The sequence below is a fragment of the Silene latifolia genome, chromosome 8 (genome assembly GCF_048544455.1).
Source record: "Silene latifolia isolate original U9 population chromosome 8, ASM4854445v1, whole genome shotgun sequence".
Classification (NCBI taxonomy): domain Eukaryota; kingdom Viridiplantae; phylum Streptophyta; class Magnoliopsida; order Caryophyllales; family Caryophyllaceae; genus Silene; species Silene latifolia.
The window spans coordinates 16902224-16974312 of record NC_133533.1 but is presented as its reverse complement, the minus strand read 5'-3'; the positions used below and the strand labels follow the sequence as shown (position 1 = coordinate 16974312).

At 39.9% G+C, this 72089-nt stretch overlaps 3 protein-coding genes across 3 annotated transcripts; all 3 read right to left on the bottom strand.

The window, feature by feature from the left end:
* Positions 1-1633: 1633 nt before the first annotated feature.
* On the bottom strand, positions 1634-3058 carry LOC141594166 (3-ketoacyl-CoA synthase 11-like). Its single transcript, XM_074414345.1, has one exon. It carries the CDS (start codon positions 3041-3043, stop codon positions 1634-1636), a length of 1410 nt encoding a protein of 469 aa, XP_074270446.1. The 5' UTR covers positions 3044-3058.
* Positions 3059-17453: 14395 nt separating this feature from the next.
* LOC141594776 (uncharacterized) lies at positions 17454-18017 on the bottom strand. Its single transcript, XM_074414769.1, has one exon. It carries the CDS (start codon positions 18015-18017, stop codon positions 17454-17456), a length of 564 nt encoding a protein of 187 aa, XP_074270870.1.
* Positions 18018-20936: 2919 nt separating this feature from the next.
* On the bottom strand, positions 20937-47369 carry LOC141594775 (ABC transporter G family member 1-like). The gene is made up of 9 exons (XM_074414768.1): positions 47144-47369; positions 31813-31892; positions 30587-31051; positions 30429-30515; positions 29844-29957; positions 29319-29510; positions 29145-29231; positions 27729-28311; positions 20937-20980 (listed from the first exon to the last, which is right to left on the bottom strand). The coding sequence occupies exons 1-9, from the start codon at positions 47367-47369 to the stop codon at positions 20937-20939; spliced, it is 1878 nt and encodes a 625-aa protein (XP_074270869.1).
* Between the last annotated feature and the right edge of the window lie 24720 nt (positions 47370-72089).

Sequence of the window (72089 nt, the reverse complement as noted above, 5' to 3'; positions counted from 1 at the left end):
CAATAACAATTATAATCTTCCTCATATACATTACAATAACCTAATAAGCAAAGAAAATATATTTAAAGCAATAAAATCTTGATTATTCCCTCGCCCAAATGGTTTCATCGACGATTGTATTTATCCTCATCTCGGCTATTCTTATTAATCGAACCACTTTGGAATATTTTCAAGACGAGACTCATACTAATTATTGAACTGTATTATCTTGATCTTAAAAGTCGTATATACTGATACACTTACGATATTTATAAGGCAAAAGTTTGTATATATATTTATGAATGAATGAAAACCGAATACGAGTACATAAATACAATGGCACTCGAAAAGATATAAACATATCACAAGCCTCTTATTCTCCCACTATGGAACAACTTAATCTCATGACCACATGGGGTGTTACAAACTCCGCCACTTAAAGACCACAACGTCCTCGTTGTGCCTTGAAGTTGGCTGCAGCCAAGCCCAGAATCCTCCCCTGCTAGGTGGGTGACCTGGGCTCACCACACAGTCGCAGGGTTGCTCTGATATCATTTATAACAACTCGACAAGCCATCTTCGTAACACAACCCCAATAAGATCGGATGTGTACCTTTTGACTCATTTTTTGTCATCACCTAAGTCCAAAAGCACAAAGTCTTGTTATTAATGTGTTGGGTGGAGTCTATTATAAACATATCATAAGCTCTTAAATTTCCTGATTTGGGACAACTTTCTCACAATCTCTTGGGGTATTAAACCTATTCATGTTGGCCGGTAACTCTAACTTCTTATAACCTATCATCGTGGCTAGGCATGAAAAAACCGTTTATGTTTCTTTCCTTGATCATTCCCGATCCTAAAAATTCCAAAAAGAACCGATTTAGTAATTATCGACCGACCACGACCCCTATGTTGACAATCAAACATTTTTGTTCACCAACCAATATACGTGTTACCGACCACAGTCATCGATCTGTAATTAACCGCCCACATTCAATCGCTTGGTAATTTACTTTACTGACCAATTTCCTTTGGTTTGAAAGTTTAAAAACTCGGTCAATGATGTCATTTACTGACGATTTTCTATGTTTACGGCCACTGTTAGCGGTATGTAGGTGTGAGACCTGTTTCCTATAGTGTTGCCTAAACTTAACTCTTTCAAACTTAATTAAACATAAGTAATTAATTCAAGTTTATTAAGTTAACCTAACTAGATTAAACTTAACTTAACTTAACCTAAGTTAACTGAACTTATTAAAACTCAGAATAATTCTACACCTGGCCAGGTGCACTACGTCACCATACAACCTAACTAATGAAAATGTATCATTTTTATTTCGCCTAGATTATGTTTTGTTATTCATGAAAAGTGTATATATTGTCGATTTCGAGTTTCTCATAAGTTGGGGAATATAGTGACGTGGTACACTAGGTGATCGGGTGTACAAAGAAACTTCCTCTAACTTAACTTGAATAGTTTTATTTAATTATTGTAAATTAACTCAACCTTTAATTAACTTAGCTTAATTATCTTCACTTGCTTAAGTTGACTTAACTTAATCATACTTAGTTAAACCTAACTATAATTAAAATCATAAAATACACTCAATTTAACTCAATTGACCGATTACAAACGATATATGAACAACGATTACTTCGGAACATCAACCGGAAAAGAATCAATGTCATCCATCCATGGATATTTCTCTAGGGAAGGATTCACATTCCTTAAAGCTCTCCAAACAACACTATTACACTTAAAACCCGACCCGAACGCAATCTGCCATACCCGGTCTCCCTTCTTAACCCGCCCTTTTGCTTCGGTATACGCAAGCTCATACCATATCGAAGGGCTCGACGTGTTCCCAAATCGATACAACGACATCCTCGACGGTTCCATATCCCAATCTGTCAGCTTCAAATTCTTCTGGACCCCATCTAACACTCCTCTCCCACCAGCATGAACACAAAAATGCTCAAACGCTAATTTAAAATTCGGAATATACGACTTCACCTTCGACATTTTGAATACTTTTTTCGCCACCAAAGTTCCGAAAAACTTCAATTTTTCCGATAAAGGCAGAACCAATGGGCCTAACGCGGTCATATTCGCTTTCAGAGCGTTCCCGGCTACATTAATCAACTCCTTCGACAAAGAGATTCCGACTTTCCTTTGAGAATCTTCCCTTAGAGAGACACAATTAAAGGCCTCATCGTCTGCCGCTTTGTTGGTCCTAACCGTGTGGGCCAACTCGTACTTGGCCCACCTTTTATCGGACCTTTTGCTCGAAAGCAGGATCGCAGCAGCACCAATTCGGAACACACAATTGGAAACCAACATAGACCTCTCGTTCCCAAAGTACCAGTCGGTGGACCCCGCCTCGACACTAACAACCAACGCGTACGAGTTCTTGTGAACCCGTAAAAGGTCCTTCGCAAGATCGATTGATATTACTCCCGCACTACAACCCATTCCGCTAAGATTGTAACTCATAATATTGCTTCGTAGTTTGTACTTGTTCACAATTTGGGCCGACAAAGACGGAGTTGGGCTAAAAAGCCCACAATTCAGAACCAATATTCCGATTTCTTTTGGGTTGATATCGATTTTAGTAAAAAGGTCGTCGACAGCCCCAAACATAAGTACCTCGATTTCTTTCCTTGACTCGGTGAAGGAAGGATTACAAGGAAGGCGTAAGAGTGAGTCGGTTAAGTATGTGTCGTCACCAAGTCCTGATCGATCTAGAACCTTTTTTTGGAACTCGAGGCTCTCGTTCGAGAATGTGCCCCAAGCTTGAGATAATTCCATTAGAGTTTTTTTCGAACATTTGTTAGTGTCGTCGGGTTTGTAACATGAAAAGTCTAGTAGATAAACAGGGTAAGGTTGAGTTTGGAAATAGAGGATAGCTAACAAAACAATGATGATCAAGGTATTGAATAACCATTTCGAGTCGAGTTGAAGATTTTGGAAATGGAAATAGGAATTAGAGAGTGATATGGTGATGATAAGGGTTAGGATGAAATATGTGGTGATTGATTTGATTTTGTATAGTATGGACATTATTGTTAATCTTGTTGTTCAAATCTGAAATCAAATAAAAATGTTACTCGCTATGTCAGAACATTTTTTAAAGTAGAACATCGATGCATAATAAAAAGCACGTATTCTCTCAGGCAGGGGCGTCTTAAAATAAATGGAGGTCCGGTGCACCGAGGAAAAATGAGGCCCCAAATATGAATGTACAAGTAGGGATGTCAGCGGGGCGGGTACAAGTGGGTACCGCCCCGCACCCGCCCCAGTTGGGGCGGGGATGGGAAGAACTTTGGCGGGTGGTGGGGCGGGTGCGGGTACGAAAATTGTACCCGCCATGGGTCATGGGGCGGGGATGGATTTCGCATCTTACCCACCTAATACCCGCCTACCCGCCAATCATTACAAAAAATAGTAGGATTATGAGAATTTTATAAATCTTATTTAGTTATAGGTAAGATATAACGATAATAATAGCTATTTTATCAAGTTTTTTACTAATTTATTTGGTGAAAAATTAAAATTATAAAGGTAAATTCAAAAAAAATGGAAATTAATAGTGATTAAACCAACTTTTATGAAAAAATTTATCGAATAAAATTATGGTGTAGCGGGTTAATAGGTAGGCGGGGCGGGTACGGTTTTATATTTTTACCCGTTGGGGCGGGGATGGTTTTGGAAATTTGTACCCGCCACGGGTGGTGGGGCGGGGATGGGTACGAGTTTTTCTTGGTGGGTACGGGTACGGGGAGCCTATATCCACCACCGCCCCGCCCCAATGACATCCCTATGTACAAGGGTACTATACTTCGATTTTTGTATTGAATTTAATCAATAAGGCTTATAAATTCGGTGTTCAAAACCGGAGGCCTGGTTAGTCCGCCCGTGGTTGCACGGGGTGTTAGACGCCCCTGCTCTCAGGAGACTTACTGGTGTTACTTGCTAGTGACTATGTCAGAACATTTTTTTAATAACTTAACTTTAATACTCCATATGATGTATTTTGAGCGACATGGTATATTCTGATGTGATATTATGAACGTCTTGTAAATATGATATGAGAGTTTTTAACAAAAAAAAACATCTAAACTACGAGTAATAATTTTGTGGGATGATAAATATAATGAATATAATAATTAGTGAAAAATAGAGGAATGCAAAACCTGAAAATGTTGAGCCTGAAAAGATGTGGGTGTCCTTGCATCAACAGAGAAATGGTGAGACCAAAATAAAAGTTGTACTATGTAGTATGAATAATGATGTACTTGTATTATGTATGGGAGCATAAACATACTTTAAACAAAGGAGATAACTATTAAGATGGAGTCGGCAAAGTTGTCAGAATTACGTGACAACCTCTCCGAATAATGCAACCAGCACGTCGTGTATAATGTCATGTATACAACTCTTTAATAAGTCGTTTTTCTTTCATGTAAAAATTTCATTAGTGGAAGAATCACAATGACAACAATAATCTACAAATACATATACTCCGTAATAATTTTGATCAAATAAAAATCCAAGATGACAAAAACATGATTATTGTATGTAGCATATAAAATTTGACTTTTATGCTAACCTCTTTTACATTCACTACTACAAAAAATGTCAAAGAAACCATTGGAATATAGCCAAAGAGACCATTATAGAGATGGTCTCTACGTCAAAGGTGTCTTAGGGTAAGAGACCATGCAAAAAAAAATGATGTCTTTGTTTCAAGGTTAGAAAACAATGTTAGGAGTTAAATGATTTCTTTGGTAGCAGGAGAAATAATCACCAAAGTAAGAAAAATGGTTTCTTATCTAAATTTTAAATACCTTGTTATGAAGATAGATGGTTTCTTATCTTACTACTAGATACCTTGTTAAAGAGATACATGGTTTCTTATCTAAGTGCTAGACACCTTGTTATAGAGATATATGGTTTCTTATCCTAAATTAATAATCATCTAATAATTTATATATTATACGCCTTATTATACAATTAATCTCATTTTTTTTCCAAGGTCATCATACACACAGTACGCAAAAGTAGAAATCAAATGATTTTCAAAAATCATCATATTATATATATTGATGCAAAAATATTTTCAAATTTACAACTTGAAGCCCAATGTATTTTGTGTCACTAATTGTTTAACACTAAAAAATGAGCATATTTGCCAAAAAATTACCAAATAATGTAGCTAGCTCATTAACTAACTTCTAAACCATCCTCCTCGTCCTCTACTTCTTTGTGCTTGAGAACAAATGTGGTCCACATATCTCTAACCTCATCAATCATTTGTTGTCCATACGTTTTTGGAACATCCTTAAAATACTACAAAAAAAACACAAATTCTTGTTTGTGACGGCACATATCCGTCACTCTTGAGTGACGGATACCATTTTACCTCACAAAGTACCCACTTTTTCTCTCTCTGCAACACTATTCATGTGGTCCCCTTTCTCCACTAACCCATTTTGTTACCATTTTATCTCACAAAATATCCGCCACAAATGGTAACCCGTCACAAGGGAGACCAATTGAAAAAAAAAGCATTAGGAAAACAATTAGTACAATTGTTTACAAGTGCAGTTTGGCAACAAACCACGCCAAAGCAATTAAGACGTAGTTCAACATTCTAATATCGCAACAGACAAGAAAATAATGTGGTTCATATAAGCCAAAGCACTTAGACGTAGTATCCAACACAACTTCAGCACTACTAACCAGCCTAGCCTAGCTGCAGCTATGTAGGCTGAACATCATCCTTAGATCCCTCGACCCCCTAGTTCTACTCTTAACAACTTTCATCCAAGAATCAATATACCAATAACATCAAAAACTCATCAACACAAAACTCACAATGCAAATTCATCTTGTAGCTATAACGACAAACATAAAATCTACAATCTAGCGAGTCATACCTGACCAGGAATCACTTGGTATCTATTTGCAATTGCTTCGAGCATATAACGACAAACATAAAATCCACAATCTAGCGAGTCAACTGGTTGTCGAGGGCACTGATACAGAAAATCAGAGTTCCAATGAACTTTAAATTTGATAAAGTAATGAAAAATCGTCCAACTTATTATGTATATGCATCAAAAAATAAAATTCACTTGTAAAGAATATACATAAATTGCTTAACGAACATACCAATGGTTTCCTCCACTTAATAAGTGGTTTCCTTTTCAGTTTCTTGATGTCCTTCCGATGTTCCAGGCTAAATTTTATGATTCCTCTAAATAATTGTAACAAAATTAGATATATAAAGTAGTGTACGAAAACATTAAAGATGTGATTTTTTTTATTGTTACATACTCATTGATAATCTCTTCAGCGAATTGAGAGATCTCATTTTCAGGACCCGAAGGGTCAAGCCACCAGACTATTCCATTCCATGGACTAATAATAGCTAGCATCCAATGACGACTGTATACAAAAGAGTAGTGAAGTAAATGTAGAACAATCAAACACATCATAAAAAGTTGTCACTAAATCAGTAAATCACTCAGTGTTTACTTACTTTTCATGAAAAGGAGCAAAGAACGTTTGATTAATATTCAAACCTTCATTGCAACCAAAGACACGAGCTAAGTAGTCGATGCGCTCCCCCTTTTCCAACAGTGATAAGGGTGATAGATAGTTGACGTCACAAAATCCATACATTCCGGAAACACTCTCTTTATGACATTTTTCACTGAAGTACCTTGTACGTATAAAAGAAAAAATTGACTAAACATAATTAGCAATAAAATACACACAATATATACTGTCCTAAACGAATTTTTTGGCAAATTGGTGTTTATTAGCAAAATAATTAGGGACTTGGGGTTGGTTTGAAACTATTTTGACTAATGGTGTCCACGTCATCAGTTTTTATTTTTTTTCCAGTTATTATGGTAAGCCGCTAAGTATTAATATTTTTTTTTTCGAAATTTCTTTTTTTTTTTTTGAAAAAAAAGGTGAATAGTAAAGCCGCTAAGAAACCTAGCGGCTTTGCTATTCAATTTTTTTTTTTTTTTCAAAAACCGTCACCTTCAAACACTGATGACAGCCTATTCTAGAAATGAATAACCACTAAAGCCGCTAAGAAAGTTAGCGTCTTCCCTATTTCTCTATTTTTCTTAAGCTTATGGCATTTATTATCTGAAAAATGACAAGGAGACAAAGCCGCTAAAAAACTTAGCGGCTTTGCCTAAAAATTGAAAAAAAATGAAAGTGATGACGTGGACACCATTGAAGCAAAATAGTTTCGAATGAACTCCAATTTCCTAATTATTTTGCTAATTAACTCTAATTTGCCAAAAAATTCGTCCTAAACTGAGTAGCGAGGCACTTACTTCATAAAAATGGATATGTGATTTGCTCCAATCTCTCTCTGAAAACACCAATCAAACATATCTTCGTAGTTAAGTTCAACATCAATGGAAAAATAACAGACACTTGTAGGGATTGGAACTATGATTTTTTCATCATTCTTTTTCATGACCATAGCTTCGTTCTTTAAAACACGCAATAAATCAGTGGTTAACTTAGCTCGATCCTTCTCAGTTATAATGTACTTTCGAGAACATGATCCTTGAGATGAACACGATCGTGGGGATGTGGTGGTAAACTGATTTTTTGGTTGGAGATTAGCTTTAGCAGTTTCATCATCATCCTGCATTCTCAAAAAATAAAATTAAATGACGTGGCAACTTGTTTCAGAATATGTAAAGCAGCACTTAGTTATGCTAATATGTATTTACCATGTTTCTTGGAAAAATCAAATGACTTGGCCACTTGACAAAGCTATGTATGGCTTGAACAACTACGGTAAATTCCTCGGTAGGACATGGCAAAGGTGCACAAGGCACAATAGCTTCTATAATACTCACTCGACGGAAACCAGCTGATAGACTATGACAATGAACTGTCACTTTCTCGGCAGACTCTATGAATACCATTCCGTTAGCAATAATTTGATGCCCTTGGTGGCCTTCAGTCGCTAAGCAACAATCATTCTCTCCCTAATAATATATATAAAACAATTATATTGCTATCACCTTTATTCAAATAATAAAAAAAATGCTTACTACCTCCAGAAATATAGAACGATTACGGCTAGATTGAAGCTGAAAGTCATTGTGTGGATTATGTTGTAACTCAGGCCCGTTTTCAGGCCAAGGAACACGATAAGGTTCAGTCTCCACACGATAAGGTTCAGTCTCCTCCACTAGAAGCCTTTCTTGATGATTAGGACGGGAGACTCTGTCATCTTTGCACCCTTGGCGAAGTCCAAAACTAGCAGTCAAAAGTTGGGTGAATGAAACCCCTTCGTCTAACACAGAAGCGTCTATCTGGCCATTAGCACCAGTAGTTTGGACATCAAAACCATTAGCTTGGTTACCAACATGGCCTATGAAAGGATTAGATCGAGTGTCGTTTAACCCTGGCTGACAGAAAAAACCAAACTGACCAGAAGCATCAAACTGGCCATTAGCACTAGTAGTTTGGACATCAAAACCCGTAGCTTGGTTACCAACATGGCCTATGAAAGGAATAGATCGAGTGTCGTTTAACCCTGGCTGACCAAAAGAACCAAACTGACCAGAAGCGTCTAACTGGCCATTAACACCAGTAGTAATGGCTGGAAATCGTCTCAATTGTTCGTCTTTTAAGTTTGACAAAACAAAAGAGGCCAAAAGATTGTGTTGGTTTTTCACAGCTACCAATTCCGACGTCAAATTATTAATTTGAGTGTGCAAATGGCTAGGTGGGATCGGTTTGTTATAGCCAAAATACTCTTTGTTTGTGATCCCAGATCCTACAGCGACAACTCGACCTCCTCGTTCGGGCTTCTTTAATGCTCTAGCTAAAATATCATCTCGGCCACTGGATCCTATTCCTCCATCTTGGTATTGTGTCATCAATGTTCTCTGACACAAACAATAGATAATTCAAGCAATTTAGTAGTAAATTATAAGATACGAGTTTTGGCGATATGAAATAATGCACAAATAATTCTTACAATTTCTTCACCAACTTCCAGATATGTTGGATTGTTAAAGATTATATGACCATCATCATTAACATCAGAATGAGCTTTAATCCACACTAAATGTCGAGGAACTTCCGTGAAATGGATTTTTTTTCAGGAGCTCTTGTTCCTAAAATTAAACAGCCACTTGTCAAACATAAGATTAGCATAAAAGTAGGTATCATAATCGTTCTACACTCACCACCATGAACTGATACACAACAATGATCTTAAAAGATTGTACAGTGTAAAAATAAGGACAACCAAAACACGTTCTAACAACAAAACCACGAAGTTAGCTTTATGAAAACTTACAACTTGTTCCTCAAAATACTGGTACCCACGTCTTCCTCCTCGATAGCTTGAATTCTTTAATTGTGATTTTTCCCGAAACTTGGCACTTATTGCCTTTGCATAACATAATGAAACAATGTTAGAGAAAGAGAATTTTTTTTTTTTTTTTTTTTTTTTTTTGACAGCTGTGAAGAAAGAGTTTTACATCATAGAGGTACGGCTCACTAAACCATACCTATAAGCTACAACATAAAACACCATAGAGCTACTAATAACATAAACTAAAGCAGAGTAACAATTGCATCGGTAAACAACGTCGTGTTGATGGCGTACGACGGAAGTCGGAACACGCTCTTCAAACTCAAACTCCACCCCAATCTCTAATGGATGAGCAACGTTGGCCAAAGGAAAAGACTCATCTTTGCTTGTCTTGATAGATGTAGCTTCAGAGAAATACCTGCAACAAGACCCAAGAAAAGGTCTCGGAGATTCATCTCCTTGGCTGTGAAAATCTTCCTCAAAAAACCAACGATTCTCCACAAACTCCATTTTACTCGTCTTGATCGAAGCAGCTTCAGAGAAATACCTACAACAAGACCCAAGAAAGCGTCTCGGAGATTCATCTCCTTGGCTGTGATACACCTTATCTGGAAACCAACGAGCCCCTTAACCCAACGAGAGAAAACAAAGTGCACTTACGCCCCAAGGACGTAGAAAGAAAAGACGGAAAGCAGACCACAAAAATCTGACTCCAGAGGAGAGTAAACTCCTACACTTTGTAACACAAACCCCGACCGACTTAACCCCATAGCCAATAAAAGCGAGTAAATAGGTGGGAACAAAAGGAGGAAACCACTTGAAAATCCCCCTAATCAAAACCATCTCTGCACACTGCAAAGAGATAGACTCAACACAGACCCAATGCAAAGTACCACTCGTCCTACTTGACCCATGGAGAAGGGGACAGGACACCCCAACCCACCGGGAGTTTATTATTTGAATTAATAAAAAACACAATAAACCGGAAATAAGCATTAATTAGAGATGGAGCCACCGCATCCGACCCAATCGACAACACTGCCAAACACCCCAAGACCACCAAACCCAGCACGACTCAAGCAGACCGAAAAGCAACACAACAGCCATGGCCGCAACCCAACCAGAGGACGAGACGGACTCAACAAACCATCCACGGCCGACAAGAAAGAACCAGCACACACCAAAACCCGAAAACAGACCCCGAGACTCCAAATTCCAAACTGAACCCTCCCAGGACCATCGGTCATCCTGCAACAAACACCAACAAAGACGACTACAAAGCCCGACACAAGAAAAACGGGTAATGGGACCGAAACAGTGGGGGGAGGGGGCGAGGGGAAGGGGAGACCACCAAAACGACCCAAAACCACCACCATAACCAAAAAACGAGACACCAAGACGAGCTAGACTCATCGACAAGACCGTCTAACACAAGGGAACGGGAACATACCGGGGGTGGGGGAGGGGGCGAGGGAGAGGGGAACACCCCCGAGAAGCAGGCGAGACTTTCGATGACAGGAGAGGGGAATCAGAGGAACGGAACGACCTCGGAGCACGACGCCAACCTTCAGCGCAGCCAGCCGGAAAACGAGATGGAAACAAGCACCGTCAAGCCAAAAGGAGGTGAGAACGAGCCATAGAAGCCAGAAACAGATCGGAGGCGTGCGCGTTCGCCGGAGATAGGGCAAGGGGAGGCCCCATCTCCGGCGAAAGGGAAGGGGGAAATGGAGGGGAAGTGTGTGATTGGGAGATGCGGCGGCGGCAGTGAAAATTAGGGTTTTTTTGGTAGTTTTAGAGAGAGAGGGAGTTTAGAAAGAGGAAGTGGTTATAGAAAGAGAATTTGTATGTTCATTAACTACGAAATCTATAATAGCAAAGCTTATATAATAAAATTACTCTAAACTCGGGAGTAGTATAAGTGGCAGTGAATTTGTTCCAAACAGGTTGATGTATCCAACGGTATTTCCATGGCCTCTTTTTTCTAATCTCTCCATCAGATTTGTATAACCAGTACTTTCTTAATCTAGTCTTGAAAGCATTCCATCTTTTACTGGCTCGTGTAAGGATCCACTTTCTACGATCTTCTCGTACTATGAACCCCTTCTGCACATTATTTTTATGGTAATTAAAATAAGTTTGTAATAAATAATTTTCTTAATATAAGCAGTTTTGTGATGAATTCTTTCTTACCGCGATGAACTCATAAACCTCATCTAACTTAGCTTGTGGAACGTCCGGCCACTTTCTGTAGTTGATGGATACTCATTCACGAGCAACAACGCCGATGTATGTGGAAAATGAAGTTTTGTGGTCCCCAAATGACACTTTTCGGCTATTCCACTGCAAGGGAATTTTATTATTACTATCAATCGCCTTCCCAACTAATGCCAACACAGTACGACCCCTCTCATATTCACGATTTTCGTTCTCAGCATCAGATTCAGGGTCTGATTCTGAATCATTTCGACGTTGATGAGCTTGTTTGTTCTTTTTTGCCATAAACCTGTGCATAAAATTTATAAACTACTCAGAACCAATTCATATCATACAAACATAAATGAACTTCGTACTCATTTTACGAACTGATACCATTTTGATATTATAGAGTGCACTATTTCTTCTCCTTATGGATGTGACCTAGACCTTTACTGGTGTTTAACACTCGAAAACACAGAAGGTCACACTACTACTTTACAATTAATTATCAACTTCTATTACTTAGTGGCGTCATTTTTTATTAATCAACTCATAGTCAAATACTAAGTAAATTGCATAAAGTTCAACATCATTAGGAGGTTACTTACACCACTTGGAAACTAAGCATCATAAGCAGGCCAAATACTAAACGAATTGATAGCATTTCTAGTCTTATCACTAGCAGGCCATTTAGACAATCTCACAATTAATGATTTTATTTTTCATTTCTATTCCTTTGAATCTCAATTCCCCATCGTTCAATCGAATATTTTCAACATCATTTCCTTCCTTAAATGCCCATATAAACCCTCTTTGTTTACCTTTCTTAGATCGACCCATCAAAAAACTATTTCCCAAAGTCGGGAATTTCCAATGTAATTCCGGTTTTACAGACATTTCAATATCTGAGTAGTAATTTATTGTTGTTAAAGTCGCCATTTTTAATGTAAAGATTAGATCTTTGTGGTTTCTATCTTTGAAAACAAGCATAATTGCATCCCATCAATTAATAAGGAAACCAAAGCTTATTTATACAAAAAAATGAAGAAATGGGACTCACCTGATAGAAAATCGCGATGGCTGATGAGTAGGTTGGCGATGGCAGGTTGTGGATGGCAAAAATGACCCAGGATTTGGAGAGTATAGAGTATAAGTTGAGTAGTGATTTGGTTTTCTAGGTTTGAAGGGAGAGTTGGGTGATAGATTAACTATCTACTCCTTTTTCTACTTTAACATTTTTTCAAAAAAGTCAAAAAAATTACTTTGTAGTAGTCTAGTAGTAATGGTGCCATTTTATCATGTACCAAAATATATAATTGCGCCAATTTTTTCACATAAGAAACCAGCTTTTGTATGATGATTTCTTTGTTATGTATATTGAGTGGGCCACACACAACTTAAGAAACCATTTTTCTTTATGGATTGGTTTTTTTGAGATAAGACACCATTTCAACACTTATATGGTTATTTATTTATGATTTCTTATCAACATTTTGTAGTAGTGATTGTTGTTTGGTCTAATTTCATGAGGGGTATGTTGTAATACTCCGTTACTTTTATTACATCTTATTTTAATATTTTTTACTTTCATTACTCTCGTTGTTATTATTATTACTTTCGCTATTTTCATTGTTGTTACAGTTAATTTCACAAACCTCAATGTTGTTACGGTTAATTCCACTATTAATGTGAAGATGTATGATCTCCATTGATGAAGATATAGAAGCTTGTAGTATTGTTATAATATTGAGAGAGTTTGTTATAGAGAGAAGTAAGAGAGAGAAGTTGTTATTATTGTAAATGATCAAAGTTAGTTATTACAATTCAGGTGTTGGTTTATATACCAACTGTATTCTAACTAAACTGTATGAGCATTACATCATTATTAGTTCATATCCTCCCTTCAAGCGGGATTGCATTATGTTGTTGTAATCCAAGCTTGGAACTTAAAAAAACATGTTGCTGTGAACCTAAAGCCTTTGTTAACAAGTCTGCAAGCTGCAACCCTGTACGAACATGCTGTGGAACAAGGAAGCCTTCTTGGAGCTTATCTCGCACAAAATGACAATCAATGTCTAAGTGTTTTGTTCTCTCATGAAAGATAGGATTTTGTGCAATATGTTGAGCAGCTTTGTTGTCACAGAAAAGAGGAATAGGCTTAGGTACATTGATCTGCAAATCTGATAAAAGATTATTAATCCAAATCATTTCACTGGCAGTGTAGGACATGCTACGGTATTCAGCTTCTGCTGAGCTTTTGCTGACCGTCTTTTGCTTCTTAGTTTTCCATGACACTAGAGATTCTCCCATGAAAATGCAATAGCCACTGAGAGATCTTGCTGAGAAGGCACACTAACCCCAGTCAGAGTCACTGTAAGCTGTGACAGTCAATGGACTGTTTGCAGGATAATGCAGTCCAGAATTCACAGTCTTTTTCAAATATCTGACAACATGAATAGCCGCCTGCATGTGTGGCACTCGTGGTTGTTGTAGAAATTGACTTAAATGTTGTGTAGAGTATGAAATATCTGGGCGTGTCATGTTCAAGTATAACAATCTTCCTATAAGACGCCTGTATCTTTCAGGATCAGGTAAGATTTCTCCTGAGTCAGTGGAAAGTTTCAAGCCTCTTGCGATAGGAAAATCTGCTGGTGTACAGTCTTCCATTTGCATATCTTTGATGATGTCCATGGTATACTTTCTCTGATTAAGGAGTAAACCTGATTCATTTCTGGCTATTTCCAAACCCAGAAAATATCTCATTTTGCCCAAATCTTTAATAGTGAATGCCTTGTCAAGTCCCAGTTTGATGCTCTCAATTTCTTCAACTGAGTCTCATGTTAATAATACATCATCTACATAGACAAGGGCTATGATAAACTTCTTTGTCACAGGATTTAGTCTAGTGAACAAAGATTAGTCCTGTTTGGACTGAATAAAGCCTTGATGTTTCAAAAATTTAGTCAATTCTATGTTCCATTGACGGGAAGCCTGCTTCAAACCATGTAGAGACCTCTTCAGTATGCAGACCTGACCTGGTTTGGCCTTGTTGTAGCCTTCTAGTGGAGTCATATAAACCTCTTCTTCCAAAAAACCATGTAAGAAGGCGTTATTTATGTCTAACTGAAAGAGGGGCCAACCTTTAGAAGCTGCTAGGGCAAGAAGAACTTTGACTGTTGCAAATTTAGCAACAGGAGAAAAAGTATGAACATAGTCTTTGTATTTCACTTGGTTAAATCCCTTAGCAACTAGCCTAGCCTTAAAACGTTCCACTGAACCATCTGCTCTATGTTTCACTTTGTATACCCATTTGGATCCAATGTTATGACCAGCTGGTAAGGTAGTGAGAACCCAAGTTTCATTTTGTTCTAATGCCTATAACTCTTTATCCATGGCTTCTAACCATCTCATCTGATCTGTTCTTGCTTGAGCATATGTAGAGGGCTCAACTTCATTGATAACTTTGGATAATGAATTCACATATTCTTCAGAAAAATCCACCAAACTGGCTAAAATGGAAGCATGAAAAGCATTAGAAGTATAATTCATGACCTGAGAAGAGTTTCTCTGAACTGGCAACTTCTGAGGGCAATGATATCCCTTAAGCCTTGATGATAACTGAGTTTGCCTTGAAGACTGCCTAACAGGTGGAGGAACAACTTGTGTTCTCTGTTGAATACCACCACTAGGATGCTGAACATTAATCACAGCAGAAGAATCCTGCTGGTTATTATTGATATTAGTCTCAGTAGGAGTGTCCTGCTGATTATTGTGAGTATTTGTAGGAGAAATCCTAGTGGTAGCAAGTATATTTCCATCAGAAATAGGATCATCATGATGAAATAAATCAACCAGATCATCATGAGTATAACCTGAGTCTCCTGAACTTGCTTGTTGATCCTTAAAAGGAAAAATTTCTTCTTGAAATATAACATCTCTAGCAACAAAGGTTTTATGATCCTACAAATCATATAGTTTGTAACCTTTTTTACCAAAGGGATAACCAATGAATACACACTTTCTACCCTTTGGTCCAAACTTATCTTTATGAGAAAGAGGCATAGGTGCATAACATAGGCAACCTAATACTCTCAATTCATCAAATGTAGCTGGCTTTCCAAACAATACTTCAAATGGTGTTTTCCACCCTAACACAGAGGTGGGCATCTTATTGATCAAATATGTAGCAGCAAGCACACACTCACCCCAAAATTTAATTGGTAAGTTAGCATGAATTCTGATTGCTCTTGCTGTTTCTATTAAGTGCCTGTGTATTCTTTCCACACGGCCATTTTGTTGTGGTCTACCCACAATACTCCTTTGCAACACAATGCCTTTCTTATTAAACAGTTCATAGCATTGTTCTTGTAAAAATTCAGAACCATTGTCACTTCTGAATGTCTTAACCTTACCCTGAAATTGTGTTTCAATGTAAGCAAGGAAATTTTTGATCAAACTTGCTACCTGGAACTTATTCCGGAACATATACACCCAAGTGACCCTTGAATGATCATCAAGAATGGTAAGAAAATATTTGGCTCCTGTTATTGTAGGTGTCTTATATGGACCCCATAAATCCATATGAACCAGGTCAAACAAGCCTTGAGCATAAGAAGTACTTCTATGGAAAGGTAACATATGTAATTTGGATAAATGACAAGTACTGCAACTGAACTTCTGCATTGATTTGACAGCCAAAGGTTTTACATGTTGCAACTTATCAAAAGAAGTATGCCCTAACCTAGAATGAAATAGTTCAAGATTACAATCAGTATTACAAGCATTAGAATTGGACAAATGGCTTGATTTTCCAAGTTCTCTTGAGTCTTGTACTCTTGAGACTTTATTCTTAACTTCCAAAGCTGGTGCAAATCAGTATAGGCCTCTTTTCCTTATAGCCAAGCCAAGTTGTTCCTTATTGGTAAGGTCCTGGAACATACAATGTTCAGAAGTAAATAAGACATTCATAGGAGTATGCTGAATCAATTTGCTGACTGACAGCAAGTTTTGCTTAAAATCTGGAACCACCAGCACATCCTTCAAATGAATAGCAGATGTGAACATTATATCTCCCATAGTATGTACTAATTTTATGGATCCTTCAGGGAAACCAATTACTACAGGCTTAAGTAAAGGTCTAACATTTGTAAGCATATCAACTTTGGAGGTCATATGATCTGAGACTCCTGTGTCAACTATCCAGTCTAACTGTCCATATGTTTGTGCAACTGTGAATGCCTCAGAGTATAAGTCTGTACCTGCAAAGTTTACAGAGGAATCCCCAACAGCTAACTTGTCTGACATTGCCTTACACACCTACTGCATAACATTCTGAACAATGCCTGTCACCACAGCAGGGTCAACTCCCATCATGTTTGAACAACCTGCAGTGTTAACATCAAGTGGATTATCATTTTGTATAACATCAGCATTGTTGGCCCTTCTGTGATACACATTTGATCTGCCACCAGAACCATTATGCCTGCCTCTACCCCTGCCACCTTTGTTTGCAGCATGTCTAATCCTCTGATAGCAACTGATCACAGGATGCCCCTTCTTGCCACAATACTCACATGGCTTCTGATGATAACATTCATCATCAGTATGTCCTGCTTTCTGACATCCATTGCAGAACTTAGTGACTGATTTATCCTGGGACACATCCTGTTTGAGTCTTTTCCAATCACCCTGTTGCACATCATGAGATCTAGCAGAGGCATATGCATTCACTTCAGTAGGTACCACAGAATGTTCAGATATTTGCCTTTGTTTTTCTATTTTTTGTAATAATCCTAAGGCTTTATTCATAGGTGGTAAAGAATCCATAGACAAGACAGTTGTTTTGACAGTGTCATAACCATTATTGAGTCCCATCAAAAACTGTATAAGCTTGGAATTGTTCTATCTTTCTAGAATCCTTTTCAACAATTGACATGTACAACTAGTCATGGCTCCACAAGTACAATAAGGTATAGGATCTAACTCATCAAGACTTTCCCAGGCAGTTTTCATTTTGCTATAGTACTCCACCAGGCTAGCATTATCTTGAGTAATATGTCCCAAATCTTTCTTTAAGGAGTAAATCTCAAGACTATTGACCTGTCCATATCTATCTAACAATTCAAGCCACATTTCTTTAGCACTAGCAGCATATTTCAGAGTTTCACCAATTTCAGGTTCTAAAGAATTTGTAATCCAACGCATAATCAAAAGATCACATCTCCTCCATTGATGATAAGTGTTAGCAGTCTTAGCAGGTGCTCTACATGTGCCATCAACAAAACCTTCTTTGTTTTTGGCAATTAAAGCATTATAAACCTCTCGTTTCCATTGAAGAAAACTATTATTTCCATTGAATTTAATCTCAGTCAATTTTAGTGTCGGCTGATCAGTGTTAGAAATGTATAATGGATCATCAAGAACAGCATAAGGAGCAACAGCAGATGCACTAGTATCAAAAGACATGATTTCACAGAAATGAAGCTTAATCAATCAATGAGAATGTAATGTAGAGAGAAAAACGATCAAGAATCACTGATAAAACGAAGACAAATCAATCAAGAATCGATGAATTTTTTTGCGGAAGCGAACAAAGATAAAGGATCGAGAAGAGTTAAGCTCACAAACTGATGAACAAATGCAGCAAAAAACCAGAAATAACACCAGAATCAATCAGCTGAAACCAGAATCAAGCCCCTGGTTCGTCTGATACCATGTGAAGATGTATGATCTCCATTGATAAACATATAGAAGCTTGTAGTATTGTTATAATATTGAGAGAGTTTGTTATAGAGAGAAGTAAGAGAGAGGAGTTGTTATTATTGTAAATGATCAAAGTTAGTTATTACAATTCAGGTGTTGGTTTATATACCAACTGTATTCTAACTAAACTATATATTACATCAGCATTACATCATTATTAGTTCATAATTAACTCCGCTAATATTTTTTTTTGCTACACACATTATTGTTGTTTGTAGAAGTTGGATCAAAAGTCCGGTTTAAATCGAGCTCAGTTCATGCCAAAACAATGACGGGAATTTCAGAAAATTTGAATTAAATTTTTATTGTCGTATACTGTTCCGGGTGTAATTCCAGAGCAAGTATAGTTACAACCCGTGGCTTGTTGAATGATGTCTTGAGTTGGATTCTCCTTTGGTCTTAATCGTTCCTCTCGGCCTCTCCTGCAACAATGAACAAACTGAGGGCTTGGCTTTGTGCCAAGTGTACTCACTCCGACGCCCAAGTCAGTAAACTTAGATGTATAAGCTGTATGCTAATTGGCTAGGAATATATTGTAGAGAGATAAGGAAGATTATACCAGATGAATAGCGTATTTAGGTCAAGTTATGTATTTCTGGATTGGATCCTTTCCTCAATGAAGGTTGAGGAGTATTTATAGACTTCACCTTTTGTCACGTAGTGGCCAAGTGGCCAAGTGGCTAGCAGGTGGAAAGACTGATCTACCCCTCGGCCGAGGGACCTATGGCTGGCCGGCGGGCTCTGGTGACCCGCCGCCGAGGGGTCTTGGATATGAGTACGCGGGTATGTGCCCCGGCTGGCAAGTTGCCATGCCGAGACCCAGGCTGACAGGCCGATGGGCTGCATCGGCTAGGCTATCTAAGTCGTTGACTTACTGTGGACATCTTTGACCTTGTTCAATATGTTGACCTGGTCAGCGGTGCAGAATATGCCCCATCAATTTGCCCCCAGCGTAGTCTATGCCGTGGTATGGGCTTCGATGTACGTTTGAGCGTATATTCTGCGCAAGTAGTTTGTAGAAAATTTTCCTGCATCGGCTTCTTCTGCGGCGGCTTCTTCCGCTCTGCCTAGTCTTTCTTAGGCCGTACCATATCCCCCCTCCACATGGATGTGTATTGGGCATCCGATGTGGAAAAGAAAAGGATGCTGGCCGAGACCGGGGTTGAGACTGCCGGTTATTTATGATTGCCCCCGGCCGGCGGTGTCTAGCTTGGTTGATCATGTGGCCGGCGGAGAAAAGGTGCATGGGAATTTGTTGAGGAAGGTGAATAGGCGGAGAGATTTGAATAGGCGTGTTGAAGACGTTTGGTCACTGTTGCATTGATTGACACAACTGTTGCAACGATTGACATCCCGTGGTTGCATGTCCGACACGTGTCTGCACGCTGATTGGTTGACGCTTCATGGGCTGTTTGCTGATTGGTCCTGCTTCATGGGCTTTTCCCTATAAATAGGGTAATTGCTCCGAAAAATTGGCCACCAATTTCATTCTCCAAAATTTCCTTCTCTCTAAACTTCCAAGGGCTTCTTTGTCTTCTAATTTCCAGAGTTGTTACTCCGGCGAGCGTTTTCTTCAAGGTAAACAAACAAACTTTCCAATTTTTAATTTTGTAAGTTCATTGTAAACATGTCTTCTGCCGACGCCGGGCCTAGTAAGCCGGGCCGTAGGTCCCCTTCTCCCGAAGTCGATCCTCGAATTCTGGAGGAATGGGAGGATGATTCTGATGTCGATGATGATGCAGAAGATTTTGGTGACGATGCTGAGGAGGCTCGTCCTAATAACGTGAGGAAGTACGTTATGGATCACGGCCTCGCTTGTAAAGTCCGTCTTGACTGTACTTGGACCCATAAGTTAGCCCGCTGTTCCGGTGAGATATTTTTCGAGAAACATTTCTTCTTCGGTGAGGGCTACGAAATCGTTATCCCGGAGGAGGGTCAGGCTGTCTGTTGCCCTCCACCGGGCCACACCGGCGTATATATGCGACATTTGGAGTTTGGGCTCCGGTTTCCGCTGAATGGGTATGTTGTGGCCATCCTCAAGGCCATGAACGTTGCCGTTGCCCAACTGCACCCGTTGGCTATGAGGACCATAATCGGGTTTGTCTGGCTTTGTCTCTTCAAGGGGGAGGCCCCAACGGTGAACTTATTTCGCCGACTTCACTACCTCTAGCCGTCATTCTCTGGCCGCGCCGGGTGGTTCAGTGTGCACACGGAGAAGGGTTATGTCTCTGCTGACAAACTTTCCTCTTGCAAGGGCTGGCAGGGTCGGTGGGTGTACGTTAAGGTGCCGGATGACTATCCGCTGCCCTGCTCTTTTCAGCATCAAGTTAACTTGCGGTGTGAGACTAAGGCGGAGCATGATAGATGGGTCTCCCGGAAGAAACTCAAAATGGATGCTGGCAGGGTTCTTCTCTCGGAGGACGAGAGGCTGGCAATGCGGCTTTTTGAGGTAGACAAGGGTGGGCTGCCGAAAAGATGGATTCCTCCAACGCAGATCATTCTTCAGGATGAGCCGCTTTGCCATGTCGGCCTCATACCGGCCCTAGCGCAGGGTGAGTGGGGTCGGTGTGAGGCCCATCACCGTTCTCGTTGTGTGTTTGAACTTTGATTTACTTCTTCTACTTAACTCTTGCTTTGGTTCCTTCGCAGGCCATTTTGGACCGGACCTGTCTGAGGATATCCTCCGGAGAATGGGACTGAACAAAGATAAGACCGTTGCTAACTTACATCCCAAAGCTCTCCCCAATGACCGCAGGAGGTCGCCGACTGATCTCATAGAGCAGCGGCTGAAGAGCTTGAGTGCGGTGGAGACCCAGGCGAAGGTTGTTAGTAACGTGCCGCGCCATACGCGAAAAACGAAGTCCTCGGCGGTGGTGGCGTCGACACCGGCTCCGCCTTCCATCCCCCCTGTTCAGAAGGAGACGGTGGAGATCATTTGTATCTCCAACGGGGATGACTCCGACGAGGAGGAGGGCTCGCCCCTTGTCCGTAAAAGAAAGCAGACGGCCTATACCGCGACCGTTGATTCTGGCGGCGACGAGGAGACGCGCGTTTCGCCAAGAAGGCCAAGCACGGTATTGTTCTTTCGTGGCTTCGATTTAGCCGGTTCCTTAGGCGCTGCCTGTGACAGGCTCTTCGGCATGTCTGCGTATGTCGATACTTATGCTTACTTTAAATTTTGTAGATCGGCCGCAGTCGTCCGCCGCTCTTGTTGGGCAGCAAGTGGAGGGGAGTTCTGTGCGGGCTGGTGATCAAAATGTCACCACTGTCCCTTCATCCCAGAAGGTTTCCTTCTCCCAGCTCATAGATGAAGGCACGGAGCTTATCAAGGAGCTGGCGAGGTGGAACGGTCTTACCGGTGCTCGTATCGTAGAGCAGGAGAAGGCCTTGGCTCAATCCGCTTTTGAGCTTAATGCCATTAAGAAGGTGGCCGTGAAGGCAAAGCAGGATCTTCTCAACGAGCAGAGGCTCAGGGGGGATGCTGAGAGGGCGCTCTTGGCTGAAAGAAAACTTCGGCAGGACGTTGAAAGGGAGGTCCTTGCTGAGAGAGCCAAGGCCGAGGCTGCGGCAGCCGAAGCTGCTAAGCTGCTGGGGAAGTGTACACTTGTTCAGGGGCACGCCGACCTCTACCTCCAGCAGAGGAATGAATCCAGGGACCTGTTTAAGGCCCAGGCAGAGGTGGTTCGGATCAGAGATGCCGTCATTAGGCAAAAAGAGAAGGACATTGAGATGCTCCAAACCGTCATGCTCCCTAACATGTGTGCTGAATTCCGGGATTTAGCCGAAGGAGCTGCTAGGGAGGTGATTGAGGAGCTCTTCCCTCTTGATGGTTCCTTTCCGTGGGACAGCTATGATAAGCTGCTTGATGACAAGCTCGAAGCCAAGGAGCAAGCCGTGGTGGAGAAGGCTAAAGAGGCGGTGAGGGCGAAGGCAGAGAAGGAGGCGGCCGCTGAGAAGGCAGCTCTGGCTGAGAAGGCTAAGGAGGCCCAGGAGGAAGCCAAGCGGGCAAAGGCGGCTGAGGCTGCTGAAGCTGAGGCTGCTAAGGGAGCTGCTGGGGTACCCATCGAAGAAAGTGCCGTTGCCGCTGCTGATGGCGAGCAACAACGGACATAGGGAGATAGCATCTGTAACTTTTTGTCTTTTGGCTCATCCTTGTAATTTCTTGTGATTCGTTGAATATATTTAATAAGAGTTCGTTTTTACTTCACTTCTTTTCCTTGTGCTAGTATTCGAGCTTCTTCCGTTATTAATTGAGTATCTCTTATGTTCCCGCCTCGGCTTGGCCGAGGCAGTCTAGAGTGCGTGTCTCAATTGTGTTAACGCTTCCAAGGCATCTTGATCGCTTCAGCGAGTATCAACCGCGCTGGTTATAACCGTCTGCTTTCTTAGGGTGCATGCCGCTCTTGTCGGTATGACAGTGTGAGCCGTCGCCTGCCGTGGCGTCTACTACTTGGAGTAACTGCGACGGTGCCTATGTCTTGAAGGAGACTCCCGTGGCGTCTACTACTTGGAGTGACTGCGACGGCGTCACACCTCTTGGGGTAACTGCCGTGGCGTCTACTACTTGGAGTGACTGCGACGGCGCCTGTGTCTTGAAGGAAGCTCCCGTGGCGTCTACTACTTGGAGTGACTGCGACAGCGTCACACCTCTTGGGGTAACTGTCGTGGCGTCTACTACTTGGAGTGACTGCGACGGTGCCTATGTCTTGAAGGAGACTCCCGTGGCGTCTACTACTTGGAGTGACTCAACGACGCGTCACACCTCTTGGGGTAACCGCCGTGGCGTCTACTACTTGGAGTGACTGCGACGGTGCTCGTGTCTTGAAGGAGACTCCCGTGGCGTCTACTACTTGGAGTGACTCACGACGGCGTCACACCTCTTGGGGTAATCGCCGTGGCGTCTACTACTTGGAGTGATCTGCGACGGTGCTCGTGTCTTGAAGGAGACTCCCGTGGCGTCTACTACTTGGAGTGACTCGCGACGGCGTCACACCTCTTGGGGTAATCGCCGTGGCGTCTACTACTTGGAGTGATCGCGACGGCGCCGTGTCTTGAAGGAAGCTCCCGTGGCGTCTACTACTTGGAGTGACTGCGACAGCGTCACACCTCTTGGGGTAACTGCCGTGGCGTCTACTACTTGGAGTGACTGCGACGGTGCCTATGTCTTGAAGGAGACTCCCGTGGCGTCTACTACTTGGAGTGACTGCGACGGCGTCACACCTCTTGGGGTAACTGCCGTGGCGTCTACTACTTGGAGTGACTGCGACGGTGCCTGTGTCTTGAAGGAGACTCCCGTGGCGTCTACTACTTGGAGTGACTGCGACGGCGTCACACCTCTTGGGGTAACTGCCGTGGCGTCTACTACTTGGAGTGACTGCGACGGCGTCACACCTCTTGGGGTAACTGCCGTGGCGTCTACTACTTGGAGTGACTGCGACGGCGCCTGTGTCTTGAAGGAAGCTCACGTGGCGTCTACTACTTGGAGTGACTGCGACAGCGTCACACCTCTTGGGGTAATCGCTAGTGGCGTCTACTACTTGGAGGATCGCGACGGCGCCTATGTCTTGAAGGAGACTCCCGTGGCGTCTACTACTTGGAGTGACTCGACGGCGTCACACCTCTTGGGGTAATCGCCGTGGCGTCTATTACTTGGAGTGACTGCGACGACGTGCTCGTGTCTTGAAGGAGACTCCCGTGGCGTCTACTACTTGGAGTGACTGCGACGACGCGTCACACCTCTTGGGGTAATCGCCGTGGCGTCTACTACTTGGAGTGATCGCGACGGTGCTCGTGTCTTGAAGGAGACTCCCGCTCTTGCCGATATGACAAAGGTGTGAGTCGGCGTCTGTTGCTTCCCTCGATAAAGGCTGCCGCTCTTGTCGGTATGACAATGTGAGGCCGCGTCTCTCCTTCCTAGTGACTATGGGAAGAGCGTACATTCTGATGGAAGACTTGGATGATTTTTCATTTAGGTAAAAACATGCGTCGGGGTGCCCACAACTGTTTTGGACACCTCCGACGTTACATGGAGTATTCCCGAGATTTCCGGCGTCCTAATGGCCCGTTGAAAGCGTACCTCCCAGCTTAGCCGCTAGTTACATCCATGAGGTCGCTCTCCTGTTGTAAGGATAGACCTTTCCCTTTCTCCGATTTCTTTGCCACCTTAAGGGATTGCATGTTGCATCCTCTCGGCAGCTATCCGGGCGTTCACCACCTCGTCATTCTCGTCTTTGGAGACGAGCTTATGCGCTTCCCCGGTCCGAGACGTACATCAATGTTAGGGCCCGATGGACATCATCGCGTCGCCTCGCTCGAGTGACGCGGCCTATGAGAACGTTGTAGGCGGATGAGCCGTCGATGACCACGAACTCAGCTAGGACATTCTTGGCCGCATTCCTTTCGCCGAACGTTACCGGGAGTCTGATTGATCCCAGTGGTACCAGTCCGGCCCCAGAGAAATCAGTATAGCGGGTTGGTGCGGGGGCTTAAGTCCTTGACCTTCAGCCGAGGCCGAGGAAGCACTCCCGAACATGATATTCGTGTATGCGCCCGTGTCAATCGTGGCACCTTTTGACCAGGTGGTTGGATATGTCCAAATTGACTACAAGTGGGTCGCTGTGAGGAGCGATGACTCCTTCGTAGTCCTTTCTTCCGATAGTTATGTCGGGGATGTTGGAAGAGGGGGTGGCTGTGTTGGGCACAAAGTTGATGGCCTGATAGAGCTCGTTCAGGTGTCGTTTGTACCCATGAGCGGACCCTCCGTTCTCGTGGCCCCCGATGACAACGTGGATCACTCCTATCCGTTCGAAGACGGATTTCTTCTCTGAACTGCCGGCGTCGGTCTTTTGGCTTTTGGCAACGTACTTGCCGAGGCTCCCCTTCCGGATCAGCTCTTCAATGGCATTCTTCAGATGCCGGCAGTCGTTGGTTAGATGGCCGGTGTGGCCGTGGTACTCACAAAGATCGGCTCGCGTCACCGTCACTTTTTGGTTTTGGGGGTCTCTCCCACTTCTGGCCCTCGCTTTTGCTCAGGGCGAAGACTTCGGCGGCTGATACGACGAGAGGGGTTTTATCGTTATACCGCCTCTGGTGGTACGTTCCCGAACTCCACCCGGCGCCCGCCGAGTCCTGTTTCCTGGCAGATTTGTCAGGCCGTGACCTATTATTGTCACGGCGTCTTTCTTCGGACCGTGACCCATTGTTGTCACGGCGTCTTTCATGCGGGTTGCCCTCCTGGCGGCTCTTCTTTTCTGAGTGCTCGGCCTCGCTCGGGCCCAGCCACGTCTTGTGATAGTCTTCTACCTTGATGGCTTGGTCAGCCTTCTTCCTGGCGGCATCCAAGCCCAGGCCTCCGCACTTGATGAGCTCATTTTTCAAATCTCCCCTTGGGAGGCCTTTCATCAGCGCGAAGGCCGCCAGTTCGGGATTAATCTCCCGAATCTGTTGGACCTTTCCGTCGAACCTCTTCATGTAGCTTCGTAGAGACTCGCCCCCTTCTTGTTTGATAGTTAGGAGGTCCGATGTCTCCACGGCCCTTCTCTTGTTGCAAGAGTACTGGGCTAGAAAGGCGTCCCTTAGGTCGGCGTAGTAGTACACCGAGCCGTCGGGAAGCCCCTTGTACCAACTTTGAGCCATCCCATGCAACGTTGTTGGGAAAACTCGGCACCACACTTCATCGAGCTGCTCCCATACCGACATGTGAGACTCGAAAGCCTCAGCGTGGTCGGCTGGATCGCCTTCCCCTTTGTATGATATGGGTGGCAACTTGAGCTTAGTTGGCACCTGGACTTCTAGGACGTAGGCGCTGAGGGGCTGTCTGATCACATGCCGGACGACACGTGGCGATCGGCTCCTCGCATTCCTAGCCCGACTCCTCTCCTCGTAGCGGGGGGACTTCTTCCCGACTCGGCGAGTCGGGCTTCTTCTTCTCCGACTCTGATGGGTCGGACTTCTTTCATTCCTCCGGAGTGGGCCTCGTGGGCTCGCTGCGGTGACGCTGTCCCCCCGCGAGTGCGGTCGGGACTTATGTCCATCACTAGCATTCTGGCTCCTCCGGTGTTTCAACAGGGCCAACCTCTTCCAAAGTGCTCCGTTCAAGTCTCTTGAGTCACGTTACGGGCCCCGGTCTCCGGACGGGTCCCGCCGCTCCCGTTGGTGTGACAGTGTGAGCCGACGTCCTACCGATGAGGTCCAGGATTTGCTTTAGCAATGCCACGTCGACCACATGTCCCATGAGGGTGACTTGGTTGGCGGGCAGCGTCGCATCTGGTGTTATTGGCATCCCGAACTCCGGTTGGATTACTCCGCCGGCGGAGGGCTGCATGACTCCAGAATTGTTGAAGGTATCATCTGGGTGGAGGGGCTCGTCGGTTACGAACACCTCTTGTTCTTTTGACATCTTCTTAGCTTTTTGGGTGGGTTTTTGTTGTTTTTTTTTTTTTTTTTTTTGGGAATGAATGTGACTAGCTTCTAGTGTCTTTCCCCCACAGACGGCGCCAATTGTTCCGGGTGTAATTCCAGAGCAAGTATAGTTACCACCCGTGGCTTGTTGAATGATGTCTTGAGTTGGATTCTCCTTTGGTCTTAATCGTTCCTCTCGGCCTCTCCTGCAACAATGAACAAACTGAGGGCTTGGCTTTGTGCCAAGCGTACTCACTCCGACGCCCAAGTCAGTAAACTTAGATGTATAAGCTGTATGCTAATTGGCTAGGAATATATTGTAGAGAGATAAGGAAGATTATACCAGATGAATAGCGTATTTAGGTCAAGTTATGTATTTCTGGATTGGATCCTTTCCTCAATGAAGGTTGAGGAGTATTTATAGACTTCACCTTTTGTCACGTAGTGGCCAAGTGGCCAAGTGGCTAGCAGGTGGAAAGACTGATCTACCCCTCGGCCGAGGGACCTATGGCTGGCCGGCGGGCTCTGGTGACCCGCCGCCGAGGGGTCTTGGATATGAGTACGCGGGTATGTGCCCCGGCTGGCAAGTTGCCATGCCGAGACCCAGGCTGACAGGCCGATGGGCTGCATCGGCTAGGCTATCTAAGTCGTTGACTTACTGTGGACATCTTTGACCTTGCTCAATATGTTGACCTGGTCAGCGGTGCAGAATATGCCCCATCAATTTGAATTAAATTTTGAGCCCTTGTACCAACTTTGAGCCTCAGTTCATGCCAAAACAATGACGGGAATTTCAGAAAATTTGAATTAAATTTTTATTGTCGTATACAAATATAAAACTACTCCAAACGACTTATAACCAATTTACAACCATATCGAATCTGGATCCAAACTAGCTTAAACCAACATGCGATGTACTTGGTCCAATAGAATTAAAATAGCCAGACTCGATCCGAGCACGATCAAGGACCCCGATCCTTGCAGCAATCGAGCGAGTACGACGTCTGCTCTGACGAATTTCAGCAATCTTAATCATCCAGAAAAATATAAGTCGGAAAATCACAACCATGGCTAACAAGACAAGAAGATTAACCCACTTGGAGTAATTAACCTGAACGTATAAAATATCCCTCAGAACATCTTCACTAGTAAATACCCCACCTGTTTGATTATTTCCAGTAAAACTTAGTCCATCAAATTCATTTTTTAAGAGCCCTTCATAGACGTACGCACCGTACATAATATAGTACAAGGGGTATTTCCAAAAAAATTGAGGTAGGTCACCCGGAAGCCTTAAACAGCCCGAAGTTAGAAAAACAAGGCCTTGTATTCCTGCACCGGTTGTGATGCCCATTAAGTAATCGGGTACTATACTCGCAATCATCATCATCAAGCTTTCCACAAGCGACATGCCAGTGTACAACATTAGTATGAAGTAGACGAACTTGTCGAACCCTTTTTGTAGACCGGATATGTAATAAGCGAGCGCACCAGGAATAACTGAAATGATGATCAAGAAAGGGATGGACGATATTGTGTTGCTAATCACAAATGCACTTACTCCATAGTGTCCGTTTAGTCTTTCTCGTCCAAAAATCTGAGTTTTTATTTGAACAAAACAATTAGGCATTCTATATATATTTTAATGGAATATATATAGAACTAGTTTAGATGCCGCGCCATGAATGCACGGTATTTATAGACTTACTAATATAATCCATGTGCAATAAATGCACGATATTTATAGAGTTTTACTTTGTAATGTATTATTTATAAAATTTAAATTGACAATTCTTATTTTTCATGTTTCGCCTTAATGTATTTTGATTAGAGAAATAAATAAAAAATTAAATCGTAAGAATTAATAAAATGAGTGTTTTTTTTTATTTTTTTTGTTTTTTTACCGAGAAATTAATGATGTTAATTTACAAATAATTACTAATAACATATTTTTTAGCTGCAAATTGTTTATCATAAAAAGTCAATGGATTTTAACAAATATTTACTAATACCATATTTTTTAGCCGCAACTTCTTATCATAAAAAGTCAATAAATTTTTATAATGAAGTTCTTTAAAAAAAGAATTTCCTTATCCTAAAAAGATTGGAGATAAATTTGTGCAAAATGTGAAATATTAAATGTTATAAATATTTAAATACAAAAAATTATATCCATTTATAACTTATCATATCCACATCTATAGTATATGCTAAAAATACCCAGCACTATTCTAGGATATATGTTTTAGGCGGGAAAAATTGGAGTTTCGCCTATTCATTTAGTAAATAGGGGATGGCCGTAATCAAAAGTTTAAATTGATGCATGGTTAAGGTCCGATCATTCATTTAATACCTTAATTCTTTCGAGCCTTAAAAGTTTTACAACAAATAAAATAGATTGAAGAAAACAAAGTTAACAACATAACATACTTTCATATCCTCGACAAAAGAGGGGAACCCGCCGATTGACATGAACGTTAAGAATGAGCTAACGAAGCCAAATAGTAATGCCCGAGCCTGTTTATAATATAAATAAATGTAGTCCACTTATTAGTAAACCCGAAATTATTCTAAACTAACAATGGAAGTAGAGAAATTAATCACCTGAATAGAAGAATACGAGTTACCAAGTTTATGGTAAATCGTCCCTATGCATATGCAGATAACAATGTACATGACAAGGCGAAGCTTGTAATAACCTTGATCACGGTACATGTTCATTGTTGACCTTTTAGTAAGTACAATGCACTGAGTTACGAATTTTGCTTGGCTTCTTCTCTCTAGCCGTGCCCCTTTCTATGATAAAAGAAGACGAATTATCGTTTAGACTTTAGACAATTAATTAAGTAAAAGGTATTTTAATTAAAACTAAAGAAATATTTGGTAATTGGTATGACGACTAAGACCTCGTAAATGGGTCATTTGGGCTGCGTTTGGATCGGGTCGGGTCATTTTTGGGTCGAGCGACCCGACTTGGTCGTTTGGCTCATTTCAGGTCAGAATTTTGCTTAAAATAAATCATTTTGGGTCTTAGGTCACCCTTATCGAGTCGAGTCGGATTGACTTTACCAGGTCTAAATTGATGAGGGTATAAACATTGTTGTGTATTGCAAATTTAGGGTTTCTTACATTCCCACGCATTGAGCAAACTTGCATTTGAACATTCGAGTACTCGTGTGATGACTTGTACAATTCGCACAAAATGTTTATTGCTTTTTCGGTGCTCTTTATTCCTTCCTCTTCCTGTTGCAGAGAAACACCAACAATGTCAAAGGTGGTTTCCTCACTATAATAATCCGAGTAAAACACAAACAATAGTTATATATGGATTGTTAGTGATTTAAGAGTAAGTACCGGTTCAGTTGGTGTAATTAATGATGGTTCATAGATGGGTAATTAATTTCTAAATATTATAATGCGAGTTCGGAAAGTACGGAGCGTGCGCTTTTATAATTATTTACGAAATTACGGTATAATTTTCGTTCGAATAAATATGACGGGGGGTCTCACTGATAGATAAAGGATGCGAATAACAAGTTATTGAAAAACATAATCAGAGAGTACCGTCTTATCTCAATAGGAAATACAGGCACTAATAAGGGTCGAATTACTCTATTAGGAAAGCGGAGTCGATTCGGTGTGGTTAACTATTGTCAATTCATTTCGTGCAATTAAATTTCCTAACATGGATGAAATTAATTATTAGGCACTTACCGACTCGAAATCATTATTAATTGTTCGAAGGTAGTGATCAGATGGGTTTCTCATACTTGGGCACGGGAAGCCATTCGTGGTGAAAAACTGCAAGCACAAGTAGGTTAGTTCGAATAAAAAGAACAACTCGGGTTAAAATGCAAGCAAAAAGAGAGTACCGAATTGGCTGCAGAGGTATGACCAAAGTAGACAAGCTTGCCATAAGAAAGAAGGCAAAGATTATGAAATAACTCGAAAACATCACTACTTGGTTGATGAATAGAAGCAACAACGGTGGTATGTTCATGTCGAACGAGGTTGATAATGTTTCTCATGACATGGTACGATGCAGCACTATCAAGTCCACTAGTAGGCTCATCCAAGAACAGTAGCTGAGGCCGGGTTAGTATCTCCATGCAAATGCTAACTCTCCGCCTTTGTCCGCCGCTAATTCCGGCTGTTGTCCGGCCACCAATCATTGTGTCCATTGCGTTCTCGAGACCCATCATCTTTATGGCATTATCGGCTCTTTCCAACTTCTCTGTTTTAGACATTGTTTCTGGGAGTTGGAGTAGAGCCGAGTAATATACCGCTTCTCTTATGGTTAGTGTTGTCATCAAGATATCATCTTGTGTCACGTACGCCTATTTCAAATCACAAATTACTGTTCAAGACGGGCACGGCAATATTCGTTTCAGTGGTAAAACGGATTTATATAGGTATTACAGTATATGATAAGGATAACTGCCTATCTTAAGTAAGACTAGCTAATTTATATAGGTATTACAATATTTAATTTCAAATCACAAATTACAATATTTGTTTTATTATCGTCAAGTGCTAGTTTTTAAATCTTAATCATTAAAATGGATACTTACTATATTAAGTAAGACTAGCTGATTTCAAACATCATAAAAGGAAGCAAGTTTAATTCGTGCCGATTGATATTAAATTAGATACAAATACTTGTGTTATGTGTTTTTTTTTATATAAATGAGATCCAAGAACATTAGCCGGGGAGTAAATTTCTCGTAAAACAGATTTACTATAAAACATTGTAATACCATCAATAAAGTACTTTGATGTCCTTATTCGCCAATCATGGTATGTAGTTAGTGAAAGTTATTAGAGTTGCGAAAATTGAGTAAAGTAATTGATTGTTTTACATAAGTTTGTGCGAAACCGTTCTATAAAAGAATAATTGTTATAAGTGTTGGGTTATTCTCTCTTTAATTGAGGGAATTAACAATAACAAGTAAATACAAGATGTGTCTTATTTATTTAGTTTGCTCACTTTATTTTTTTCCCGTAATTACAAAAAGAGGGAAATACGAGTTTTTCCCAACAATAAGATACACATGTATAATGTAAAATGTCGAAATCCAAAGGAAGATGAATTACTAACCGAAGTTCCGAATGCAAGAACTTGATTTCGACCATTGATCAAAATCTCTCCACTTTGCTTCATATTTGAAAGCAACCGCCCTGTTTAATTGAATATATATGCCCGATAAATTTAAATAAATTAATAATCATAGAGAATGAACAATTTATACTCTAGTAAAAAGGAGTATTCATATACGGAGTATATTTTTTTTGGTGTAGACCATTCAGTTTAGTCCGGATTTTGAGTCGGGTATGACCACTAGGGTGGTAAACCTTTTATTCATGAGTTATTGATAGAGATATTACTTCGATTTAATATTGCTTGTAATTATTTCTTTCTTATTGTAATCTTTGTTATTAGTAAAGTACATATTGTTCTATCTTGGTTTTCCTCAATATGAAAATGAAGAATTTTGGGCTTATCTTGATAGGCTTGTGCAATTTCTTGACTCACTAGATAATCATGATTTTAGTGAGGAAGAATTGCGTCTTACAATTGAGAAAGGCATGAATAGTCAAGTTAGATCTTTGTTTGACTCTTTATGTGATGGTGATTTGTCTTCTAAATCGGATGATGAAGCATATAACCTTTTAGATTGGTTGAATCGTGAAAGTAGAAAGCCTAATTTCTCTTTGTTGTCGAGTATTGAGGAAAATGCTATTGTGGATGCTGATGAGCATTTTGAGCCTTTGAGTGATGATGTTGAGGAAGAGAATGAGTTCGAGGCTTCACCTACCATTGTTAGTGATGAATTAGTTGAATTTTCCTTGACCAAGACTTATGAAAACCCCGCTTTTGAGGAATTGAGTGGTGTGGCAATGATGATGAAAAACCCACTTTTTGAGGATTACATGGTAGATGAGGTTAGTAGTGGAAGTGAATGCACTTTTGGTGGTGAAAAACAAGTGGAGGAGAATAATGTTTTTGATGATTCTTGGGAAAGTGAAAGTATACACATGTTTGATGATAGCCTTGAGGTAAAGTGGGATGAGGATGTTGTGGATGTTGACTTTTTAGGAGAGCTCGCTTTTGAGAGATTCCTTGAGCCTATGACTATCCCTTTAATTGGGGATGACTCTCTTATTCTCATTGTTTTGCCTCCCCTTGACTTTCTTACCCCATCTTATGAGTTCATGATTGAGGAGGAGTATGACAATCTTTCCGAGAAGGTTGTTGTGGCTCCTTATTTGACTTTTGATGGTTGTTCCTATGCTGTTGATTGCTCCATGATTTCCCCCTTTGATCATCCTCCTCCTACAAAGGAGGAAATGTTTTAAATTGTTGAATTCGAACTTGATGCGGAGAATGATTAAAAGGGACAAAAGTGGAAAAAACTTAAGATTTTGAGCTACTTTGTCAAAGTGAAGGCGGTGAGTGGCCTTGGTCATAGATTGTGGCATCCTGGATAGTTGTTGGGACCGCTGGTGGGTTTGGCGGTTTCCTTAATACCGCGCTTCTTGGGAGGCAGCCCAAGCTTTTTATGCATCTTTTTCTTTATATTTTTCTAAAAATCAAAAATATGTTCTTTTCTTTGAAATTTTTTAGAAAAACCCAAAGACTTGTATTTCTTTTCTTATTCTCTTCCTACACTTGTTCCATTGAAGACAATGTACATTTTAAGTGTGGGGAGGGAAATATCCACCTTGTATATATTTGAACATTTGTAAATTCGATAAAACTTCCAAAAAAATCAAAAAATTTGAAAATTTATCCAAAAACATATTTTCATTTATTTTAATTTACTCTCATATGTAAATAAATAAGTGTGGGGAGGAAATTCCCTTAACATTTCTTGTATATATTGTTTTTTTTTTCATGAAATGTAAGTTTCCGTTAAGAACGAAACAGCTATTACAAGCTACGACATTTTAAACTTTATACAATTTTAAGAAACTCCCCTCCTCATAAGGGAAAGGGGATTACACAGGTCAATCTTAAGCTACTACACTATCAATCCCATCAGGAGGAAGATTTATCCTTATAGCAAGATGTAGCCTCATCTCACGCATAATCTGGGCACACAATACTGCAGGTCTTAGAAGTACCCCATCAACCCGAGCCCTATTCCTTTGAAGCCATATGTGATAGTATACTGCCATCACAGCACACAACATCACCCTTTTCTTCAGCTGAGAACATTGATGGCCCTCAATCCATTACAACAGATCAGACTGAGGGAAAACCACCTGACACAGCCTAGCCAATTCATCTATAACTTGCCTGCTATATACACAAGACTGAAATAAATGATCATAACTCTCAGTGTCCTGTCCACATAACATGCAACTATCATCAGGACTAATACCCAAGGAGAATAATCTTTCTTTAAGCATCAAAGCTCTCCTAGCAATCAGCCAACAGATAAACTTATGCTTAGGTATACAAACCTGATGCCAAATAACTTTGTGCCATGACACAGGCTGGAATTTCTGTCTCAGCATATCATTGCCACTACCCATAGTATAGCCCTTAGGATCCATGATCCACTGTCCATCCAAGTAACCAGGAGCCAATTGATCTCGAGCTCTACAGACCTGCTTCCAACCCCAGCTTATGTCACCATAAGGTTGATAATCAGGCCATAGACCACCTTTTATATACACCTGGTTCACTCAATTCACCCAAAGTCTATCAGGGCTAAAATAGACCCACCAAAAAAGCTTCCCAATTGTTGCCACATTCCAGGAATAACTGTCTCTAATTCCCAGACCTCCTTCAGATTTAGGAGCACAAACGCTCTCCCAACTAACCATTGGAACTCTAATATAATCCACATGCCCATCTCATAGGCAATTCCTACAAATGGAATTAATTCTATTGAGCACCCCTTTAGGAATTATGAAAATATTGATCCAATAACTATAAATGGCAGAAAGGACAGAGTTGACTAAAACCAGTCTACCAACATAAGAAAGTTTTTTAGTCCCAAAACTCCTTATTTTTTGAATCAGTTTTTCCACCAGCACCTGACAATCTGCCTTAAGCATTCTCCCACAAGTAATAGGTATTCCCAAGTACTTAAAAGGCAATTGCCCTTCACTAAACCCAGAGACCTGCAAGATATCATTTTTAACCCAGTTCTGAACTCCATTATAATAAGCATTAGACTTAGAGGAATTCATTTGCAGACCAGAGGCAGCTGAGAAAGTGGCAAAAGACCTTAGTAACACCATAATAGAGGTAACCTCCCCTTTGCGAAACAACATGAGATCATCAGCAAACATGAGGTGTGATAAATGGAGTGGACTACACATAGGATGATATTTGAAGGACGTGTTTTCAGTAGTGTAAGCCAAAATTCTACTCAAATTCTCCATGGCAATGGTGAATAAAAGAGGGGAAAGAGGGTCACCTTGTCTCAACCCTTTAGCCCCATTAAAATGTCCAAAAATCTCACCATTAAGAACCAAAGAGTATGAAGCAGTAGTAACACACTCCATGATTAAATGAATAAATTACAGAGGAAACTTTAATGCCTTCAACATCTGCTCAAGAAAGCTCCAGCAAACAGAATCATAGGCTTTCTTTAAATCTACTTTCATCATAAATTTATGGGACACAGACTTCCTATTATAACATCTAACAATGTCTTGACAAATAAGTATATTCTCCACTATGCTTTTCCCCTTAATAAAGCCCCCCTGATTCGCACTGATAGTGGAAGGTAGAATAGGAGTTCTTGTATATATTGTTGTTTTTGTGTAATAAAATGCATAGGTACATTTGGAATATCGAAGACATATGCTAAGGAGTTAGAAGAACACTTGGTATAATCGTTCTTATCTCTTCTCCTTTTCCCTCTCTTTTCTCTTATTTATAATTGAGGAGGTTGGGCTTTGTATGTTGAGGAGTATTTTCTATATTTTGGGACTTGATGGATATGTGTTTTTGTGTTGCTAGGGATAGATTGCATTAGATTACTTGGCATATAGCTTGATAGTTGCACTTGCATTATAACATGTATATACTAGTTGCATCCATGGCATGTAATTGCATTAGGAGAATTTTGGAAAATGCCTAATTTGGAACATTGACAAGCATGTATAGGCCGGTGTAGATACTTATTTGTCTTAGCACTTTGCCTTTTAAAATAGACTTGAGACACCCTTTGTTGTGTAATTTTATTGTTGGTAGTTTCGATCCGTTTCCTAAGGCCTAGTCAAGGGCGTGCATTTGACCATTACATTCACCCTCGTGATGTGATAATTCCTTAGTGATCGGTTTCCTAGGTGACCTTTAAGGCCATGCAACTGTCCAATTATCCTTGATTACCATCCATATCATTTTACCAAAGGGAATGGGCAAATACAACTATCAAAGTTGAGTTCAAAGTAAAGCCAAATGTCAAATGTTTGCTATTTTGTCAAGTTATTAAAAGTACCCTCACTACATATAGGGTCACTTCTTTTGCCAAAGTGTTTAATGTCAAATGTTACCAAATGGGAAAACCAAAAGTTATCAAATGAAAAAAAAGTGTCCAAATGCTTAATGTTATCAAATGGGGGAAAAGTGTTTAATGTCATATGTTATGCAATGGGGGAAAAATAACCCAAGCAAACCAATAGAATGAGAACTCCAAACATATATATTTCCTATACCGATGGTCTACCTTTTTGTTGCATGTTTGAGGAGGGACGACCCTTCCTTTCACTTAGGTGAAAGGCGGAATCCCAAGCCTATAGTGTCTTATAACTTCACGAGGATTCCACTCTCCATTCCACCTTATCACCCTTGACAAAGCAACTTAGTAGATGTGATGAAACGCACTAATTTTACACAACTAGGAGGTGACTTGTTTCTATAGTCTTAGACTTAGTTCTTTGTAAAACTAGTGAGTACATCGGAATTTATATGCTTAGATTGTTTCCTCGTTAGTAGATTTCACCGCTTTGATGAGGGAAGCGGCCTTACCTTTTGTAGATGCATCCTATTATATGTTTATGTGCTTCATATTTGGATGTGTAGAAATTTTGTGCAAGATCTCACTTGCCTTACAAGTGGTGTTTTACCTCATGAACACGACTATGTGAGTTGAAAGGGCATAGAGTGCGCTAATACTCTTTCGGCTTAGTAACTTGAATAATTGTAAGCGTTTCTTATATTGTGCATTCCGCTTACCTAATAAAGGGTATACAATTCAATTTTGGGCCATTTAATTTCGTTTTGACCGACATTTACTGGGTTGGCCTTTGACTTCAATATCGTTAATGGCCCACAAATGATTGTTTGGTGAGCTTTATGTGGCAAAATGGAGCAGCACAAGAGGCTGGGGAATTTTTTGTTTGGGGTCGGCAGAGAGCTCTTCATTTTTGGGGGAGTTCTGGGCAGCTGAGCGACGGAGGCGGTAGGATAGGGTAGATAGTTTAGGTTTTACTTGATCAAAAATTCAATAAAAAATGTTCTTTACTTTAGTTATTCTAGTCTAAATTTAGTTTAGCATTTCAATTTACAAGATTTGTATGGAGATTTTCCTTTCAATTCCTCTATAATACATACATTTCTTCTTTCCCTTTCCCTTATTGTTTTAGATTATTGTTATGTTTATAATTAGTTACAATTTTAGTTTTTACCATGTTTAGTGTTAATCATTTCTTATTTAGGCCCTGTTTGGTAAACATCGGATTAATTTCAATATAAGCAGATTGTAAAAGCAGATTATAAATGGCAGATTTTATCAGAAGGTTTGACTAGCATATTATAATTAGCAGAATTAATTTGAGTGTTTGGTAATTAGCAGATTACTATTAGTGGATTGTTAGTTTTCTTTGTAAAATGGAGAAAAATTTCCTATTTTACAATATGCTAACCCATATGCTGGGGTAAGCAGCATATTGTAAAACAACATATTGACCCCAAATATGCTGTTTCAATATGCTGTTTACAAAACACTAAAATTAGCATATTGATTGGTCAAACATCCTAAAACCCTTGAATATGCTAAAGATTGGCCAATATGCCGTTTACCAAACAGCGCCTTAGTCATTAGATTAGATTAAAGTTCCAATCTTTATTGTTCTATTATGTTTAATTTCATGTTTAGTGTAGTATTTAATGTGTCTTTTGTTGTATTAAGTATGATTAGTGAGTAATTTTATTCACTAGGGTTCGATTAAACCCTAATATGAGTAATTAACCTAATTAGTTCCATTTAAATTAGTTGTTGACGGGAAATTAGTGGGGTTTGTCAAAGGGGTTAGTTTGTTATTGTTCTAATTAGGAGCTTGGTTGATTGTTTACCCTTGTCCACCCATGAGAGTTGGTTAGGTTTATAGTCATCCACCTTTTTAGAGTACTTGTCTATTTGGGTTGAACCCGGGAGGGGGAACTCATTGAGGGCACCTTTGGGAATCGGTTTGACCTTCACCTTTGGGAAAAGAGTTGGGAATGAAGGCCGGGAATTTATCGTATGCTTAGTGACTCCTAACAATAATCGACTACCTTAGGGATGACACGCTTTCTCGGGTCTTAGATTATTGTATAGGAGAGTCCGAGTCACGAACCCGAGAGGGAGGTAAGTCGGGGTTACTAGTGTCCTATTATGAGTCCGGGAGGGAGTTAATAGGCGAATTAGAGGCATTTTCTCCTTACTAATTGCCTCAAAATGACTAATTGGCGGAACTAATATGGTGATTATCAATTGGTAGTGTAATCAAATCCCAGTCTTTTCTTTATAGTTTAAACCAATTTGCATTACTTGTTTACTTAATTTAGTAGTTTTAATTTAATTTATTTTTAGTTTAACAATTAATTTAATAATAATCTTATTCTTGATTCGCGTAGCTAACTCGTAATTTAAGACGGAGTATTACTCAATCCTTGATCTCCTTGTGGTTCGACCTCGACTACCCTTACTAGTTGAGAATTTGTTTGATTGGGTACGACGACCTCTACCCATTATCGATTTCTTATTGTAATCTTTTTTGGTAACATCTCCTTGTGGTTCGACCTCGACTACCCTTACTAGTTGAGAATTTGTTTGATTGGGTACGACGACCTTATCAATTTCTTATTGTAATTTTTTTTGGTAACGAGGAACATCTCTCATTAGCAGCCCTAATTTTTTTTGGTAACGAGGAACATCTCTCATTAGCAGCCTAGGGCGATACACCTTTGAGAGACCAAACCCCGAGAGATACGCGACAGCACGGTAAGTCGGCACTCTCTTTTAACAGACTCCAAAGGTCCCCGTGCAATAACCGCATACTGCTCATGCAGGGAGTCGAACCCGGAATCTCGCAATTCATGTCATTGCATGCTTTGAGGGTAACCCGCACTCCACTGCACTCATAGCACTTGGTTATTTCTTATTGTAATCTTTGTTATTAAGAAAGTACACATTCTTAGCTTGTTAGTCAACCTGTTACACAGCCGCTAGGTCTAGGTTTTCTCTCCTGTTTCCGTATCATTACTCTTGTATAAACACCGTTGTATCTCCTCCGGGGCCGTCCCGGTAAATTTGGGGGCCCTGTGCGAAATCTTAAAAAGGGGCTCCGAGTATCATTTTTATTAATAGAATAATTAAAAAATTATATTTTTACTATTTTGAGTACTTTTATATGACTATTTTTTTCTTCATTCTAGAAGGAATGAAGTACATAAACAATTTTTTTTCCATTATTTAATAACAATTAAGTGGCAATACCACCCGAGTTCGATTCCTTGTAGCTTTATTTTGCTGAATATTGAACAACTCCATTATGTAAAAATTTTAAAAAAAAATTAATCATAAGGCAGGATTCGAACCTAAGACCATTGACAATATATACCATTACTCTTACCACTGAGTCAAGCTAATTATTATGTTAAAAATACGCGTTAAATTAATTATTAACTAACACAAATATTTCTTATAATTGGGGCCCCTTCAAGTCGGGGGCCCTGTGCGGCCGCACCGCTTGCACGGCCCCTGGGCCGGCCCTGATCTCCTCTGTAACGTTCAAGCAATATAATCACAATATTCCAAAGTCTTCTCAATTGTTTACCGTTTTAACACTCTTAGGAGTCGAATACAAGACTGTCGAGAATTCTGGTTAAGTTTGAATTGAACAACTCCTTATCAGTTGATCTAAGTGCTCATAGGTATATTCGGAACATATAAAACTTGCTTTTGGTAGTTGATTTAAAGAAAACTTGATATTTTATCCATTCATTTTATTTTCATACGTTTGATAATGAAATGAACGAAAGGACTATAAACTATATGAACTTTATTCTTAAAATGGAGTTTAAATCCATACTATTTTTTAAAGATAGGGCGCCACCGGGTGGCGCCGAGATTGGGTGCCACCCTCTCACATGCATCCTTTATTGAAGGGTTCCCCACTTATTGCATGTGTGGGTGGCGTCGAGATTAGGTGCCACCCGGTAACACCAACTCATTTTCCTTTTTTAGAATGGGGCTTGTTAAAACTATTTATTTAGGGTGTTGCTCTTTCATGTACATGATTTACTCAATCACGTACACGATTCACAAAATTGCCACCCCCCATTCTCTCTTTTCCCTTTCCTTGCTAACAAAAAACGAAACAATTAAACTGCTAAACACATTACCATTTACCCACCACCACTGCCACCCCAGACAATCAATTGCCACCGCCTGTCAATCCCATCACCATTCCCTGTCGGTCCCTCGGTCACGCCTCCCTACAACTACCAATCCCACGTCCATCTGACCGCTACGCCTACCGTCATTTCGCCCCTGTCGCCACCCATTACCGTCTTTTCACTCATGCCGCCACCTTGTACCGACGCCCTACCCATGTCGCACCACCCCTTGCGCCACTACCACCTAATTTAATTATCAACTTAATTTAAACTTAGATAAAAAAGTCAAAACCCTAATTGAAAAAATTAATTATTAAATCAATTTAATCTGAATAAAATTAATGTAATTCAAAGCTTATAGGAAGTAATTATTGCTTAGTATTAGAATTGTGAGTCTGTGATCTTTAATTTAAGAATGTGTAAGCAATTTGATTATGCTTTGGAGAATGTAAAGAGTAAAACGTGGTATTTTTTGGTTCTAAGAGAAGAGTATGGTATGGAAACATTATGAAAAAAATTCGTAATTGAGTAAAATGCGTACATAAAAGAGTAACTACATTTATTTATATATAATGGCTGATGGGTCCATGTCATCATATTTGAATTTTCAGTCAATATCTTTCTTCCAAAAGTACCCTTGCTGGCTTTCATCTTCTCCATTAAATCTATACTCCTATTTCGCTCTTCTCCTCCCTTTATCAACTACCCTCTTCAATATCCATTCAATCCATTAAATCAAGAAACCCAAAAACTAATTCAGCTTAAATTCAAAACGCCAAAAATTAATTCAGCTGAAACTCAAAGACCCAGAAAATAATACTCCCTCTGTTATAGTAGACAGTTTACAATTGCTATATACACCATTCTTAAGGCAAGGAGAGAAAAATTGTAAAGTATATGAGAAATAGTTTGATTGTATTGATGATGATTAACAAAGAGTACATGGGTATTTATAATTACAAGTTAACCTAGTCAAGGAAGATATACATCTATAATTAAGGAGGTAAAATAGGTAACAAATAACTAATTGCAAGATATACACAAAGCACACAAATCACGTATGATTTGTTCAACTAATAGAGGATTGTGATCTTTGACTAGTGATATCAATATTATTTTTAACATTCCCGCTCAAGATGGACGGGCGATAGCGAAGACCAATCTTGGATGAAAGCAATATGAACCGTGGCTTGTGTAGCGGTTTGGTGAGGGTATCCGCTAGCTGATCAGACCCGTTAATGTGTTGCACCCGTATGTGACCATGATGAACATGTTCTTTGACAAAGTGGAAGGCAAGAGCAACGTGCTTCATTCGTGAGTGAAATACGGGATTGGCCGAGTAATGGGTTGTACTTAAATTGTCACAGTAAATTGTGGGTGGTGTAGAAGATGTAATACCGAGTTCAAGAAGCAGATTTTTGAGCCATATCAGCTCGGCAGAAGTAGCAGCAACCGCTCTGAACTCAACTTCTGCGGATGAAAGGGACACCGCCGTTTGCTTTTTCGATGACCATGAGATGGGATTGTTGCCTAGGTATATTAAGTAACCTGTTGTAGACTGATAATTATGAGGGTCGCCTCCCCAATCAGCGTCACAGAACGCGTGTAAGCATAGAGGGGACGAATTTGTAAGGTGGAGACCGAGATGAAGAGTACCATTAAGATAACGGAGCAACCTCTTGAGGGCAGCCCAATGTGTCACGGTTGGGTGGGTTAGGAATTGAGCTAATTTGTTCACAGAGAAGGCGATGTCAGGTCGGGTGAGGGACAAATATTGTAGACTGCCGACTATGGAACGATAATCAGAGGCATTCTCAATAGGTGCAGTAGTGTCTTTAATGAGGGGAGGGTGAGCTAACATTGGTGTGGAGGCTGGTTTCGAGTTTTCCATATGGAATTTAGTAAGAAGATCATGTAAATATTTTGTTTGGTTTAGGTGTAACCCGGTTTTAGTTGGGGTGACTTCGATGCCGAGAAAGTATGACAAAGGACCAAGGTCTTTAAGAGAGAATTTGGTTGATATTTGAGAAATAAAATTGGTAACGTGGTTTGTATTTGGACCGGTTATAATGATATCGTCATAATACACTAAGACAAATAGGGTGGTGAGGGCGGTGTTGAGAATAAAAAGTGAGGGGTCAGACAGGGAATTTCGAAAACCTGAATCAAGTAGATATTGCTTGAGCTCGGTGTACCACGCTCGTGGTGCCTGTTTAAGACCGTATATAGCTTTGTTGAGTCTGCAAACATAAGAGGGGTTAGTCGAATCAACAAAACCAGGGGGTTGTGACATAAACACTGATTCAGTAAGCCGTCCCTGCAAGAAGGCATGGTTAATATCAATTTGGTGTAAGTGCCATTTATTTGTGACAGCAAGAGTAAGAATAAGACGGATGGTTGTTGGTTTGATAACCGGACTAAAGGTCTCGGAGTAATCAATACCGGGACGTTGATGAAAACCTTTAGCAACTAGTCGAGCTTTGTGTTGCTTGAGGCTCCCATCGGGGTTATACTTGACACGAAATACCCATTTGCAGCCAACAACATTAGGGGCAAGGTTTGGGGGTACCAAGGTCCAGGTTTCGTTTCGGGTTAAAGCATCGAATTCTTCGACCATTGCTTGACGCCATTGCGGGTTAATAAGGGCTTGTTTCGTTGTGGTTGGGGTGGTGCATGTGAGGGGTAGCGTGGCAGTCTTTGCATACTTAGGGTTCGGTTTGACGATATTGTTGGATAAACGGGTTCGATGGAGGGGTGGAGGTGGTGGAGGCGGAGGTGGGGGTGGGGAGGGAGTGGCAGTAGGAGGGGTGGAAGGGGTTGTGGCAGGTGGAGGGGAGGTGGCAGTGGGTGGGTTCGAAGCTGGGGGTGGCGAAGGAGGACGTGGGGAGGAAGGATTGGGGTTTGGAACCGAGGGTGAGGGTGGAGGAAGGAGAGGTACAGTAAGATTACACCACTGAGTTGGAGTGGGCAGAGATGACGAGGAGGAGTTGGATAGGCGAAGATAAGGAAATTTGGTTTCGATAAATCGAACATGACGGGAGGTGTATAAGTTTTTGGATGTGGGTTCAAAACAGAGATATGCACTCTGTGTATTTGAATATCCAACAAAAACACATGGGGCCGATTTTGAGTCAAGTTTGTGGTTTGTATAGGGTTTTAACCACGGGTAGCATAGGCAACCAAATGGGCGGAGCTTGTGATAGTTCGGGTCTTGACCGAATAAGAGCTTGTAGGGCGACTGGTTTGTTATTGTGACGGAAGGGAGTCGATTAATTAGGTATGCCGATGTCGAAAAAGCATAAGGCCAAAATTTGTTGGGCATTTGTGCGTGGGTTAGAAGAGCTAAGCCGGTCTCAACAATGTGACGATGACGGCGCTCCGCAAAACCATTATGTTCCGGAGTGTGTGGTGGTGAGGTGAGGTGAGAGATGCCATCATCGAGTAGTGTAGGGTTTATTTTGACATATTCACCGCCATTATCCGAGTAGAATTGACGGATTGGCTTATTGAAATTTTTTTCGATGATAGCTTTAAACCGTGTGAATGTGGTAAGTGTATCGGACTTATGTTTTAATGGATATAACCAGAAATAATGGGTGTAATGATCCACAAATATTACGTAGTATTTGAAATAGTCGTCGGACACGATTGGTGAGGTCCAAACGTCGGAATAGACTAAATCGAAAGGTGCTGTAGATTGAAGAGTATTGGTGGAAAATGGAAGTTTATGGCTTTTGTTAATTAAACATGAATTACAGTACGAGAAATCGGAAATGCGAAGATTAAAACTAGTATTAAGCAAACGTAAAGTAGAATTTGATGGGTGTCCTAAACGAGCATGCCACAGGTGGCTCGAGGACTTATTAGCTGCTAGGGCGTGTGGTGGCTTGACGGGAGGGGTCCATTGGTACGACCCATTGAGAAACGATCCTTCAAGCAGAGTTTCCTCCGTCTTGATTTCCTTGAAACAAAAAGAATTGGATGAGAAAATAGCTTAAGCATTGTTATCGGTGCAAAATTGCGAAACAGAAATTAAAGGTCGTGAAATTTGAGGAACAAGAAGAACGTTAGAAAAATGTAAGGTGCGAGTAGAGGTAGGGATAGAAAAAGAACCGAGATGCGAGATAGACAGAGACGAGCCATCACCGATCACAAGATCATCCGGACCGTCATATGGTGTGTGTGAAGGGCTAAGGTGTTGAGGTCATTTGTGATATGGTGAGAGGCTCCACTATCTATAAGATAGGAGGTGGAGGGGCTCGAACTGGTGGTTGCCGTGTGAGCAGAAGGGCGAGGTTGGCGAGTAGGTGGTGGAGGATAGACGACAGTCGGGTAGGCTTTCTTAAAGTCGGGGCAATCACGAATCACGTGCCCATTGGCACGACAATATTGGCAGCGACCACGAAACGGGTTTGGTGATTGGTTGTTGGTTGAGGCCTCACGGTTTTGGTAGGTATTGGGTGGTTGATAGGGCTGGCGTGGCTGAGTATAGGTGTTGGCCGAGTTGTTGGGATAGCGAGATTGATTATTATGGTGGTGACGGGTGTAGGCAGCATGTGCCGATGGGGTGAAGGCAGTGTTGTTAGTGGAAGGGGTTTGATGTTTGATGGTTAATTCATGTTGAATTAACTTCTCATGAAACAGTTCAAATGAAATGGGTGTATCCCGGGCACGGACGGCGTCAATGACGGGTTTGTAAAGGTTGTAATCAAGGCCAAAAATAATTTGTGAGGTGATGTCCTCGGCATCCATGGGTTTGCCGAGTTGAGCGAGTTGGGTAGTACATGCTTTAATGGCTAGCATGTATTCAGAAATAGTCTTGCCAGTGTGGGTTATGGTTCGAAGACGGTCCTTCAATTGAAGGATGTGTCCCCGAGACGGGTTGGCGTAGGTGGTTGCTAAGGTCATCCACGCTTCATGGGACGTGGTTGCATCGAGTAACACGGGTGCTACGACATCATCTAGGGTACCGGCTAAGGCTCCTAGAATAAGTTGATCTTGACGAAACCATGTTTCGTAGGCGGGGTTGGGTACGGGTTCGGGGTCTGGTTTAGCGGTGGTGGCCGCAGGGAGAATGGTTTTTGGTGGGGTTGTGAGGGACCCATCGAGAAAGGCAAAGAGGCCGAAGCCTTGAAATAGGCGGCTGATTTGATAGGGCCAAGCGCGGTAATTGGTGGGTGTGAGTTTAGTACAGGTTGGGAAGGAGACGGAGAGGAGGGGTTTGTTGGGTTCGGCTGAGTTTGGGATGAGGGTGTTGCTGTTGGCGGCCATGGGTGTGTCGAGGGGTATGAAGGCAGCGGAAACAAGGAGTAATATTAGGACCGATGTGAATCCTGATACCATGTAAAGTATATGAGAAATAGTTTGATTGTATTGATGATGATTAACAAAGAGTACATGGGTATTTATAATTACAAGTTAACCTAGTCAAGGAAGATATACATCTATAATTAAGGAGGTAAAATAGGTAACAAATAACTAATTGCAAGATATACACAAAGCACACAAATCACGTATGATTTGTTCAACTAATAGAGGATTGTGATCTTTGACTAGTGATATCAATATTATCTTTAACAAAAATGAGTTTACAATTATTAAAAAATCAAAAGCGATTTGATATGAGAAAGCAATGCAGTGGTTCCCACCTACATCCCACCCACATGAGTTGATTTATTTACTAGAAAATGGAAGTGTAAATTATTGACTGAAGCACCCAAAAAAAGAAAAAAAGTGTAAGCGATTGACCAGGAAGAGGGATTGTACTTAAAACTCAAAAACGCAGAAATTAATTAAGCTGAAACTTAAAAACCCGGAAATTAATTCAGCTGAAATGAAATCCAGAAACTAATTGCTGAAACTCAAAAACCCGGAAATTAATTCAGCTGAAATGAAATCCAGAAACTAAATCAGCTTAAACTTAATAGCACAAACATTAATTCAACATAAACTCAAATACCCAAAACAAAAGACCAAGAAAGAAATCAGCGGAAATCAAAAACCCGGAAATTAAGACACCTCAAACTTTATAACCCAGAAAAAAAAAGTGAAAATGATCGAATAACCGAGAAAGTAATTAAGCAAAAAACTGAAGAAAAATGAAGTTTGGATCAACAATCAGAGCACTGATAAATGTTTAAAAGAACGAAATGATGAAATAAAGGAATCTTTTAGAAAAGTGGACATGGTTTTTGTTGAACGTTGGAGTAGGAAGTCAACTTTTAGTTTTGGGGGAGCGAAAAAGATGATGAAATATCGTGTAATTTCGTCAACTTCTTCATTTGTTTATCATTTTTATTTTAGGATGTGTTATTTATTTTTTTACCTTTCGTATGCGTCTAATGAGTTATTCAATCAATTTATTTCATTTTTGTTCCTTATCATTCAATAACAATACCCTCAAATGTCTTTCCCTTTCCGTAATCTTTGTGCCAAAAGTAAATAAAGGTAAACAAATAACCGGAATGGGAAGTAATAAACCACTTGTCTTTTGGCTTTGTTTTTCATCTTCTCCATTAAATCTGTATTTTAATGGAGATTGAGGAGGGTCATTGTCTCATTGATGGAGGGAGGAGAAGAGCTAAATACAAATTTAATGGAAAAGATGAAAGTAAGGTTATTTTTGGAAGAGAGGCGGAATATTGACTAAAAAGTCAAATATGGTGACATAGACCCATTATATGTAAATAGATTCAAGTAAGCCCTATTTTATTAAATAGTTTGAATTTAAACTCTATCTAAGAAAAAAATTAAAGTTATACACCATTCATAAGTTGTACTAGTAGAATTGAGTTGATGAAGCAACCTGCTAAGGCATCCAAGAGGGTGGACTTGCCACTACCAGAAGGACCCATGATGGCCAACACCTTCCCGGGTTCCGCATATCCGGTTAGACCTTCCAAGATTTTTGACCTCCCCGATTTGTTAGTAGTGTGAACATCACGCGCCGTCACGTAAAGGTCGCTCCATGTCAAGAATGCACCCTCAAATTGATGTGAAGGTTCATTTATTTCTATTTCCACAATATCCATTTTATTTTTGTATTTGTTAGATTATTTTTGATACTACATTGCTATACGTATCATTCGTATATAAAGGAATACATTGAGTATGAAGGACGACGTGAAAATCATTTAAATAACTGTATGATTAATATTCTTCATATCTTGCTGATTATCTTCTTGTTGGGTCACAATGTCACATGATCACCCAACTTGTGGAATATAATAATCAAGGTTAGTAATTTAAGTAGCTCATGTTTTTATTTTACACGCAGTGGTGGAGTTAGTGGGATAGGACCATAGGAGTCACTAGATTGAGAACTTAATCAAACATTGATTAAACTTAATTAATTTAATTAAATTTAATTTAGCGTAACTAAAATGTTCAAACTCCCTTAATTTTGATAAGATTGATCTAGTTGTGAATCGAATCTAGGTAGCATATAAAATAATATGAACCCTAATTAGTTGGACACCCTCATTAGATAAATACAAAATTTATTAATCTATCTATCTATATCTATATCTATAATTTTAAGGGAGTATTAAATTAAAATTTAAAGTATAAACTAAGAACCACTAAATATTTTCCTGGACACAGGTCACTCTCGATCATGCATTTTTTTCCCGCCTAGAAATTTCTTACTGCAATTTTTTGACTAATAACATGCGAAAGATCACATATATACAATCACATTTACGTTACTATGATTTATAAAGAGTTTAGGATTCTAAGTACCTAAGAGGGGGATGGGGTGAATTAGGTACTATTTTAAAATTTCAACTTAATCTTTATTTTTTTTTATTTTTTTTTGAAGGGAAACCCGAAGGTTCTACTGCATTAATAATAAATCAGAACAAACAGCATCGTTCGTGTAATACCCCGTAATTTGATAAGTATTTATAAGAATATTTTATGTAATTCGAATAAATAATTGAAAGGGCATTTATATTAATAATTGCAAATAAGACGGTATTAATAATAAAATAATGAATGAGTCGGGAAGATGTATTGGGCCGAGTAATAGGCATGCAATAGAGTAATAATAATAGTACTAGAAATTCTATCTTTTATTATAATAATAATAGTAATACGATAAATATAATAATAACAATTGTATTTGTATAATAATAATAATAGTAATACAATAATAATAATAATAAAAATTGTATTTGTATAATAATAATAATAATAATATAATTACATAGTTTCCTAATACCGCTCTATATAACCTACCTTATCACTATAAATAGATGGTATGACCTAATTAGAGACTTTATTCACTCTTAAAATTCATAATCTCACAATAAAGAGAGAGAGGTAGATTTAGAAGGGAGAAAAGGAAGAACTCAGCTTAAGTTATCGTCTCTAAGGTAATTCTTTAAGACGGTCTTATGTATATACTTTGCCATGTTATAACTCGTAAACTAGATGACCGTATGACGAACTAAGACCGTCACCATGACCGGGGGATACCAGGGTATGACCGGAACTATGTAGGACTACCAGGGACCGCCGGGAAGGGGGCGTTTGAAGGGGTTGTTGTGGGATGGTTGTGATAAATTGTTAAGTGGATTTTTGAACCCATATTGACTCGTTTTGACCTAGGTTCGGGTTGGGTTTGCACCTGGGTGTGGGTCGACTATAGTAGGTGGTCATGGGTGGTCTAAAGTGGTGTTTTTCGCGGTGGTTGCCGGAAAACACGCGATAGGGCAGGTTACTTCTAAACATGTTTGAACCGTTTTAGACACGATTGCTTTAGCTTGTTGGACTCAAACTGGGGTTGGATGGGTTCATGGTCTTTTGTCGGTCCTAGTGGTGGTCTTATGGTGGTCGGAGGTGGTGGCCGGTTGATATGGATGGTTGATGGGTTTCGCGTAAAACAGGGGATGTTTTGGCGTTTGTTGTTGTTGTTGTTAGTGTCGTGAGTTGCTGGCCGTGGGTAGTGGTTAGGAGTAGTGTTTGGATCGTGGCTCGGCTGCCGGCAATGGTGGCTCTAGGTGGGGCCGTTAGCAGAGGTGGTTGTGTCGGGTTTAGGAAGTTAAACGGGTTGATTGGGCGCGTTTTGTGCTCGTGTTGAGTTGATTTGGAGTCGGGTTATGGTGTCGTGGGGATGGTGGTGCAAAGTGCAGGGTAGTCATGTCGGGCTTAGTCATCTTAGGCAGCGTGTGGTGAACTTTGACAGTAATGCATCAAGGTAAGGAGGAAGAAGAAGTGCGGGTACGAGTGCGGGTGCGAGTACATCGGGTAGCAGCTAAATAACGTGAATAATGGTATTGCTTTCATAACGTGAAACGTAATGATGGTGTCAATAATTAGCTGAGAGATGTGGGTAGTTCCTTATTAATTATGTCGGGTCTTGTTGGACCTTTAGTCCTAATTAATTGTTTTGATAATGACAGTAATGATTTGTATGTGGACTTAATATATAAACATATGCGTGTAATTGTGTGCTTAAGTTTTAATTTAGAAAGGAACAATTACAAGACGCAAGCTTGAAGTTTGGACCAAGGAGGTACAACTTCAAACACATTTGATCGATGCATTCAAGCAAGATCAAGATTGGAAATCAACCACGAGACTCAAGATGAGAGACTTGTGAAGAGACGATTCGTGTACTGAAGATCTACTGAAGATTAGATAGTATAGGTCGTCATCCGGTAATGGTTTTACTTTGTTTGATTTAACGGTTAGTGAAGTTATGACCTAATAGACATAACTTCATTGCTAGACAAAAATGATGCGTTAATTTTTGGAAAATATATTTTTAATGGTTTATAAAAATAAGAGAGTATTTATTTGGTTGGAATTAATTAATTAGAATTTAAGTTAAATAAACTATTGGTTTGTAATACGATATTTATATCGTCATGCAACCTAGGGCTTTAACTAAATTCTATCTCGATTTGTTGCGGGCTATAGAAGCAAGGATGGACCGAAGGAGGCCTTAGGCCGGCCGAACCCTAGGGAGGCCGAAACTCTAGGTGGCCGAAAACCCTAGGAGTCCAAATCCTTCCTCCTTCTCTTCTTACTTGTTCTTCAAGTTTTATATTTTCAGAACATTCCAAACTCTAATCCTCTCTACTATAAATACTCTCATTCATTCAACATTAATTGTTGACACACACATCTACAAATTTCAAAGAGAGAAAAAATATTTTAAGCAAAAATCATTTGAGCTTTAATTCTTATTTTCATATTTGCTTATACAAAAATCACGCATCAAATTTGTCAATCACTCGAAGAAAAATCGTTATAGGATATTAAATACACAAGGATAGTATACTCACTCGCATAACGTGAGATTAGTATTTGTCGTTGTATTTTTCTTATTAACGTAAGAGCAACATAGAGTATTTAGCGATACTCAATCTGAGTTATAATCATATAGTTGATTATACGAGTGGATTGGTAATTTTTGTAATCCGGAGAAAGGTACTAAAAATTATTAATCGAGAATAGTGGACGTAGGTTTCGACTTGTGAAACTGAACCACTTCAAAATCCTGTGTGTCTCTCTTTCTCTCTCTCTTTATTATTGTTATTTCGATTTTGCACTTATTGTTAATAATTTAATTAGTTGATTTTAATCGATAAAATCAAGTAATTAATTTATATCATATATTTCGAAAAAGCGGTCATCGTTTTTAATACTCAATTCACCCCCCCTCCTCTTTCGTATTCGATCAATAGACTCCACAATTGGTATCAGAGCCTCGTGCTCTTGATAGCCTAACAGCTAGAGTTGATCGTTTTTTTTGTAGTCTATTTATCATCTTTTCCGCCGCATTTATTTTTTATCAAATGGATTCCAAACACCTAAAGTGTCCCATATTCAATGGGAAGAACTATGGTTTATGGAAAAATATGATGACCCACTTCATTAAGGGAAACGACTGGGAGTGTTGGTTGATTATCAAGAATGGTCCGAATAAGATCTTACTTGCAACCAGTAATGGCACTACCGTCGAAAAGAAAGAAGAAGACTATATTGAGGCGGATTATAAAAAGGCTGAGAAGAATTCAAAAGCAATAAGTTTATTGCAAAACGGTATGATTGCCACTGAATTCGATCGTTTCTCAACCAGTTCATCTGCCAAGGAAATATGGGATGGTCTAGAATTAGCCTATGAGGGAACTATGTTCCGATTGTTAGACAACAACCAAGACAACCCAATGTCAAAGCCAAAAGAATAATAAGACAAGTATGGGTTAGAAAGGATCAAATATATAGAATTACTAACCATAAAGGACCCAACTTAGCTTGGGTACCTAAAAGTTGTATTTGATTCATTTGCAGAAAGAAGTGAAAGAAAATAATCTATGGTATCTCGACAGTGGATGCTCGAGACACATCAGAGAGGCAAAATCTTTTTCTTTCACTAGAGCCCTTCTTTGGTGGCAAGGTTACATTTGGAGATAACAAGAAGGGTATGATTATTGGAGTAGGAAAAATTGTAATTTCAACCTCTCATTCAATCGATAAAGTATATTTGGTAAGTGGTCTTAAACATAATTTACTTAGTATTTCTCAATTATGTGACAAAGGAAATAGAGTTGTTTTTCATGCCAATGTTTGTCGTATCATAATTGAAGGTACTAGTAATGTTTTACTTGAGGGTCACCGTATGAGGAATGTGTATATGATTGACTTAAATGCTGTCAATACAAATTCCTTTACGTGTATGAAAGTAACTTCTGATGAGTCTTGCTTGTGGCACAAGAGGTTTGCACACGTTAGTCCAACTATTTTAAAGAAACTTAAGTCCATGGATTTAGTTGAAGGCTTGCCCTCAATTAATTTCGAGCAAGAGACAATGTGTGACTCATGTGCCCGCTGCAAACATGTTAGATCCTCTTTTAAACCTAAGAGAATAGTTAGCACTAAACGACCACTTGAGATGGTACACATGGATTTATGTGGACCTATGAGAGTTAGAAGCCGTGGTGGATCAAAGTATGTATTTGTTCTAGTCGATGATTACTCAAGGTACGTCTGGCCAATCTTTCTTTCTTCTAAAGATGAAACTTTCGATGAATTTGTGGTATTAATGAAGCTTGCCCAAAATAGATATGATAATAAGCTTATTTCGATTCGGACGGATCACGGCACGGAATTTGATAATCAATTATTTATAGAATATTGTAGGGAAAATGGTGTGGGGCATAACTTCTCCGCACCACGTACCCCACAACAAAATGGTGTCGTGGAACGTATGAATCGAACCCTAGAGGATATGGCTCGTACTATGCTTTTGTGTAGTGGCCTTCCTAGAAGCTTTTGGGCGAGAAGTTTATTAGTACCGCATGCTATGTGCATAATAGAGCTATGATCCGACCTGTTTTGAAAAAGACTCCCTATGAACTTTTAAGAGGGAGAAAACCCAATATATCACATCTCCGTTGCTTCGGGAGCAAATGTTTTGTTCATAATAATGGAAAAGAAAATTTAGGAAAATTTGACCCCCGAAGTGATGAAGCTGTTTTTCTGGGATATTCGGATCATAGTAAAGCTTACAAAGTGTTCAATAAAAGAACCTTGCACATAGAAGAAAGTGTTCATGTTCGCTTTGACGAAGATAATGTGTTTGATGAAGCTGAACAGGAAGAAGAGGATCCAGATGAGCCCGATTTCTTTCTAGCAAGAAATGAGCCTTTAAATGAAGATGAAGATATTCAAGGTATCAATGATGAACTAGAAAATTCTGCAAACAATCCTAAGAGAAGTGATGAGTCCATAGTTAATGATACTATCGACCCTTCCTTGGATAAAGAAAGAGATCTTGAAGTTATACCTAATGATGTTGTAACTTCCGATCCAAATCATGATATTTCTAATGAAGTTAGTGATGCTTCTGAAGAAAATCCCGAGTCCAACTCAGGGGAAACAAATCATGATTCTCCGTCTGCAGATGAGGCTAGTCCATCAAATGATAATGAGCCTAGAGTTCTCAAAAAGTGGAAACATCAAAGCTCCCACCCTTTGGACAAAATCCTAGGGGATCTAGAGCAAGGCATTAAAACTAGAAGGTCCTTGAATAATTTCTGCTCGTTCTTTTCGTTTCTATCAACTATTGAACCTACCAATATTAAAGAAGCTCTTGCTGAACCTGATTGGATAACCGCTATGCAAGATGAGCTTCAACAATTCGAACGCAATAAGGTATGGCACTTAGTGCCACGACCTAGTGATCGAATTGTTATTGGTACAAGATGGGTATTTAGAAACAAATTGGACGATACAGGACTTATTACAAGAAACAAGGCACGACTAGTTGTCCAAGGCTACAATCAACAGGAAGGGATCGATTATGACGAGACCTTTGCACCTGTAGCGAGACTTGAGGCTATACGTCTCATTATTGCCTTTGCTGCTCATAAAGGATTGAAACTGTTCCAAATGGACGTTAAGACAGCATTTCTTAATGGTTATTTGGAGGAAGAAGTCTATGTAGAACAACCTCCCGGATTTTTAGATAGCAAGTTTCAAAACCACGTTTATAAACTAGACAAAGCTTTATATGGTTTGAAACAAGCTCCAAGGGCATGGTATGACAGATTATCCAAGTTTTTATTACAAAACAATTTTACAAGAGGATCTTTCGATAAAACCTTGTTCCTAAAATCCGAGGGTTCAAATTTACTTGTTGTGCAAATTTATGTAGACGATATTATATTCGGTTCTACTAATGAAAAATTGTGCAAGTATTTTTCTGATCTAATGACCTCTGAGTTTGAAATGAGCATGATGGGAGAACTGAAGTACTTTTTAGGCTTACAAATTCAACAAACAAAGGATGGTATAAAGATACACCAACAGAAATATATCAAGGAACTAATCCGAAAGTTCGGTATGGAAAATGCAAAATCATACGATACACCTATGGTACCTGAAAAGAAGATGACTATAGATGAACATGGTAAGTGTGTCGATGAGACTACATATCGAGGTATGATTGGTTCACTTTTATATTTAACTGCAAGTCGTCCTGATATAATGTTTAGCGTATGTGTCTGTGCTCGATTTCAATCGTGCCCTAAAGAATCACATATGATTGCAGTTAAACGTATCTTGAGATATTTAATTGGTACATCTAATTTATACTTATGGTATCCACTTGAGTGTAATTTCGATCTAGTAGGATATTCGGATGCGATTATGCGGGATGTTCTTTAGATAGGAAAAGCACTTCTGGGTATGCAACGTTTGTTGGACCTTGTATTATCACATGGGGATCGAAGAAACAAAATTCAGTTGCAATGTCTACTGCTGAAGCCTAGTATGTATCTGCGACCTTTGGTATGTTCTCAATTACTTTGGTTAAAGCAACAACTATGTGATTATGGTATAAATGTAGGTCGTATGCCTATTATGTGTGACAATACGAGTGCTATAGTAATTTCTAAGAACCCTGCCCAGCACTCGAGGAACAAACATATAGATATTCGACACCATTTTCTACGGGATCATGTAGAGAAAGGCAACATTTCACTTGAATTTTGTAGCACTGAAAGACAATGGGCTGATATCTTGACTAAGGCATTAGCTAGAAAACGCTTTGAGTTATTGAGACTTGAGATTGGTTTAATTAGTGATAATTAAATCCGTCATAATTATGTCCGGGAACCCGAATGACCGCTAGGAAGATAAGATTGTACGATTGTGTCCGTATATTTTTGTTTCAAGTTTAATTATGTTAAATAATATTTATTTTACGTGTTATATCTTGCTTATGTGTATGGTAGTATTTTATATTCTGCACAATCACATTTCCTTACAAAAATCGACAAAATCTACAATAAACTGCCTTAATATAATAAAGATAATTCTATCTTATTATATTCCTACACAAATCCTGCCTAAACTCCATCACAAGATTTTCTTTCCTAATCTTACATCTAATAGGAGATAATGCCAAAAAAAAAAAAAAAAAAAAAGGGAAAGTGCCGTGAAAAAAAAAAAAAAGGGCACGAAACAAAAAAAAAAGAGGATGCCGAAAAAAAAAAGGGAAAGGCATTAAAGAAATAAGGAAATTGGTATTATTCTCTATCTTTTTAGGAATCCTATTCTTACCTAAACTCAAATTCCTTATGCTATATATACCCCTTTAATCTCACCATAATTCTCATCAATTATAATCCTCTAAACCCTAATTACCTTTACTACTATCTTTTATTCTCATAATGACTAATCAACCTACAACCCGTTTTCAATCAAAGAAACATGTTGTTATTAGAAAGAAGGTAAGTCAATCACCGCCTCGCACTCGCTCCACCTCACCGGCCGAACCCCCTCGCTCCCCACGGTCCTTTGCCGACCAACCCTCCAACCTCACCAAGCGAAGAAAATTGTTCAAGGGTAAGGGAAAGATGGTTTCGGAAATTGAGGTAAGTTCAAAGACTGAGAACTATAAACTTCAAGATGGTTCTTCACGTATTCTTTACGCACAGCATATGGATGATTACACCAACAATGGACTAAATAATCTTAGACTAACTCAAGGAGAAAGAAGAGATGTCAATCAAGTTGCTCAATATCGCATTCACGCAGGACGAGTATATTCGATTGATTGGTTAAAGAAATACAAAGCACTTGGGTTTTTTAGAAATTTTCTCAAGGATCAAGGATGGGAAAATATTGTTGCTGTAAGTGGTCCTGTCTTTCCTATTGAGGTATATCAATTTTATGCTTCTGTTCATCTTAAGGAAGGAAATTTGTTTGCTGTGGTCAATGAGACTTCCATAAAAGTCTCACCTGGTGATTTCTGCGACTTGGCTCGAGTTCCTGAAGGAGGAACTGAGATCAATCCAAGCGTAGAATGGGAAGGTGTGTCACCTGAAAAAAGGTTGATAGTAAAATGGTATTTCAAACAAGATGCAACTTCGTCTGAGACTATCTTGACTGCAAAGTTGTCGCCTAAATTGAGGTTCTTTTTTAACTTTCTTTGGAATACCATTGTCCCTAGAAAAGAAGGTAGAGATAAATTCGGGGCACATGAGATGATTATTATGAAGGCTTGGCTTGAAGGAGAAACGGTTAGTCTACCCTTGCTCGTGTTTCATAAAATTATACAAGCTAGTGTAACGGCTAAGATGGAGGATTTTGCTTCTACTTTAAGTTTGCCTTATGGGAATTGGATATCTCGAATTTTAGAGAAGAAAGGAGTAATTGGGAAGCAGAGTTATGGAGTTATCACTAATGACGAGATGAGCGATCTTTATCTATCTTATATGAAGCTCGTTATTAATGGCAACGAATTAGGTTTTGAGACAAAAGGAGAAAAAGGAGAAAAAGAAGGAAAAAGCAATGTGAGTTTTGATATGTTGGATTCTAAGATGGATTCAAACTTTACTTCTATTCTTGGACGGATTAATGAACAAGACAAGAAATTGGAAGAATTGTTTGACCTAATTAAAAAGGAAAGGAGAGTTGATACTAGTAGACCAAGTGAAGTCAGCCCGGCTCACCTCAAGACCGTGTTGTCACGGTTTGAAACACGACTCGACAGTGTTTGTAAGGCCGCCGTACGAACTCACTCTGAGTCTGTTCAAATAAAGGAAGGTATGGCTAGTTTGGTTAAATTTGGTGATGATCTTTTGCAATCTGGGAAGGAGATGAGGTCTGAGATGCAAACTATATATGAAGCAGTTAAAGCAATGACTTTGAGGATTGGTAACTTCGATACTCGATTAACCGCTCAAGCTGCACTTCTCGACCATTGTCATGCGCGACTCGAGGACTTGGAATACCGCACCCGACCTCGGTCCAACCCGCCAAGCCCGCGATACCCTTGACCTTCTTGCCCTAACCACATTCACCTTAGCCTTATCTTTTTAATTCCTTTGCTCACAATAAAAATCCATTCTTATGGATATTAGCTTTTTCATTTCCGCATTATTCCTTGTGTGATTTCAGTTTATAATATTATTATGCTAATTAAGAACTAGATTGCGTTTAATATAATATGTTTTTCATGATTATTTCTTGTCTCATAATATATTATTCTGGTCGTTTTATGTTTGTTCTTATCTTTTCAATGATGCCAAGAGGGGGAATTGTTTTTATGATTTGCGACCGTCTCAAAGTTAATTCTCTCATGGCGTTCTATAGTTATAACTTTGAAAAGACTGTTAGTTTCTGCGCTCAACCGTTCTATAATTTGGGAAGTATTATGTTGAGGGGGAACTAGACTTAGACACAAATCATAGGAGACTTGTCATCATCAAAAAGGGGGAATTTGTTGGACCTTTAGTCCTAATTAATTGTTTTGATAATGACAGTAATGATTTGTATGTGGACTTAATATATAAACATATGCGTGTAATTGTGTGCTTAAGTTTTAATTTAGAAAGGAACAATTACAAGACGCAAGCTTGAAGTTTGGACCAAGGAGGTACAACTTCAAACACATTTGATCGATGCATTCAAGCAAGATCAAGATTGGAAATCAACCACGAGACTCAAGATGAGAGACTTGTGAAGAGACGATTCGTTTACTGAAGATCTACTGAAGATTAGATAGTATAGGTCGTCATCCGGTAATGGTTTTACTTTGTTTGATTTAACGGTTAGTGAAGTTATGACCTAATAGACATAACTTCATTGCTAGACAAAAATGATGCGTTAATTTTTGGAAAATATATTTTTAATGGTTTATAAAAATAAGAGAGTATTTATTTGGTTGGAATTAATTAATTAGAATTTAAGTTAAATAAACTATTGGTTTGTAATACGATATTTATATCGTCATGCAACCTAGAGCTTTAACTAAATTCTATCTCGATTTGTTGCGGGCTATAGAAGCAAGGATGGACCGAAGGAGGCCTTGGGCCGGCCGAACCCTAGGGAGGCCGAAACCCTAGGTGGCCGAAAACCCTAGGAGGCCAAATCCTTCCTCCTTCTCTTCTTACTTGTTCTTCAAGTTTTATATTTCCAGAACATTCCAAACCCTAATCCTCTCTACTATAAATACTCTCATTCATTCAACATTAATTGTTGACACACACATCTACAAATTTCAAAGAGAGAAAAAATATTTTAAGCAAAAATCATTTGAGCTTTAATTCTTATTTTCATATTTGCTTATACAAAAATCACGCATCAAATTTGTCAATCACTCGAAGAAAAATCGTTATAGGATATTAAATACACAAGGATAGTATACTCACTCGCATAACGTGAGATTAGTATTTGTCGTTGTATTTTTCTTATTAACGTAAGAGCAACATAGAGTATTTAGCGATACTCAATCTGAGTTATAATCATATAGTTGATTATACGAGTGGATTGGTAATTTTTGTAATCCGGAGAAAGGTACTAAAAATTATTAATCGAGAATAGTGGACGTAGGTTTCGACTTGTGAAACTGAACCACTTCAAAATCCTGTGTGTCTCTCTTTCTCTCTCTCTTTATTATTGTTATTTCGATTTTGCACTTATTGTTAATAATTTAATTAGTTGATTTTAATCGATAAAATCAAGTAATTAATTTATATCATATATTTCGAAAAAGCGGTCATCGTTTTTAATACTCAATTCACCCCCCCCCCCCCTCTTTCGTATTCGATCAATAGACTCCACAGGTCTGTTTCTAATGTTTATGGTGGGTGATGGTACATAAATAAATGAAGGGATTAATTTGTAATAATGTAAATTATATTAGATAACGTATTAGATAGCTTAGTTATTAATTAATATATGTTATAATTGTAGGATTCGACCTTGTAGAAGACCGTTACTAATTATTAGCTTGGGCGCTTGGATTTGCTTTTCAGGTAGGAATTTCCTACTCAACTCGGTTTTATTGTTAAGTGAATGAATGTTTAAATGTGACGATTTATGAGGATAAGGTTAATATTGTGATTCATTGTTGGAAGTAGAGTAATGGAGTATTGTAGATACCCGTATCCGTCGATATTGGAATTTATAGAGAACCCGACAAACACCCGATGATGATAGGACACATGTATTCTTTAGTTGTCATTGTCATTATTTGGAGCTCGTTTTACGAGGTAGAATGGGCGTCGTCGATGAAGTATTTTATTAATTTAAATGATATTTAAATTAACGTTTTTAGTGAATTCATTACATTTAATTTAAATGATATTTGAATTAATGTTTTTAGTGGGTTCATTTTGTTATTTTAAATGATATTTAAAATTAATGTGTTTTTTGAGTGAATTCATTTTTATTTAGTTTAAATGATATTTAAATTAAAGCTTTATTTTGAATTTATTTTCTTAAGTTATTTTATTGAAAATAAAATAAATATTTGATTTGAAAAATCATTTTATAAGTATATTTGATTTGAAAAGTCATTTATTTCAATTTGTTAATTGGTTTGAAAAATCAATTTTAAAAGCGAAAAACTCGTTTTGCATCGTGTGTTTTTGAGCTCGATTTTAGCTCGGTTTTTAAGCCCGTTTCCTTTGCGAATTGGCACGAATCTCGAGTACACTAACCCACCTATACCAATACCCATCAACCCATGTTCGAACCCCCATACCATGGCCCAAATTCTCGTTCAAAACCAACCACAAGCAGCCCGCATAAAACCGCAAACAGTCCCCTGTTTTGCGAGTCAATTCCCGAGCCCAAACCCGCTCCAAATACTACCAAGACCCGTACCCATTAACCCTAACCCATACCCTAGTATCCTACCCATATTATCCTAGCTTAATCACCAAGAAAACCCCCAAAACGAACCCTAGAAACCCCCCCAAAAGCTGCTGGACAGCAGCTATGTTCAGCAAGCCCGACTGCCCCTCCCTCTCTTTTAACCTATTTTAAACCCTTATAAATACCACCCCTTCACCATACAATCATTCCTCTAAGTTCTCCATACATCCAACCATCACCCACAAGCTTTAAACCTCAGAAACAAACCCTAAACATCCTCCAAAAACCCTAAACAAAACCGACACACAAACTGAAACTGTTTGTGTGTCTCCTTCGAAAACCCTTTCGTTCCTCCATCAAATCACCATAAAAATTCGAGTTTCTTGTTCCTAATTAACCACATAACATCCATATACACATTAGACAAAGATTTACGAGCCGAATTGACCTTGAGAGCACACGAGATCCCTCGAAAAACAGAGTGAAATAACACTCTGTTTTCGCGGTTTACTCTTGTCTGTCCAGTTCTGTTTGTGCTCGTTTTTCGTGCCCAATAACCCAAAACGAGCCGGGGTCGCTTTAAGATCCTTGTTCTCCTCTCTTTCTAGTTTCCAAAACATCTTTCGGATCGAATTTTCGTCGTGAAACGAGGGAGATATCACTGTTTTAAAACTGCTGTCCAGAAACTTTCCAAAACGCGTGTTGCTTTGTTACTTCATCGACGACGGCCTCTCGAGATAAAATCTACCATCGATTACGACCCAAGACGGTGTCAACGATACATGTAGGTTGAGGGTGCATCAAATCCCCTTCTCTTCTCTCTTTTTATTTCGTTTTTTTATGCCCTTTTTTATTGTCTCTTTTTGTTTGTTTTTCGTTTTAATTATCGTTTGTTTTAAATTAACTACGAAACTAGTTAGTCCGAGTATGAGTTAAAGTACCACCATGAACACCCGCGTTGACTTGAGATGGGAAAAGAAACCGCTCCTTCTGTCGGTCGTACACCCCCGTCTCATTTACATATCCTCGTGTTCAAGGTAGGGCATAAATAAAACAAGTTATCTAACTTCGATCTTCGCTTTTGACCCTCTTCTTTGTTTCGCCAAATCGATGGACCTTAGGACCCGTTGCATGTTAGTTTAACTTCTGATTGTTAACCTATGACGTAATTAGATGACTTTAAATCAATTTAATAATCTAATTAGACACTTTAGGTGGCTTCGACGTAAGTTATAAAATCAACCGACGATTTACGTAAATAATTGAATGCATCTATCTCTTTCACCTAATTTCTCGCTAGTATAAGAGTGCGTGATTAGCACCTTCTTATTGACACTCGATGAGTTAAATTAATTAGCGAATTTAACCTAATTGGACCCTTTAGGCCGTGTAGAATGCACCCTTGCGCGACAATCAATCAACATCGTTTTTAACTCGTTTTCTAACTTGTTTTCGATTCCTTTTCGCAATCATTCGATCTAATCAATAAATCTAACTTAGGAACTAGGTTGGCTTTGGTTGGGCCGTGGTTGGCCGTGTGTTTGGCCGTGTGTTTGGCCTTTCCTATTTCGTTTGTTTTTGCATCGTTCGTTCTTTATTTGTTTTATCACTTGTAATTAATTTATGTTTCTTTGAGTCACGTTTTGTAATCTATTTGTAATTAGTTCTCCTTTTTGAGTCAAAACCTTTTCTGAAAACCTTAGTTTTATTTGGTTAGACGGTTGTTCCCAATGCTTGTAGGAGCGTAGTAAACCGCATGTTGTTTAAAGCAACATGGCCCGGTTTATGCTAATGCATGCTTTGGTGCGTAGCCCAATGTCTAATTCGATGGGATTAAGTGAGAGCACGCAATACGAGGAGGGACCCACGGCCGTGTGTCATGTAGGCCGCGAGTCACCTCCCCCATGTGCACGGTTTTCAAGGCCCAATGGCCGTGTGTTTTGTGTCGTGTTTTGAGTTGTATGTAGCAATTGTATTTAGATCGAGTTGTATCTTTAATTTGTTGTTGTGTCGGCATGAAACGCCTGGGTTGTAATAGGTAGATCCCAACGGCTCCCCCATTCCCCCTTAAGCCTTGTTTGCTTTATTTGTATGTTGTTAGATCAATCAACCCACATGCTAAATTATAACTTTGACAAAGTTAGTATAGTTGCATCTAAATCAACATAGAAACTTCACATGTTAGGGTTTAAAACAACGTTTGCATTTCATACATCGTAGTAGCTATGACCTTGTTTGAAATCCGACACTTGACTTAGTAGAGGCCGTTATTGACGGGCGGGGTTGGGTGTCCTTATGGGCTTCCCAACACGTACCCTCACCCCTTACTCAAGATCTATGGTTTGTGGATCCGTCTAAATACCATTGGATTACGAGAGTCATTCAAATCGAGTGATATAGGGTACAAGTCTTTATCTTTAATCACTCGTAGTCGATTGGCTTTATGCTTTTCGACGAAAGGTGTAAAGTTGACTTGAACGGTTCCAAGTTCCCAAAAAACTTGGTGGCGACTCTAATATGTCTTAATTCGATTCGAAAGAACCTCGAGTCGATTATGCACAGTGTGGATCCCGCGGACGCAGCCTCCCGAGGGCCTTGTCCACAGTTTGGCGACTCCGCTGGGGAAAAGAGGACTAGTTACACTGTGTTTCTAGGGTCTTTTCCTCCGAGGTGAAACTTGAAAAGAAAGTGTTGGAAAGTAAAACATTACTCATAGTGCTACGATTCATGCATAAACCCTTAAGGACTTGCCCGGGCCGTCCCAGCGTTTCTTCGTGATGCGTGGGGGGCGACGTCCCACTATGCCAGGAAGCTGCACATTGCTCGCTTCCACTTCGCCTCGCGTGGTTCTTGGGAATGGGGACGATCTTCTAGGTACTTTACCTTAAGACACCTCGCTTTATAAGACTGCAAAAGGATGGAGGGCATAGACCTTCTTGTAGAAGACTTGCCGAGACTTAGAGATGTCTAGGAGCATACATCCTTATAGCATGAGAATGACAATGTGCAATATGTTTTCCCGAGTCTTTTTTTTCGAAAATTCCAAGTCCTTTTCAAAACCGAACTTTTGAACAACTTACTTTCAAACCTAGCATGATTTTCAAAACGCGGAATGCTGCCCAAATAGGACTAGAATTTCGGCCCAAATTGAGCTTTTATAGCCGGCATGCTGCCCATTTCAAATCTCATTTTCAAATCAATCCTTCGTTTTTCAAAATCAATCCAAGATGTTTCTCGAACCTCAACCAAGCATGAAATGCGTCAAGTCGTGTCCGGGTCATGGCCATGTTAGGCCGGGTATGTTTCATTTTAAGGGTCTAGAACACGACCTTGTTGGGTCACCCAAACTCACCTCTTGGGCTTTGAGTCATGTTGGTCGACCTTTTGGTCTAGAATAGTCCACAAAAAACGTCCAGGCTAGGCCCTTATGGACGTTTCACGCGAACCCATGGGCTATGTTAGCCCAATCACGGGTTTGGTCACACCAAGTCCAGTTTAGAATCGAGTTATGACAGCTTGAGTCATGTCGTTTTGTCGAGTCTAAAATGAACCAATGTCTATATCAAACCGTGAGTCGAACCTTTGGTTAACCAATCTCAAGTCGAGTCTGTGTTTGAGTCAAGTTGGGGTCGTGTCCTTAAGTGTGCAGGGGGCTCTTACTTTAAATATTGACTCGCACGGGTTTTCTTGTAGAAAGGCCGCCCAAAACCCGACGTCAAGCAATGGAAGATGCTATCAACAAGCTCACGGAGGCCGTGAACCTCATGATGACCCGGATGGATGTGATCGAGTCTAAGTTGGTTGAAGATTCCTCTTCATCTACTCCACCTCTGACTGATTTGGAGAAACGGTTCAAGTTCATCGAAGACCGTTTGAAACTCTCCCAGGGGAAGAACATCCACTATGAGAATGCTAGGGCCTATGCCCCAGTTCAGGATAAGTTGCCCACGAACATGGTACTCACTGACATCCCAAAGTTCAAGGGCACTGAAGATCCAGTCCACCATGTTAAGGCCTATAAAGGGTACTTAGCACTGAAGGGAGTACCTGCTGATATGCTCTCTGAAATTTTCGCTCAATCTCTGGGTGAACACCCAAAGGCGTGGTTCTATAATCTTGACCTCAAGAACTTCCCTACTTTCGAAGATATTACGGTGGAGTTCTGTAAGCACTATGCTGACAATGTCGAGATCCAAACCAACATAAGGACTTTGGAAGTGATGACACAGAAGGAGAAAGAGGGCTTTACTGAATTTCTCGCAAGATGGCGCGCTGAAAGCGTAAAACTAGCTAAGAAGCCTGATGAAGTCGAAATGGTAGATAAGTTCGTGAAGAATTTACGACCTGTTTATCGTAATGCTCTGAAATACCAGAATTTTGGCTCTTTCAAAGAATTGATAAGAATCGGGATAAAGGTAGAAGATGATGTCATAAGGGCAGAGGCTGAAAAGCCGAAAGGGTACCAAGGGGCCTCATCGTCTAAGGGCAAAACCCCAGCAACGACCCATATTGATGAAGCCATCAATCTCTTAGAAGGGCAATCGAAGAAGTCGCAGCGCCAAACACCAAGGGCATTCACCGATATCGGATGCACTTATACATACGCTCTCCAAAGGCTCATAGCCCAAGGAAAGCTGAAGCCTATTGGTCCAACTCCGGATCCACCTGCTGAACAACAAGGCAAATGGTACAAACCAAATGCCTATTGTGCCTTTCATCAAGGGAAAGGCCATGATACTGAAAGGTGCTATCGACTGAAGCACGAAATTCAAGACATGATTGAGAACGGAACGCTCCCAATCCCAGCCATAAAGCCCAACAACATCACCAATCCATTTGGCGATCACGCCAACTTTGTTTCTGTCGAAGACAATGTCGATTATTCCCATCTTATCCGCCCATGTCACTTGAAAGGGGTGTTTATCGGGAAAATATTTGTGGATTGCTCTGAATTCTTGCCAAACCCGAAGAATGAAATTCAAGTCGGGAGTCTTGCTCTAGAATGTACTTCTCTCGTTAACGAAGTTAATAAAGGACAATTCGATTCACCAACCTTCATCACTGGCGTAGATCCTCAGAGGACTGCCTCAGGATGGAGGCGGACCATCAAAGGGATCAAGGACAAGAGCCGAGCATCTAAGTTGGCAACTGAACAAGGGAAAGCTCAAGACCAGATTTGAAAATTATGAGTCGGGATCTGTTTTCTTATCTTAGTCGAGTCGAGTCTAGAACTTTCTTTTCTTGAAGTTGAGTCGTTTGTTCCGCGATGTCCTAGGGTGTGTCCTAGGAATCGTTCCTTCGAGTCTGTTAAGCATTTGTCATTCCAATAAAAAAAGTTGCAGTTCGTTTCCAAATATGTCTTGTTTCCAATCCTCAATCATTCCGAAACATGATAAAACGCACAACACACTCAAAGGCATCCCTGGGGTAGAAATATTTCCCGTTTCAAAATGTAAGGTACAATAGGATACCGTGTTTGATTCCTTTACCTATTCCATGTCTGGCGGTAGAAAACCTTCATCAAAACCAGTGCTTATGACAAGCTTTTAGATGATTCTATGACGAACCCAGACTAGCTCCTTGTTTCCCATATCGATGACGGAAGGCAAGCCCATTACCCACAAAATCATTCCACATCTCGAAGAGAAAGGAAACCAACCCGTTCTAACAAGGAATTGTTAGTTCTGACCCAAATTAGTTGGCGAAGCCAATTTTTCAAGGTGTATCCATTTCTGACTAGGAGAATGAGTAGAAGACCATTTTCACAAAAAAAAAAAAGGATGAAAAAAAAAAGAAAAATGAAAAAAGAAAAAGTGATAAAAGAAGAAGAAAAAAAGAAAAAAGAAAAAAAGATGTTGAAGTTATTGCAAAGGGTTTTTGGTTGAATGTCGAAGTTACGGAAGCCAGAAGTCAAGTCAAGTACCCATAGTTGAAGTTCAATGGGCGAAGCCCAAAAGCTTAAGTAGTAACCTCTTTACCCTCTAAGTCCTTCCTGAGACAGTTAGAAAGCGATAGTCGGGAATTTTGAGAATTATTCCGCTTGTGTTGTTACATCCAGCCTTTAGGGTCCAGACATGGAAATTTGAACCCACATCATTTTTCAACCCATTTGCACTCGTGGTTGATCAAACCCGAGACACCATTTCCAACCACATCAGCAGCCATAACCCTTGGCCTTAGCACCACAAAACAAACCTTCAGAATGATGGTTAACCATTCCAACTTGTTATTACCAAGCTCTACATCCCAAAAGATCCAAGCCTTTTACACCTAACCCCAAACACGGGATTTAACGGTACCTTACAGGCTATAATGGGATACGACATGATACCTTAGGTGAAACCTTTGAGTGTGTACACACAATCAAAATGCCATGTTTATGCACCATGATCGAACTACGTCGGATTTGATTTCGCTCCACGCGAATACGTAGGCAGTCCTTCAGAATAAGGGATTCAATCCACTCATCAACCAAGTTGTCATCTTGTCAGTTTATTACGGGTCTTAACCAAGTCCAAATGAAGCCGCCTTTATTTGAGTCGGTCTTAGCACTCGATGTAGGCTAGGATGAGGATATAGGTTCAGATGAATAGTATCGAGTCTCAGAATGAGCTTTATCTAACGGTGTAGGCAAAGATGCCGAGTCATATAGATGTAGGTTTGTGTTGGGAACAGAAAATATGAAAAACCCGCTGAAAAGAAAGAAGGCGTGGAAGAAAAATAGTAAAAGCCCGCTGAAAAGAAAGAAGGCGGTGGCAAGAAATGATGAATACTCGCTGAAAAGAAAGGAGGCGAGGAGAAGAGTGACAGAATGTTCCCAACAAGAGTGATGTGTGATGTCTAAGATTTCTCATAAAATTAACCTGTGTTTAGTGTCTGGGCGAAGCCAACGTTGTTCCTCTGTGAGTTTAATCCACCTTGTCAATGCCAAGTGATCTTGATTCCCATGTGCCCTCGGGAGCACGCCCATGCCATACGATATCCCCGTCCCAAGTTCGACGACCTTGTGATTCCCGTTTGCCATATTTTGGCGCCGGAGCGGCCGATTTACATTTCTACCCTCGACAAGTCCATATTTGAATTTAAACTCGTGCACACTTACGGTTTTATTTTCTTTTTTGTTTTGCGGTAGCGGGCTACGCCCACGTGACCACGTTATTTACGGGTCATACAGAGTGTCTGAGTCGTGTTTCATGCTCACCCATCAAGGTTCGATTTCAAAAATTTCAAAATTTCAAAATTCCAAAAACTTTTTGCGAATTGTGGATAGATGATCCAAGTAGTAGAATCTTTTCGGGTTGATGGCCCAATCATTCAAAATTTCAAATTCAATTTTTGAAGGGTCGATGGCCCAACATACCAAGTGATGTCAAATTTAAACTTCGGGTCGATGGCCCAATTATTCAAAATTTTCAAATTCAATTTTCGGGTCGATGACCCAATCTTTCAAATAATCCAATTTTAAGATAGATGATCCAAATGTTCTTATGTGATGATTATTGCTTGTACATTTTCTGTGTTTCAAATATAGCAGGATATGCTTCAACTGGGGGCTCTAAAGTCTTCGACATTAGAGCCATTGCAAACTGGGGGCTCTGAAGCCGTTGGCTTCAGAGACCATTATCAAGATGTAAAGGATGACATCCACTCAGAATTCAATTCGATACAAGAGTATGAAATGGAAGAATTCCGTAGCTGAAAGCAAATGATGAAAGTGGCGGCAACCTCCTCAGAAAGTCCCGTCCCATTTAGACAAGTGCCAGCAGATGATAAATCTTGGGCCAATGTCAGTAGATGATGAATTTTGGACATACGCCAGCAGATGATAAACTTTGGGCATGTGTCAGCAGTTGCCGAACTACGACGCGGGTTTGATTCCGTCAGAAACGGATACGTAGGCGCCTAAGGATAAGGCTCAACCCACCTTTTATGCAATTTATGGGTCGATGACCAACAATGATAATTCGACGCAACAGAAGCAAGAGTTAATCCCCAACGAAGTTTCAGGTATGATCTCTTCTTATGGCTGGCGAGCTTATATACGCGAGTCTAATGGACTATAAACGACCCGAAGAATCCTCAGGTCGAAAGGGACCTGGGGTATACTTTGACTTTCGCCTTGTCCAAGCCTCAGTCAAAGTGGGGGCTCTGTAGATACCCGTATCCGTCGATATTGGAATTTATAGAGAACCCGACAAACACCCGATGATGATAGGACACATGTATTCTTTAGTTGTCATTGTCATTATTTGGAGCTCGTTTTACGAGGTAGAATGGGCGTCGTCGATGAAGTATTTTATTAATTTAAATGATATTTAAATTAACGTTTTTAGTGAATTCATTCTGTTAATTTAAATGATATTTGAATTAATGTTTTTAGTGGGTTCATTTTGTTATTTTAAATGATATTTAAAATTAATGTGTTTTTTGAGTGAATTCATTTTTATTTAGTTTAAATGATATTTAAATTAAAGCTTTATTTTGAATTTATTTTCTTAAGTTATTTTATTGAAAATAAAATAAATATTTGATTTGAAAAATCATTTTATAAGTATATTTGATTTGAAAAGTCATTTATTTCAATTTGTTAATTGGTTTGAAAAATCAATTTTAAAAGCGAAAAACTCGTTTTGCATCATGTGTTTTGAGCTCGATTTTAGCTCGGTTTTTAAGCCCGTTTCCTTTGCGAATTGGCACGAATCTCGAGTACACTAACCCACCTATACCAATACCCATCAACCCATGTTCGAACCCCCATACCATGGCCCAAATTCTCGTTCAAAACCAACCACAAGCAGCCCGCACCCAAACCGCAAACAGTCCCCTGTTTTGCGAGCCAATTCCCGAGCCCAAACCCGCTTCAAACACTACCAAGACCCGTACCCATTAACCCTAACTCATACCCTAGTATCCTACCCATATTATCCTAGCTTGATCACCAAGAAATCCCCCAAAACGAACCCTAGAAACCCCTCCCAAAACCGATGGACAGCAGCTATGTTCATTGAGCCCGATTTGCCTCTCCTCCCTTTTAACCTATTTTAAACCCTTATAAATACCACCCCTTCACCATACAATCATTCCTCTAAGTCCTCCATACATCCAACCATCACCCACAAGCTTTAAACCTCAGAAACAAACCCTAAACATCCTCCAAAAACCCTACACAAAACCGACACACAAACAGAAACTGTTTGTGTGCCTCCTTCGAAAATCATCTCGTTCCTCCATCAAATCACCATAAAAATTCGAGTTTCTTGTTCCTAATTAACCATACAACATCCATACACACATTAGATAAAGAATCACGAGCCAAATTGCCCTTGAGAGTACACGAAATCCCTCGAAAACAGAGTGAAATAACACTCTGTTTTCGCGGTTTACTCTTGTCTGTCCAGTTCTGTTTGTGCTCGTTTTTCGTGCCCAATAACCCAAATCGAGCAGGGGTTGCTTTAAGATCCTTGTTCTCCTCTCTTTCTAGTTTTCAAAACATCTTTCGGATCGAATTTTCGTCGTGAAACGAGGGAGATATCACTGTTTTAAAACTGCTGTCCAGAAACTTTCCAAAACGCGCGTGTGCTTTGTTCTTCGTCGACGACGGCCTCTCGAGATAAAACCTACCTTCGATAACGACCCAAGACGGTGTCAACGATACATGTAGGTTGAGGGTGCATCAAATCCCCTTCTCTTCCTTTTTTTTATTTCGTTTTTTATGCCTTTTTTTATAGCTTGTTTTTGTTTGTTTTTTGGTTTGTTTATCGTTCGTTCTAAATTAACTATGAAACTAGTTAGTCCGAGTATGAGTTAAAGTACCACCATGAACACCCGCGTTGACTTGAGATGGGAAAAGAAACCGCTCCTTCTGTCGGTCGTACACCCCCGTCTCATTTACATATCCTCGTGTTCAAGGTAGGGCATAGTTAAAACGAGTTGTCTAACTTTCATCGCTTTCGACCCCTTTCTTTTTTCGCCAAATCGATGGACCCTAGGACCCGTTACATGTTAGTTTAACCTCTGGTTGTTAACCTATGACATATTTAGATAACATTAATTTAATTTAATAACCTAGTTAGACATAATAGGTGGCTTTGACGTAGCTTTATAAATCAACTAACGATTCTGTAAATAATTGAATGCATCTTTCTTATCACTTGATTTCTCGCTAGCATAGGAGTGCGTGATTAGCACCTTCCTATTAACACTCGACGAGTAAGCGTTAATCTTATGATATTTGACCTAATTAGACCCTTTAGGCCGTGTAGAATGCACCATAACGCGACAATCAATCAACATCGCTTTTAACTCGTTTTCTGACCTTGTTTTCGATCCCTTTTCGCAATCATTCGATCTAACTAATGAATCTAACTTAGGAACTAGGTTGACTCTGGTTGGGCCGTGGTTGGCCGTATGTTTGGCCGTGTATTTGGCCTCCCCTATTTCGTTTGTTTTTTGCATCGTTCGTTCTTTATTCGTTTTATCGCTTGTATTTAATTTATGTTTCTTTGAGTCACGTTTTGTAATCTATTTGTAAGTTGTTCTCCTTTTTGAGTCAAAACCTTTTTTGAAAACCTTGGTTTTATTTGGTTAGACGGTTGTTCCCAATGCTTGTAAAAGCGTAGTAAACCGCATGTTGTTTAAAACAACATGGCCCGGTTTATGCTAATGCATGCTTTGGTGCATAGCCCAATGTCTAATCCGATGGGATTAAGTGAGGGCACGCAATACGAGGAGGGACCCACGGCCGTGTGTCATGTAGGCCGTGAGTCGCTTCCCCCATGTGCACGGTTTTCAAGGCCGTTTGGCCGTGTGTTTTGTGCCGCGTTTTGAGTCGTTTGTAGCAATTGTATTTAGATCGAGTTGTAATTTATTTATTGTTGTGTCGGCATGAAATGCCTGGTTTGTAATAGGTAGATCCCAATGGCTCCCCCATTCCCCTTTAAGCCTTGTTTGCTTTCATTTATATGTTGCTTAGATCAATCAACTCACATGCTAAAACAACTTTGACAAAGTTAGTATTCATGCATCTAAAACGACATAGAAACTGTTGTCACATGATAGGGTTTAAAACAACGCTTTGCACATCATACATCGCAGTAGCTATGACCTTGTTTGAAATCCGACACTTGACTTAGTAGAGGCCGTTATTGACGGGCGGGGTTGGGTGTCCTTATGGGCTTCCCAACACGTACCCTCACCCCTTACTCAAGATCTATGGTTTGTGGATCCGTCTAAATACCATTGGATTACGAGAGTCATTCTAATCGAGTGATATAGGGTACAAGTCTTTATCTTTAATCACTCGTAGTCGATTGGCTTTATGCTTTTCGATGAAAGGTGTAAAGTTGACTTGAACGGTTCCAAGTTCCCAAAAAACTTGGTGGCGACTCTAATATGTCTTAATTCGATTCGAAAGAACCTCGAGTCGATTATGCCTGGTGTGGATCCCGCGGACGCAGTTCCCGAGGGCCTTGTCCACAGTTTGGCGACTCTGCTGGGGAATAAAACGCACAACACACTCAAAGGAATCCCTGGGGTAGAAATATGTCCTGCTTCAAAATGTAAGGTACACTAGGATCCCGTGTTTGATTCCTTTACCTATTCCATGTCTGGCGGTAGAAAACCTCCATCTGAACCAATGTTTGTGACAAGCTTTTAGATGATTCTAGGATGAACCCGGACAAGCTCCTTGTTTCCCCTATCGATGACGGAAGGCAAGCCTTTTCCCCAACAAAATTATCCCATCTCGAAGAGAGAAGATATCAACCCGTTCTAACATGGAATTGTTAGTTCTTACCCAATTTAGTTGGCGAAGCCATGTTTTCAAGGTGTATCCATTATGACTAAGAGAATGAATAGAAGATCATTTTCAAAGAGAGAAAAAAGATGAAAAAGAATGAAAAATGAGAAAAAGAGAAAAATTGGAAAAATGAAAAAAAAATGAAAAAAAGTAAAATGAAAAAAAAAAAGAAGAAAAAGAAAAGTGATGAAAGAAAAAGAAAAACAGAAAAAAAAAAGATGTTGAAGTTGAATGTCGAAGTTACGGAAGCCAGAATTCAAGTCAAGTACCCATAGTTGAGGTTCAATGGGCGAAGCCCAAAAGCTTAAGTAGTAACCTCTTTACCCCTAAGTCC

Coding starts and splice junctions, on each gene's coding strand:
- LOC141594775 (XM_074414768.1), bottom strand. CDS start 47,369: ATGGATATTGTGGAAATAGAAATAAATGAACCTTCACATCAATTTGAG. Junction 31,893..47,143: donor CCTCTTGGATGCCTTAGCAG/GTTGCTTCATCA, acceptor TCAATTAAACAG/GGCGGTTGCTTTCAAATATG. Junction 31,052..31,812: donor TTCTTGCATTCGGAACTTCG/GTTAGTAATTCA, acceptor GATTTGAAATAG/GCGTACGTGACACAAGATGA.
- LOC141594776 (XM_074414769.1), bottom strand. CDS start 18,017: ATGTCTTTTGATACTAGTGCATCTGCTGTTGCTCCTTATGCTGTTCTT.
- LOC141594166 (XM_074414345.1), bottom strand. CDS start 3,043: ATGTCCATACTATACAAAATCAAATCAATCACCACATATTTCATCCTA.